Below are 72,089 nucleotides of genomic sequence, written 5' to 3'. Positions count from 1 at the left end.
ACTCTGCAAGGTTATGACCTACATTTCGAACCAGATAGAATTCAAGACCATTGCAGCCAGGGTCAGCCTTCCGAATGCGAGTGCTGAGCCCATCTAAACATGGCTTCTCACCTTCGTTCAGTTCCTATCCATGAAAACCCAGCATACCTTGCATCAGAAGGGTCAGGACATGGACAACCTTCAAGTTTCCTTTTAGCTCTAAGGATTCTAGGAAACCTAGCGAATATTTACTCTCAATTAAAAAGCAAATAAAAGCATGAAATTTATAGCCTTTGAGAGAAGCAGACATGAAAGCAGCCCTTTTACTACTAGTGAAAGGGCTTTAATCACTGATTGCCCAGCGTGCTTTAAGTACATACACCTGGATGAAGGACAGGGCATGAAGGGAAGATCGGAAGAGCTTCCAGAGGCAGGCAACGTAAGGAAAGAATAAGAATACCAAAAAATCAAGTCTCACGTTGGTAAACCAGAAACACATTTCTATGATTAGTTTAGCCTCTTAGATGAATTACAAAACTATTGCTCATAATAAACTTCTTTGGTGTAACTAGGTACTATGTGAATTAGGCACTACTCCTGGAGTGAATATGAGTCTCCTGTGAGAGGGAAGTAGATGAAGGAGTTTCAACTCTGAATGCTCCTCTTGTGATAAAGAGGGAAAGGTAATTCCTACAGCTGTGCCCTGAAAATGTTAGCCTGCATAAGAATCACCTGGAAGACTTAATAAAACAGAATCATGGGTCCTGGATTCTTAATAGCCTGCCACAAATTCTAATACAGTAGATTTAGGGTGAGAGTGAGGAAACTGCATTTCTAGAGGCATCTCACATAATGTTGATGATGCTGGTCCTTGGACCACACATGGAATGGTATTGCCCTAGAGCAGTGGTTCTCAAATATTAGCCTGCTTCAGAATTAACTTGAGGGCTTGTTAAAATATAGGTTGCACCTGGGCCCCACCCACAGCGTTTCTGATTTAGTAGGTCTTGTGTAGGGCTTAGGCATTTCCATTTCTACCAAGTTCTTAGGTGATGGCAAGTCAGCTTGTTCTGCCACCACACTCTGAATAGCTTTGCTCTAGGAACTTTCTACATGACAGTGTTTTTTGTTTGTTTGTTTGTTTGTTTTGTTTTGGTTTTGTTTTTGTTTTTGTTTTCTGAAAAATTGCTGATTTCTAGAAATCTTTATAAAAGAGATGCTGGAGCAGGAGATGGCATATGTAGACTAGAGCCAAATGGAAGGCAGAGGACACCAATGAGAAAGAATACATGGTAGGGAGGGACCAAATAGGAGGAAAGAGTAAACATCTCAGGCATACCCCACCAAAGTGATGAAGTGGGAAGAACACTAGTTTCTCAATCACATAGACATAGGTTCAAATCCCATGTGTGATGCTCTCTGATGCAAAATATACAACCCAAGCCATTTTCTCAACTGAAAGTGTGTATAATGATGCTTATTTCATAGGATTCTTCTGTGTGGTTCATGTGGCAAATATATTTAAACACCTAACACATAATAAACAATAGCAATAGATAAGTTTCGTGTATGTAAGTTCATAAATTTTAGCATATAAAAGGAAAAGCTTGGATAAATTTTCCAAATTTTCTTTATTTTTTCCCATAAGTGTTATGATATTTCAGTCCAGTGTCCACACATTCCAAAAATGTTTGCTTCCTTATTGGGGCTAGATGGCTTTAGGTCCTCCTCTTTCTTTCAGCATTTGATTATTAAGAAAAAAAAGGGATCTTAATTACAAATTGAGTAAGTGCAAGTACATCTAAAGTATATTATCATTTCCAAAGCAGAAGAAAATAGTGTCTGGTTGACTTAGTCCAATCCAGCTTTATAAAGAAATATCCTACAGAATTTGAGGCTGCCATGATATCCATTGCTGATTTCAAGCAAAGGTTAGGTTGAACTTCCAGAACATCCCCACTCATCACCACTTCCTCCACTCTACCCTGACTTGCCCACCCCAAGGAAAATTAGTTTTGCGTGTTGTGATTTGGGATATAGGCATTCCCAATGATAAACATGCTAACTAGAGTACTCTTCAAGGACCTGTGCATTGAGAAGAGAGCACTAGTTTCCTTCTTATGCTTCTCCTTCTGGTCATCTCAGCATATGCCATGTTATAATCTAAATTAAAATGATTTAGGTTTCTGCCTATTAACTCCAAGCAAAGTTCAAATCCCGCATAAATAAGGTTTTTCTACTGTCGACATAGCAATCATTTTTCTGTACCAGGATTTATTCTGATATTCCCATCGTCCCTAATTCTGCATGTTTTCCAACTGTTGCCTGCCTTCCTGAAATAGTGCTGATTTGACCCAGGGGTCTGTTCCTGTCACTTATTGGATGAGAAGTTTTGTTTGTTTGTTTGTTTGTTTGTTTTTGAGATGGAGTCTTGCTCTGTCACCAGGCTGGAGTGCAGTGGCGCAATCTTGGCTCACGGCAGCCTCCACCTCTTGGATTCAAGCGATTCTTCTGCCTCAGCCTCCCGAGTAGCTGGAACCACAAGGTGCATGCCACCATGCCCAGCTAACTTTTGTATTTTTAGTAGTGACAGGGTTTCACCATGTTGGCCAGGGTGGTCTCGATCTTGACCTCGTGATCTGGCCACCTCAGCCTCTCAAAGTGCTGGGATTACAGGCGTGAGTCACTGCACCAGGCCGAGAAGTTTTTTATGATATATTTGTGCAACTGTCACATTAGGATAAGGAACGCAATGGAAATCCCAGGCCAGCATTGGCCATCCCTCTTCCAGACCATTCCAAGCAACATCAGGCATGCTTCTCAGTTTTTATTAATCTCTCCAAGCAAAGAAATCATAAACCATTATGCCTTTTTTAAATGTTTAACCTTTATATTTTAATTTATAACAAAGAAATACATATATCTTTTTAAAAAATCAAGTTGAACCAAAATGTTTATAATTAAGGTGACAGTATGATTTATTATTCAAACTGGGACACTGTCTGGCATAAATATTAGAGCAAATAGGATATGAGATATGACACATAAACCAGAACTGTCACAGGCAAACCAATATATAGAGCTGCTCTTATAATGAAAAATAGCAGATCCTGACCCACCCAACTCTCAACTTCACTCCCTACCATCCATCACTGTTAACTCCTTTAGCTATTTTTTCTAGAAGTTATCTTCTTTATTTCTATAGAACTAATTATATGACTAGCTCTCAAATAATCAGTTTTAGGCATTAACTATTGACTTGCTATTATCATAGAATAAAACCAAGTGCTCTTATACCACTGATCTCTCATTCCCATCCTACTGTTGCATCACAATTTTTTTGTTTAATAATAATTTGCAAATTTTCCCATGAAATATTATTCACTATAGAACCAAGTAATACCGAAGTATTTTATAAAAGAACTACGTTTTTTCTTATACTTCTTATAGCTCTTTTCCTGAATTTAAGTTGCCTTATTTCTTGATCTTTGCAACTTCAATAATCACATCTTTATTTTCAAGTTCTCCATCCTAGTCTACCACTGAGTTGTTCTCACCTGATACATCATATGTTCTATCAAGTCCCCTTTATTTCCTGAAGTTCCTAATCCTGCTGATCCAACCTGAACTAATGCCTGCTGTAGAGGGGTCATTCTGAATATTATTTCTTCTGAGTCAGAATCACTGTTTCTTGGAAATGATATTTCATCTTGATTTATTTCTTGACTGTTATGAAGCACATTCAGAAGTGGCTCTCAAAGAATACATGAGTGCCTGAATCCTCACATGTGTGCAAATGTCTTCAAGTTGCCTAAATTTTTACTGATAATATGACTGGATGTGACACTGTAATTAGGAAATCATTTTCACTCAAAATTGTGAAATAATTCATTCCTTCTAGTACCTAGTGTAGCTATAAAGTAGATGCTATTCTGAGACTTATACCTTTATTGGTGACTCAATTTTATTTTTTCTCTCCAGAAATATTTAGGATCTTCCTCTGTATCCTGGTCTATAATTAAGTGCTTTTGGGTGGGTCTTTTTTAACTTTGTTACTGGGCAGTCACTGGGGCCCATTTCCATCTGTTTAGGAAATATTATTTTGTTACTTTGTGGTTATTTTTCTCCTATTGTTTTATCTGTTCTTTACTTATGGAACTCTTTTTATTCAAATTTGGGACATCAGAGATAAACTCTAGTCTTTCATATTTTCCTATTGTAACCAATCTCCCTTTGTGTTTCACTCTCAGAAGGTCTTATTGACTGTTTTCCAGCCACTTACTCAATTCTCTCTTTCAGCAATCATATATCAAACTTGCAAATCTTCTCTTTTTCTAATTTCTACTTTTCATAGCATCTTTTTATTGTTTTATGACTACAATGATCCCTGTTCATATCTGAATTTGTAATGTTTTCTTCTGTTTCCTGAATTACCTGTGTTTCTTCTGGGTTCGTTTCCTTTGTTTATTTTTTACTTTCTGTTTCTGGGAGGGAATATTGCATTCTGTGGACAGTGGCTCATGATTGTCTATTCACATTTAATAATAAGACACTAGGAGATTACTGGAAACTCCCTGATTACAAATGAAGATGATTGACTAGAGGCTTCACTTTTGGATGTCTGAGGAGGAACTTTCCTTTAGGCTCCTCTGAGACCCCCTAGTGTGAATGTGTGGGCATTCTGATTATCTAATGCTGCATAAGCCATTATAAAATGTAATTCAATGTGCACACCAAAAAGAAAATCTAGTAGTTACCTGGTTTTAACTCATTTCCATTTTATGTGGATATTTATGGCTGCCTTCTTTAATTTCTCTTGCCACACATATGAATACTAATCCAGAACAACGTCTGGATCTTTTTTTTTCTTTTTTTTTCTATTTTTAATGTCTTGGCTCTTTATTCATAGTTGGTTAATATTTGTTACATACTCTAAAGAGAAAACTATTGAGGAGAGTTTTAGGACAAATCAACTGAAAAGCTTAGATCTCTGAGGACCACAGAATCAAAAAGGAAGGGGCAACTAACCTAAAGCAGAAAGCCTGATTTGCAAACACACATTACCAGTAGAAAGATTTTTAGCTGCAGAAAGATCTATGTACTTTTTAAAATATTTGCCAGTTGACCCGAATTCATTCATTGATTTGCCAGTGTGAATTTCTGTATTCTCACTTACTGGGTTGTTTTTAAATTGCTAAATAGATCTTTTTTCATCCAAGGAAGCTCAAATCCAGCTCCTGTAAATAATATTTTTCTTATTTTGAATAAATTGCTTTTAGTATGCATTTGGTGTGCCTTTTTTTTTTTTTTTTTTTTTTTGAGACAGACTCTTGCTCTATCACTCAGGCTGCAGTGCAGTGTCACCATCTCAGTTCACTTTAACCTCTGCAACCCCAGTTCAAGCAATTCTCAAGCCTCAGCCTCCCAAGTAGCTGGAATTACAAGTGCATACCACCATGCCCAGCTAATTTTTGTATTTTTAGTAGCAACAAGGTTCGCCATGTTGGCCAGACTGGTCTCAAACTTTTGGCCTCATGTGATCTGCCTGCCTTGATCTTCCAAAGTATTGAAGTTATAGGTGTAAGCCATCAAACCCAGTTTAGTAAGATAGTTAATCTACCATACATACACACTGCTTTATTGCTGTGATTAGATTTTGGTAGAATAGACAAGAAAAACACACAGAAAGACATAAAAGAACAATATTCTTCCAGAGCATAGAACAGTTCACCATCATGTTTGATAATCCACCCAGAATGTTTGTAGAATATCCAAGACACAGAGAATTAGATTTAATTTTTAAAAACAAAACACCAAGCAATTGGAGCAAAAGCCAAAATAGACAAAGGGGATCTAATCAAAGAGCTTCTGCACAGCAAAGGAAACTACCATCAGAGTGAACAAGCAACCTACAGAATGGGAAAAAATTTTTGCAATCTTTCCATTTGACAAAGGGCTAATATCCAGAATCTATAAAGAACTTAAATTTGTAAGAAAAAACAAAAACCCTGTCAAAAAGTGGGCAAAGGATATGAACAGACACTTCTCAAAAGAAGACATTTATGCAGCCAACAAACATATGAAAAAAAACTCATCATCACTGGTATTTAGAGAAATGCAAATCAAAACCACAATGAGATACCATCTCATGCCAGTTAGAATGGCAATCATTAAAAAGTCAGAAAATAACAGATGCTGGAGAGGATGTGGCAAAATTGGAACACTTTTACACAGTTGGTGGAAGTGTAAATTAGTTCAACCATTGTGGAAGACAGTGTGGTGAATCCTCAAGGATTTAGAACCAGAAATACCATTTGACCCAGCAATCCCATGATTGGATATATACCTAAAGGATTATAAATCATTCTACTAGGAAGACACATGCACGTGTATGTTTACTGCAAAGACTTGGAACCAATCCAAATGCCCATCAATGATAAACTGGATAAGGAAAATGTGGCAAGCATACACCATGGAATACTATACAGCCATAAAAAGGGGTGAGTTCATGTCCTTCGCAGGGGAATGGATGAAGCTGGAAACCATCATTCTCAGCAAACTAACACACGGACAGAAAACCAAACACATGTTCTCACTCATAAGTGGTAATTGAACAATGAGAATACATGGACACAGGGAGAGGAACATCACACTCCAGGGCCTGTGGGGGGTGGGGGGGCCTAGGGTAGGGATAGCTTTAGGAAAAATACCTAATGTAGATGACAGGTTGATGGGTGAAGTAAACCATCATGGTATGTATATACCTATCTAGCAAACCTGCACATTCTGCACATGTACCCCAGAACTTAAAGTATAATTTTAAAAAAGCCATTTTACATTGCATCTGTTATTTTACATAATGATCATGCTACACACATCAAGGTTTCACACAGCTTAAATAAAGATCTATGTAGAACAAATACTTCACAATTCTGTCCTTCGAACTCATGTGTAACTGCTAGTGTACTTACTCTTCAGTTGACTCAAACGTGGATTACCAAATATCCCAAGGGTACAGAAGGCTCCAAAGTAATTAAACCTATGGCAAAGATTGAAGTCAGGTTTTTCCATCTTTTATTTCTTCTAGAAAGAAAAGTCAAAAGTTTGTGTTCTCTTAAAAGAGAACAAAAACTTTCAAGTTTTTCCAAGTTGCAAATTTTCAGCTGTTCTAAATAACTTTAAAATGAAAAGAAATGTGCTTTCCTGCAGTATGTTTCTATATTGTTTGCACGAGTTGAGACAAAATGAGAGGTATTTGCAATGAATTCCAGGTCTTAATGGTATGAAAATTTACCCTTTAACCATCCACAAATGAGACACAATCAGGCAGCTAAAATTACTTCTCAGTTTAACATCATCTTTCAAGGCCATGATGGGACATGACACCGTCCATAGCCTTCTCTCCACTGTACACATAAGGAAGTGGCCACTGTTAACAGCCCTCCCTTTTTGCAGGATTAAGTAACAGGCCCACCCTGAGCTTATTCGCAGAGGACAGCTATGAAAACACTTCCAAAGATATTCACTCCAGGCTAGAAAAGACTTTTCCCCCATTAGCATGAAGATTCATATTGTACGCTAGTAAATCTCTCTGCAGGTTTTCATCAGGACGATGTGCTCAGAAAGGAGTTCTAAGTTATGATGAACATCCTGCAGTAGTTACAGGGCATCATGGATGAAAAACATGTCTCCTTTAAAACAAGCTACTAAAAAACATCAAAGCAGATCAAATTCATTAATATGAAATATAAATATTTATGGGAATAATTAGAAAAGTGCTATGGTCTCATGCAATTTTTTTAAAATTTCTGATTTTCATTTTATATGATCTTCTCAGTGCTTTCCATGGAACCAAACTAGTTAGCCATTAATATTCAAAAACAACTTTCATTGTCAAGTTTAGTTCCTAAATTTGAAGGATTATTTAACAAGTTCCCAAATGATGCTCATACTGCTGGCCCAAGGACCACACTCTCTACTACCCTAGAGAATTTTCCACACAACAGTGTCTTTTGTCAACAATTGTTCTGTCCTGTAGACATCTTTATAGAGGAGGTACAGAGGCAGTAGATGGCAAAAGTAGGCTATGGTAAAATGGAAGGTAAAGCATATTAGTGGGAAGGAAATGATGGTGGGTAAAAACCAAGTAGGAAGAGAAGAAAAAACATCTCAGGCATGCCAACAAAATGGCAAAGTGGGAACACCTATGTTTAGTCACATGGACAGAGATTCAAATCCTATATCTGGTGCTATGCATGGTGCTATAAGAATAGGAATTAGAATATATATATTTTCTTATCTGTAAATGGGGATAAATAATACTTTTCACCTGGGGTTGTATGTGTTCAATGTGGGAAATATATCAAAGCATCTAGCTCATAGTAAGAAGCAATAAAATAACACAACAGGTTTTTGTACTTAGTGCATGAATTTGAGAGTACAGAAAGAAAAGCATGGATGATTTTCCCAGACTTCCTTTATTTATTTATTATTCCCTGTAAGTACCATGTTGTCCTCAACCAAAGAGGGGGAAGCCAGCACCTTGTGGCTGGCTTTTCAGGGACGCACAGTTCTCAAGTACAGGAGCTGTATTTCTTTTTCTGGACTCTATTTCCATTTCCATGTATATGTGATTATGCAATCATTTCATCTATTATGAAAGTCAGCAGCTTTTTATTTCACATAGAAAATGCTAAATTACATTTCTATTAGGTTGGGAGGGGCAAGACACCAGAAGATACGTTAAAAAGTTACATTTTATTTTGAGAAACCAGAATCAAAGGAAGTCTCAAGCTGCTTTTGAGGCTGTCATTCTTTTGTCCGCACAAAACTTTGTCAATGTGTTTGATGTCGTCCAAGTTCTTTCCTCCTTAATCTATAACTACTGAAATGAATTGTTGTTTTCCATTTTGCTATTGCCAGCTGTGATAATTTTTACCTTCATGTGGTAATACTTGATTCTTAAATTAATTAATATTCTACCAGATTTAAAATAAAAATCAATACCACTTATGTTACCAAAATTATCATAATGGCCAATAGCCATCAGTTGAACATCTCCTATGTGTCAGGCATCATAAATGTGTGTAAGAGATTTGGGGACATCTTTCCACAGTCATCAAAGTTCAAAGGAGCCTAACTGATAGTACCCTCTTCACAAAGTTGACTTAGACTAATTATTTTTCATGACAGGTCACATTCACAGGCCATAAATCACATCAGTTAACCCCATGGTTGTTATCAGCAACTGGGTCCTCACCCAGAAGATAATTATTTATAAATACGGGCCACCAGTTTCTCTGTGGCCCCTGTCCCTCCAGCCGAAGTCTATTCATGACCATCTCACCAGCTGGGAGGCACAGAGCCTGCTTTATGAGGATGTGATGACAACAGGATCCTATCTGCAGCCTTCCCTGCAGGGATGTGTGAAAGTGAAAGGGTATGGCCTTTCACCTTTAAATCTCCACTGGCTTCTTGCCTTCGTTCTACAAATATGCTCTTCTTTGTTTTCCTGAAAGAAATCCCTTTGCTCCATTCTCTTCTCTTTTCTCCCTTCCCTGGACTCCTTTTACTGTTTATGCCCAAACATGTAAAAAAGGTAATCTTATGATGTGTTGACCACCATTATGAATGAGATATTTGAACATGTTTAACCCTCTGAAAACATGCAGTGATGAAAACACGTTCAGAAAATTTCAACACTGAAATCTAAACTCATGTTTGATGCCAAGGCCCGTGTTTTGCTTCCCACACCTCCTAGAGGTGTCCGTACCAGCTTAATACCTTTTCTCACTAGGCCAGAATATACAGACCAGTTTTCTTTAGAAAATCAGCATTTGTAATTTTCAGTATGAAGTTGGCTACAAATCATAACTATCTTTCCTATGTGGTGCTTGTGTGGCTAGAAGTATCTTCATATAAGGTTATAAGGTGTTCAGCGTCACCTTCTGGAATGTTTCCTTGGAGGACATAGCCATGTAATTTGGAATCTCTATAGTCTCCTCGATGGAAAGAAAAGGAAAGCTTTAAACAGAAGATGGCACCATGAATAAATCTTGGAGAGAGAGAGAAAGAGGAGGGAAACAGGAGCAGAGACAGATGAGAAGTAGGAGTTTAGTAGGGTTCTCTATTTCTAAACCTAGTGAGTAAGTGTTTCAATTCAGTGGTTAAGTCCACTTGGTCAACCCCAACCCGTGGTAGATTTCACCCAGCCCTAAAGCTTCAGGCCCCTTGCTTCTGACTGGCTTGGCGCTCTCCTGCCTCAGGACCTTTGCACATAGTCTTCCCTCTACATAGGCTGCTCTTTCCAAATACCCACATAACTCTCTCTCCTCTCTTCAGACCTTAACTCAGTTGTCATTTTCTCAGTGAGGGCTTCTTCATTTCTATTTTTGAAATTGCAACAGCACTCTCTCCTCTATCATCTTCTTTTTGACTGTTTTATTTTTCTGTATGGCAGTTATATAGTATATAATTCACTTTTTAGTTTTTATTTTGCATATTGTCATCCCTTTCCACTAGAATGGAATGTCCATGAGGATAGGTTTTTTTGTTTGTTTGTTTGTTTTTTTTTTTTTTTGAGACGGAGTTTCGCTCTTGTTACCCAGGCTGGAGTGCAATGGCGCAATCTCGGCTCACCGCAACCTCCGCCTCCCGGGTTCAGGCAATTCTCCTGCCTCAGCCTCCTGAGTAGCTGGGATTACAGGCACGCGCCACCATGCCCAGCTAATTTTTTGTATTTTTAGTAGAGACGGGGTTTCACCATGTTGACCAGGATGGTCTCGATCTCTTGACCTCGTGATCCACCAGCCTCGGCCTCCCACAGTGCTGGGATTACAGGCTTGAGCCACCGCGCCCGGCGAGGATAGGTATTTTTGTTCACTGCTGTATCCTAATGCCCAAATTGAACTTGGCATTCCATAAGTGATGTTAAATGTTTGTTGAATGAATGGATGCATAGGAAAGATAATTACATTTCATAGCCCAACTTCATATTGAAAATTACAAATTCTGATTTTGAACAAATGGATGCATAAGAGTCCCTCCATCTAAGTCCTCACACTGAACAGCTATTTAGTAATGCAATATATGTGGGGCAAAGTTGAGTTTTCCTTTTAGTGACTAAGCCCCATCTTAATTCAGTGGAGCACATTTTACTTGGTCCTGGACCCATAGGTCACCAAGAATATTTTTATTCCAGAATTACACATTACCGCTGGGGTTTGAGGCTGGTTCTTAGGGCACCTCTGCCCTAGGCACTTGAGAGTACTGTTCAAGACAGGAGAAATGTTCACAGCACTCACACTGTGAACAGTAGAGATGAGAGCAGCTGCATAAGAAACCAGAGGTAAGCTATTCTCAGAGTCAAGGATAAAGGGCTGGAATGGCTATTCTCAAATTGCCTTACCATTTTCAGATTACAAAATCTCAGTCCCACAGGCCATAAATTATAAGGTTGATTGTATCCAAAGGGCTCATAATATCACCACATTGCTGTGTTAGTGAATACCCTAACTCCATAAAAAGCTGACATGCATCATTGTATATTTGCTGCTGTTTAGTGAACATCATAATTATTTTTCCCTAAAATTCTAAAGGTTCTACAAATTTGGAGGGGATGTGGTTTGGGGTGCTTTTTTTCAATTTTCAAAACATTTTAATATATTTGGTTTGAAACTCAATGAAAGGAAGATTTTTAAAAGTCATACCCCATTGGCCTTTCCCAAGAACAATTTTATACTGGAGTCTGGCTGCAGGGGTTAAACATGGAGTGTGCTTACGGCTCAGATTTCACAAGAGGGAAATGCGTGGAGTGTCTCCCAGGAATGTCAAGCCCAAGAGGCTGAAAGGGGAATTGAGAAAAATCAAACATGTGTACATTTTAGTTGTATTTTATTACAATGCAAACAGGATGTTCAACATTAAATGTAACAGCATCACATGAGATCCAGTCAGAAAGGCTTTCATTTAATGAAATCATGGTAAAGTTATAGAAATGTCAATAAATGGTTGAAAACGAAAAGATAATTGTGGTGAAAGATTATTTTTAAAGTTTAATTTTTTTAAGTTTAATAAAGTTAGTTAAATGATGGGTTGAACTCTGGGGGTAAATCCAGCTTTGCAAGCAGCCTCATTCCCAGGCGCCTCTCCAGAAGTCAAGCAGCAGCTTCTTGCCTCTTGTCTGGTGAATTAAGGTAGCTTCACAGTGGTTCACAAGAAGCCAGCCCAAAACTGTGAGATACTAATCTAAAATTGACCACACATCTGAAAGCAACTGAAGTTCCTTATATGGGTACCTGGAAAAGACTGAGCAGTACACATTGTGTGTAAGGCTTTTACGCTGGTTTAGAACCTTATAAATTTTTTAAAAATGGGATGACTAAGAAGAATGCTAGTGGACACTAATGTTTCCCAATGGATGGTCCTAAGACCACTCAGCCAGATTCACAGGGTGGGGTGGGTGTGGGGATTGAGAATGTGCTTATTAAAAATACCAAATCTAGATGAGGGGGTGATGGATGCAGCAAATCACCATGGCACGTGTATACCTATGTAACAAACCTGCACACTCTGCACATGTACCCCAGAACTTAAAGTATAATAATAATAATGTAAAAACTCTAAAACTTAACATAGACCTACTGAATATGGAATTTCTGAGAGTGGTTTCCTGGAATCACCAGACTTCCCATACTTCTGATGCTTGCTAAAGTGTAGGGCTAACACCAGAGTGGGTTTCAGCCTTTGCCACATACAGAAACACCCAGGAAGCTTTAAGAGTGAAGCCTAGTCCAACCTCCAGTAATTTTGTTGAATTGTTTGAAGTGCAGCCTGGGCATCAGAATTTTTGAGAATCTTTAGATGATTCGAATATTGAGGCAAAGTATAGAATTACTGCAGTGGAATCTCTTCCGAATAATAGCCTTCTCCTTCTTATTGTATAGAAATAAAACATGAATCATAAGACAGTTACAATGAAATAGGCAAAGTTCTGTGACTTATTTCCAAAAGAGTCATTAACACATTAAAATTATTCTCTGATTATATGGGGTAACTCGAGGACTCGAGACTACAGTGGGTCAAATAACTGTCCAAGGTATGATTAAATCCTTTTTGAGAAGAAGAAACATTTGAGCAGAAAACTGCAGACTTTAACATCCCTGGAGATAAACCAGAGAAAGAGGGATTTCATGGATCTGCTGGAAACCTTCTTCCTTCAAAGTTGGCAAAGGAATTGGGTGAAACATTGAAATGTGTGGCTCCTTTCAAGCACCATTCAGCATGCCTTTACACCTGAATTATGTTGTTCTTTGTAAGTTGGGTGTACAAGGGGTTAATGATAATATCCAATATTCATTGACCTCTTACTATGGGTCAGGCACTGTGTGAAGCACTTTCAATGCATTCTGTTACTTATTGCTATGTGGTAAGTATGATTATTACCCCATTTCACAAAAGAGAAAACTGAGACTTAGTGAGGTTAAATGTCTAAAGTTACACAGATTTTAAGATCTTCAGAGCCTATGTTCTTAATCTATATTGACACATCATATGTTTAAACAAAGACTCAGTATTACTCAGTAGTAGTAACATACACAGAAAAAACAAAAAAAGGAATAGATTTATTTCTTTCCAAAAAGTGGTTCTTCAATCGTACCTAACTACCCCAGCTATAATGAATGAGCTCCTATTCCCTGAAGTTGCAAATGTCTTTGTAAGTATAGGAAACCTAAAATTGTCTCAGTGAACCCCACCTTCCCTGGGGGTCTGTTAGTGAGCAATTTGTCATGGAAGGTATAGTCTTCTATTTTTAAACTACAGATCAGCTCTCAGACAAATTCCATAATTGAAGGAATGAAGTCTTTGTTTGAAAACTGGAGAGGAAAACCCAAAGATCTATAGAGAGAATAAGGCACAAAATGACATGGGTTAGAGGTCACTTGCCTACTCAATGCGCATCCAGGTTCTTGAGTGTTCTCTTGTCTGTGTGACTAATGATCTCCATGATATCCCATTGCTGAAATGGATCTTTGTCTTATTCAATACTTAGAGAACAGATTCCCTATTAAGGCTCTCTTTCTCAAGTGGATTTGCTTCCAGAACGTATTGTCAGATTATTTTTTTAATGTTTTAAAGTGTTATAGGAGGGTGGACTTACAACACTTTAAAAGAGAATAATGTTAATACCCAGTGGACCTGTGACCCACTTCAATCATCTTGGGGAAAGGTGAAACTCCCCATGGCTCTTCCAACAAATAAAAGTCCAGGGGGTAAGAAGGGAGAGAAAGGGAGATGCAAAAGCATTGCTGATTTTTGCAGTCAGTTCCTGTCATCCTTTCATCAGCTAAGATATTTTTAGCCTAAGAAGGAAAGCCAAGAGTCCTCATTTCTTGTCCCTTTTCCATTTCTGTCTCACCATGACCTAAGAAAATTGCTACCTCCCTGGATTAGTCCTTTTCTCTCAGAAATGGAGATAATGATGTCATGTTTTTGCCATTAATCCCAGCGATAATGCTAGCGTTAGTGGGAATGTCTGGAAAGGGGAGAAAAAACCCTTTGAGCTAGTATGAAAGGTGCTGGTAAGTACAGTACTTTATTATAAACAATAATAATGGGCCTTATGTTCTTGATGTCTGGAGAACAAACCATTCCCCTTTTGGCCTTCATTAAGACTTAGACCCAAAGGTTCTAATTAGCACAAAATGTATGTACTGAATGGTACCTAAAGCCTAAAGGAGTTAATTCATCTCCAAAAAGTGACTGATTTCCCCTCCGCCTTTCCCACACTATGTTGCTGTCCATTGTTACTAGCATAGGATAACTGCACCCTTCTCACAGGGCTGGTGGGCCCTATTAGCTTCCTCCAAATTATTTAATAGAATATAAAGGATCTGGAAGTGCTATTGGAATAATTGTCTTCTATTTTAATATTTCTTCTTGACTCATTGGTGGAAGCAGTCCCAAACTGATAATGATTACCTGAGACAGCCTATAACTGCTATTCATAAATAAGTGCTATTTCCTATATCATTTTCAACATATATTTTTTCACAATGCACAGAGTAAGTCTATTCTCTTTTGGTTCCATTTTTTTTAAAAAAAATCTTCTTTCTTCTTAGACCAACTCCAACACCTTTTTTTTTTTTTATTGTACTTTTAAGTTCTAGGGTACATGTGCAGATCTTGCAGGGCTGTTGCATAGGTACACACATGCCATGGTGGTTTGCAGTCTCCATCTGCCCATTACCTACATCAGGTATTTCTCCAGTGTTTTTCCTCCCCAACCTTCCCACACTCCTGCTGTCCCTCCCCCAGCCCCCTACCCCCCAGTAGACCCCAGTGTGTGATATTCCCCTCCCTGTTCCCATGTGTTCTCATTGTTCAAAATCTGCCTATGAGTGAGAATATGTGGTGTTTGGTTTTCTGTTCTTTTGTCAGTTTGCTGAGAATGATGGTTTCCAGATTCATCCATGTCCCTACAAAGGACACAAACTCATCCTTTTTTATGGTTGCATAGTATTCCATGGTATATATGTGCCACATTTTCTTTGTCCAGTCTATCATTGATGGGCATTTGGGTTGGTTCCAGGTCTTTGCTATTGTAAACAGTGCCGAAATGAACATACATGTGCATGTGTCTTTATAATAGAATGAATTATAATGCTTTGGATATATACCCAGTAATGGGATTGCTGGGTCAAATTGAATTTCTATTTCTAGATCCTTGAGGAATAGTCACACTGTCTTCCACAATGGTTGAACTAATTTACACTGCCACAATAGTGTAAAAGTGTTCGTATTTCTCCACATCCTCTCCAGCATCTGTGGTCTCCAGATTTTTTAATGATTCGTGATTTTTTAATGATTCTAACTGGTGTGAGATGGTGTCTCAATGTGGTTTTGATTTGCATTCCTCTAATGACCAGTGATGATGAGCATGTTTGTTGGCCTCATAAATGTCTTTTTTTGAAAAGGGTCTGTTCATATCCTTCACCCACTTTTGAATGGGTTTGTTTGTTCTTTTCTTATAAATATGCTTTAGTTCTTTATAGATTCTGGATATTAGCCCTTTGTCAGATGAGTAGATTGCAAAAATTTTTTGCCATTCTGTTGGTTGCCAGTTCACTCTAATGATTGTTTCTTTTGTTGTGCAGAAGCTCTTAAGTTTAATTAGATCCCATTTATCTATTTTGGCTTTTGTTGCCATTGCTTTTGTTGTTTTAGTCATGAAGTCGTTGCCTATGCCTATGTCCTGAATGGTACTGCCTAGGTTTTCTTCTAGGATGTTTATGTTGTTAGGTCTTATGTTTAAATCTTTAATCCATCTGAGTTAATTTTAGTGTAAGGCCAACACCTTTTGCATTTTGATTGATGTGGCATGCTCCCTACTCCCTTCACTGAACCAAATCTTATTGCAGTTTAGCATAGAAGTCATCAAGATCTTAACTAAGTCATCTAGATCCTGGCCTCTCCCTACCAATATGTTTTACCCAGGACAATGCCGTAAGCAAATAGGTACTTAATGTGTGATGATGATTATCATAAAAATAATTACAATTTTAACCTAACAGTGTCACAGAATTTGTAAGAATCATCCTCTTGGTATCCATCCTTCTCTCTGTCTTTCTTCATAAACACCAATATCAATGTTAAGTAGAAGTTAGAGAATCCTGAGGCACAGTTAGTAAACTATCTGATCTTTACCAACAAATATATCTCAGAGGTCACACTTATTTATTTTAGCGTACTGTGGCTGATACATGGGCTGAAATGCAAGACCAGCCTATATGTTGTCATGTTGAAAAATCCCATAATGAATATGAGTATGGTGTTTACAGCACATCTTATGGTATGAAGCCCAGGCAGCTGGAATCACCTTAACCATCATCTAATCCAAGTTTTTATCATACAGATAGAGTATCCAAGCTCAAGAAGGTGAAGTGGCTTTGTTAAAGATCACATTTACCCATTCAAGGTTATCTCCAGTAATAAAGGTGAGGTATGGAAAAAAATTTAAAGATAATGCTAGTCAATTAAGAAGATTTCTAGAGGTTTAATAGAAAAACCACCTTAGGGTAACACCAACTTTATCTAAATCAAATTGATATATTACTCCAAACCACAGTACTAGCCCTTGTCTAATATTGAAATGAACTGTATTTTTCTTAACAGAAACTAATCTTCTAGAGAGATAATTAACCTTGTAGGTAAATAAGCTAGAAGGGAAAGAGAAAGGCTAGAGAGGATGAGTTGAAGATGTGTATCCATGCATATGTTTGTCAGCTTGACTCACTCTACAGCAACCCTGCACTCCTGATAGCAGTAAGAAAAGTTCTCACAGATCAATTTGATAACAAGGAATTCCCAAACTCTCCCTAAAGAATTAATCTTGAGTTCCTGAGAGGCAGAGCTTGTCACAGAGACTTTCAGGGAATCTTAATGACCTGGCAAGAAAGGAGCTGTTATGGGATGATGACTAGACAGAGAAATGCCTCCAGGTCATTGAGAGCAGGAAGTGCAGTGGAGACTCCTCTGCCTTATGTATATAACAAGGTTAAGCTGAGACTCATCCAACACTTGATCTCTATTTCTCCTCATCCACCCGTCCCTACCTTAAACAAATGCGAAAGGAAAGAAATGTGAACAGTAAAAAAAAAAAAAAAAAAAAAACTCTTCAGGAAAGTTTCCAATAATAATTTTACCTTTGCAAGAAGCAAGGAATTATGTATTCTTTTTGACTGAAGCATGAAGTTTCAGAAAATACTTACGAGAGTTGATCAAAAATCCATTTAATATGCATGACTGAACAATTAGATAAATATTTTAGCTGCATTTATTTTTTTCTTTCTGTCTTTCATTTATTTTAGCTACGTGTAAGTTCTAAAGACTGTCCTTTTGTGCTTATAGTCTGTCAGCAGATTTTTTCTGGTAGGGAACGATCTTTCAGGAACTCTGAAATAAGCATTGAGGTACTGCAGTCACCTATGACTGGCTGCAACTTTAACAAAGAATTTTAACCAAGAAGTGGACATATGAGCCTACTGACTTAACTTACATTTAAGAGGAGTGAGGAAAAAAAAAAAAAACTTTTTAAGAGTTTTATATGGATGCATTATAGCCATATAATTTCTGTGGTGCTTCTCTATGATTGGATATTCAGTCCATATTACTACTTCTTCTTCTTATTATTTTTTTGAGATGGAGCCTTGCTCTGTCGCCCAGGCTCAAGTGCAGTGACTTGATCTCGGCACAACCTCCACCTCCTGGGTTCAAGCAATTCTCCAGTCCCAGCCTCCTGAGTAGCTGGGATTACAGGCACGTGCCACCACACCCAGCAAATGTTTGTATTTATTTAGTAGAGACGGGGTTTCACCATATTGGCCAGGCTGGTCTCAAACTCATGATCTTGTGATCCACCCACCTCAGCCTCCCAAAGTGTTGGGATTACAGGCGTGAACCACCATGCCCGGTTCCCATATACTTTTCTATGAAATCAGGTGTGTTACCAGCTTTATTCCTTAGTGAATGGCAGGTAAATTAAGATAAGCAAAGAATGTCTTCAGTCTTTAAAAAAAAACAAAAGCTCCACAAATTAAAGGTGATCCACCAAATTGGGCCATATACTTTAGGGCAATAGCTTAAAACATGGTCTGCATCCCAGATACTGAGACAGTATTTGTAGTTTAACCCATGAAATGATAAGATGCAGGCTGTAGCTGATTAGTTGATCACAACAATTATTGATTATTTTATTTGTGATTATTTGTGATTAATATCACAGATATTATGGATTAATTGAAAAGACATTTCAATTTGAAAGTCCAATATATTCAAAATCATGCTTTTTCATAGTAATTATTTCTAGAAGGATCAATTCTTCTAGCCAAACATGTACTTTTTGAAATAAGGTCATGTTATATGACCAAACTCATATGCTGATTTTGATCAAAATCACAATATGACTACAAGACCAAAATCACACAGAACTTTAAAAACTGAGTTAAGAGGCCATTAGATTTTTCCAAGCAAAAGATAATGGTGCCCAGAGAAGACAGAAGTCATCAAGCTATCTTTTAAATAAACAAAAACATTAGTTTGAGTTATGATATTAACACAATTGCACACTCTTCACGTCAAAACATTGCTGACTAAATGGATATACAGTATTTCATTTCCCTCAAAACTCTTTTATTGCATTAAACATTTCCATTCAAGCAGATAACGAGGTGTTTGACATTCTACTCCAGGCAGAAAGTGATCAGACTCAGGGTAAGGACACCTTCCAAAGAAGAATTTTCTACCTAATCTTCATCTTGCACTTCACTTACTCTTTCCAGAATTTGATTTTACTAATGTGATCTAAAACTTTATACTGATACCAATAGCTTTGTTATTTAACAATTCTTGGACAACTACCTTTTTAATCTATACATTTTCTGGCAGAAATCTGAAACCAGATTATTTAAGATAAAATATAAGGCTTTGAAACCCCTCCAAGTCCTTTACCTTTGGATATAAGACCAACAATAAAAAAATTTCTAGCTAAATATTGTATGAATTAAGGGATGGTCTCTTTCACTGTACTGAGTTTCAATCCTCACTTTAATCCCCTGCCTTAGGCAAGTTCACCTTTGTAGATGAATGAATGTCTTGAAAAGAAGAAAATAAGAGTTGTTCTTCATGAAAGATAAAGCCTGTTTCTACTCCATACTCTCTTTGTAGAGTCCCTTAGAAAGAAATCTAGTGAAAGCTAAACTGGAAAGAATGTAGTCAGTTTGCCAAAAGAATGTGATTAGCTTGCCAACTAGATGTGGATGGAGATAGTATATTCCAGCTGTCATTAATACAATTTTAGTTTCTAGAGTCCTTCTGAGTGTCCCCAAGCTCTTCAAGAAGGTTATGGAAGATTTTATAAGTACAGAAGGATACGCCCACTAACTGGTGCTAGGGATGGCGGAATGATGGATAAGAGTCATTGTTTACCCAACTGTAACACAGTGGATTGTAAGAGAACTGAGGTGTTTTGCCACCACCGTACTTCCAAATACAAGCCTATTCTGGAAAAACCAACAAAGGACTTCATTTAGCTAGTATATGAATACTTACGGCTAATCATTTAAATTCAGAACCATATTCACATATCTATGGAAATGGAAGTTAATGAAAAGTGGGAAAAAATTATTGCAAATGTCCATCAAAGAGATTATGCCCCATACAGGATTTTTATACAATGAAATACTATATGCGTACACTCAAAATTTCTCAGGTACCTACCAGAAGAGATTAGATCTTTGGCTAACAGACCCAGTGCTTGCTCTCCTCATTTAGACTCTTGAAATTAAACTTCTATGCCTTTCATGAATTGCAAAGCATGTCAGCTTGGGTCAGTGTTGCCTAGGTTCAAATCCTGGCTCTGCCTGTACTATCTGTATATCCTTGAGCAAGCGTATCAGTTTTGCTAATAACAGTACCTACCTCAAAGGATTATGAGTTAATATATGTAGTGTACATTAAAAAGCCTCTGGCATATAGTAAGTTACATAAACATTAATTAATATTATACTAACTTTCATCAGTCAACACAAAAAGTATATTTCCATTCCCCTCCATCAAATAAAACAATTGTGCCCTCTAATCCCTTGAGCAAGTTGTGGCCTGGGACCAACAGCCCTGGCATTACCTAGGAGATTGCTAGAAATGCAGGACCTCAGTCCTCAGCCCAGACTTACTGAATAACAGTCTGTGTTTTAACATTCACATTTGGATACAGATTGTAATTTGAGAAGCAACTGTTCCAACATACCCTCAGTGCATAATATCTGTATGTTCTTCCCCAGAGCTTCCCTCCCCCAAACTTTCCTGCTGTGCCCTCTAGAATTACTGATTCCAGGTCAACAAATTATCTACAATCTGCTCTAAGTGTTTCCCCAAACTCCTTACCATACCTGCTCTCCCCTGAAGATATAAATTTCTATGTAAACTTGTGTAGTAATTACTGCTTATTCTTACATACCCAAGGACATCAGAGTAAGGAAGTGAAGTTGCTGTCTTCCTTATTCTCTGCCTCTGTCCTTCTTTCTAGTAAAATACCCCATTCTATTGGGGCCGTGGCATTTGAACTTGCAACTTTCTCCTGCTCCTTGTCCCTCTCACCTTCAAATCTTTCATCCACCCCCTTCCATCCATCAGACTTTGCCACTTTTTCTCTCCAAGCCATTGTCATCTCTTTGGGGAACCAAAGAACAACAAGCACATGGTCAATCTAACAACTCAGCTTCTCAGTTTCTTAACCACTGTGTTTACAATAACTTTCTCCAAAGCCTCACATTACCTCATATTTCCTGTGTTACACCTTCTTTATACAAAGCTTGGTGTCAAATATTTATTACTGTTAATAATTTTTTATTTTGTGAGACAGGGTCTCACTCTGGCACCCAGGCTGGAGCGCAGTAGTGTGATTATAGCTTACTGCAGCCTCAAACTCCTAGGCAAAAGTGATCCTCCCATCTCAGTCTCCTGAGTAGCTGGGACTACAGACATGTGACACCATGCCTGGCTTATTAATAACATTTTCAGAGCTAAAAGAGATTGTAAACATTCAATATCTTCTAAGTTTATATTTGTTTTAGTATTAGCTATACACTTAAATATAAATAATGTCGTGTGGGTTGTTATTATAATCATTTCCATTCATATTTTATGATAATCTTCTATATACCTTATCAAATCTGTAAATTCTCCCCTGAGAAACCCAAATTTAACATGCCTCTTTTATTACCTTATAAGTTTGCATTTGTGTGTTTTGCCCACAGGTATATTGATCACAGATTTAACAACTGAAACAAATTTTCTAAATACATGTAAAGCCACAATAATGCTACAGAGAGACCAACATACAATATTTGAATAACCTTTTATTTACATATACTATTTATATATGCTGTCATTTAAGTTCACATTGATCATTATGATAACTGCAGATGACAGGAAACTTAGGTTTGTACATTTAAGTTACAACTGCATAAAATTAACAATGAGGAGGTACTTTTGAACTTTCAGTAGAAGATAATAATTCCTTAGAAAATTAGCTCTAGGCTGGGTGCAGTGGCTCATGCCTATAATCCTAGCACTTTGGGAGGCCAAGGCAGGCGGATCACCTGAGGTCAGGAGCTCAAGACCAGCCTGACCATGGAAGAAACCCCTTCTCTACTAAAACTACAAAAAAATTAGCTGGGCATGGTGGGACATGCCTGTAATCCCAGCTACTCGGGAGGCTGAGGCAGGAGAATTGCTTGAACCTGGGAGGCAGAGGTTGCAGTGAGCCAAGATTGCACCATTGCACTCAAGCTTGGGGAACAAGAGTGAAACTCCGTCTAAAAGAAAGAAACGAAAAGAAACAGAGAGGAAGAAAGGAGGGAAGGAAGAAAGGAAGCAGGCAAGAAAGAAAGAAAGAGAGAGAGAAAGAAAGAAAATTAGCTCTGAATGGCCCCCCAAAATGTGGGTTCTATAAGTCATAGAGCCCTTTTTCCACAACACTGTCTTTAATTAGTATTCTCCCAGGGAAAAATTGAAAATACAGGTAGTTTATGTCTCTTCAAATAGCCAAAATAATAAGAACTGAGTTTCCTATTTCAGTATGTTCAATTTACACACTTTGAAATTAATTTCCTGTAAGTATCAAAATGGTAACTAGAATTATATTTTCATCTTAGTAACATTACTTTAAAAAGCTGAAACGTTGTCAAAGCAACTCTTAAGTATTCATCAATTACAAGGATTTTCTGCATTCCAATTGCATTACTTCGGTGGTGAGATATGTTCTTATTTTCTGTAATAGAAGGGAAAGAAGACCTAGATTTGAATTATTCCCTTACCACTTATGGGTTGGCTTTGGACACACCACTCTTTATGAAAACTTCTGTTTCATCACTTAGAAAATTAGGACAAAAGTGTTTTTCTCACATAGTGGCCATAAATGTTAGATTGAATATTGCAGCAGAAATGAGGCACAGACTCAAATACCTACAATATAGGGCAGGATATTAAACAATCATTAAAAGATGAAATATAGGTGGCAGGAAGTGCCATATCAGGGAAGACCAGAGGTCTAGAAAACTTGGCTGTGAGAATAATCTATATGAACTCTAAAAGGCTGTGCACTATTCACAATAGCAAAGATATGGAATCAACCTAGATGCCCATCAATGGTAGATTGGATAATGAAAATGTTGTACATATACACCATGGAATACTATCCAGCCACGAAAAAAAAAAAAAATTCCTTTGCAGCAACATGGTTGCAGCTGGAGGCAATTATCCTAAGTGAACTATTGCAGGAACAGAAAACCAAAGCCTGCATGTTCTCACTTATAAGTGGGAGCTAAACATGGGACACTCATGGACATAAAGATGGCAACAATAGAAACTGGAGACAACTACAGGAGGGAGGGAGGGAAGGAGGAAGAGAGTCAAGGTGTGAAAAACTAATGGGTACTGAGCTCAGTACCTGGATGATGGGATCATTTGCACCCTAAACCTCATTATCAAGCAATATAATCAAGCAATAAACCTGCACATGTACTCTTGAATGTTAAATAAAAGTTGAAGAAGTAAAAATAATAAAATAATAAATAAAATGCCGTGCATCCAAGCAGGTGGAGTGGCTGGAAGAGAGAGTGGGAAGCGGCAGGCAGTTGAGAAATATAATGGGAATCTTGGGCGGGATTCCATGAGGCTGGCATTAGAAATGCAATGTGAGGGCCAGGCATGGTGGCTCACACCTGTGATCCCAGCACTTTGGGAGGCTAGGGCAGGTGGATCATGAAGTCAGGCGATCAAGACCATCTTAGCTAACACGGTGAAATCCCATCTCTACTAAAAATTGCTTGAATCTGGGATGCAGAGGTTACAGTGAGCCAAGATCATGCCACTGCACTCCAGCCTGGGCAATATAGCAAGACTCTATCTCAACAAAAAAAAAAAAAAAAAAAGAAAAAGAAAAATGCAACATGAGGGCCCATGAGGCTATTCAGGAAGGGACCTGAGGATGGGGAACTGGGTTCTTGAAAAGCAAAGCAAGGTCCAAGGAGAGATGTCACATTTTTCTGAGACAAGAGAAAAGACAATATTCTCCACAAGATGATCAAGCTCAGCATAGAAGAGCACAGGATTTGGAGTCTAACAGCCTTCATGAAGAGAAAGAACAGCTTACCTGAATACACCTAAATAAAAATTAAACATTAACACTAAAGTATGCAGCGATGATCATAAGAGCAAAAAGCATTCAGGAAGAAAATAGTCTACCTTCAGGTATTAGAAAATTTGAAGAAGGCTTCCTGGAGGTTATGGGATCCAGCTGGGAGCCTTCAAGTTTTAGAGGGAAGGAGGCATTGTGGTATTCAGTGTTAACAACCAGTATGGAGGCCAGAAACAAAACAACCAAGGGAACGGTCTCATCAATAGACAGAAAACGCAAGCAGACATTTCTACCAGATGCTCAATAGCATCTCCTTCTGAAATGAAACAGAAACTAAACTATAGGTGGAGGTGAGGAAAAAACATGGGAAATTATTCAAAACACATGACTTTGGTTGCACTTTTATTTTCTTAAGAAAAATATAAACTTGGGTATTTGCACTTAAAACAAGGCTTTTCTCTCCACGGTTTACTACTGATTATCTGTTTTCTGGCTGTACTATTGTATTTTATGTAGAAGAAACTGTCTCCCGGTTATATGCAAATCAGCAAGAAATTAGATTCGTGTTGTAGTTAATATTCTTGCTACACTACATGTTAATTGACTAAGGAAGTAATTTTCACAGATTCTCCATATCCTGGCTTTGACCGAATAGCATATATTATATAAATATGCAGGTCTCACACATTTTTCTCAGCTCACTTATCATACTCTCATAGAGTCAGAAACCTTTACTACCTACTCAGAGGATGCTCCTCATCCACCCTCACCCCAATTCCCAGATCCCAGACCCTCTTTTCCTCACATGAGCTTGCAGGCTGAGTTATGTCTGGAGCTCTGGAGCACATCTGTCCTTAAAAATGATACTTAGTTCACTTTTATTAGCAGTTGTGCTCCATCCTTGGACCCCAGTAAAGGTTCCTAGAACAAAGTCCTCATTTTATGCAATCTCTCTGATGCCTACTGGTCTGCATTACTCCTTTCCACGTGCAGCTCAGAAAATGATCCAGAATTCAGAGCCTTTAGAAACAGAACCCTATCCTGCCTTTGCCAACCCTGCCTCCAAGGCGTGTGTTGGTTTCAGGCAGGTCAGTCCTGCTCCTTCAGAGTTGACCTTCCTAGAACCCACCATGTCATGGAAGCAACATCTCCAGTTTCCTTGCCCATGTTCATTAGGCAAGAATGAAACCACTGCCAAAGTGCATGCTGATCTTTTAGACAAAATGCAGTTTCCTCCAACCATTCCTTTGTCATTGGCCTCACCTCTGTCTCCTTTGTCCTACTGTCTGCATACTTTTTCACTAATTACTTTGTTCAATGCCATAGTTTAGTGGTTGAGATGATGGTATAGATTATTTTGACTCTGTTAGCCTTGGTTGGAAGACTAAAAACCAAGAGAACTAACTCAGTCTCTTCATGTAGCTGGACCTATAATATGTATACACTTATGAGCAATGGAGAAGCCATAAACTGCTGGTCACAGTCACAGGAGAGCAAAGGAAGTACAATCTACAAACTAAAATTAGAAGCAGAGACAAGGCAGAGTCCCAGACTGCCAACCAAACGATGTCCATGACCTCCTCTTTCAGGTTACATTCCTTCCCCTTTCAGGTTAGAGAGCCCTGATCTCTGTGATAAATTTCCTTGAATAACTATCTGTTCCAAAGTGTCACAATAAATACAAGTTCCTTGTGACATACCTAATGGAAAATGGCCAGGCCATGTGAGTCTGAAGCTCTGGAAAGATAAGAAACAGGGCCTCATGCATTTAAAAAATAAATGACAGCTGAACATGATTGCCTCTCCATGGGATGCTCTTTTACACCTTCTACCACCACCTGAGTCACCAACTCAAAAGCTGGTCATTGTGTCAAATGTCAAATGCCTCCAGGTAGAGAGATTATGAGAGATTAGCCTCTCCTTTCTCTAAATTCCATTGCACTGAGTTCAAGAAAGCCAATTATATTCTGCACGCTGATTTTTCTAAAAACAACATGGGGTGGAATGGGGGGAGCTAATTTAAGGGTTTACCTAAGCAGTTTATTTATTTATAAATAAATATTATAACAAAATTATAAAATTTATTTATAAATAAATACATTTATTATAATACTTTTTACAAATAAATATTATAATATTTACTTATAAGTATTCATTTAAGCAGTTTTCTCACTCTTATAGTGTTTCTAGGAAGTCTTCTACAAACAGCTCAGTTCCTGATAGGCCTGCTATTCAGATAACTGTTACTTAAACAACCTTCCCATTTAGAAATCCCAGAAATCTTCACTTTCTCTTGTAAGTCACAAACTTACATCTCCACCTAAAGTCCATCAGTCTTTTTGAGAGTCATTAGTCCAAAACACAAGGCTTTAGCAAAACAGATAGTTTCAGTATGTGAATGGCCTGCACCTAAAAAAACAACATTGTCACAAAAATCCTGAAGCTGGGACATCTGCATTTCTCATAACATAACATAGCATAAAATTGAATTATCCCATGTTTAAATCACTTTGCTTCCATCTGGTTTTAATAAATGGCAATAACTGAGAGATGAAGGAAGGGAAGTAAGATGGGAAATGAAGTGGACATTCTACATCATTTCCCCTCTGGAGAAATATACCATCATCTCATTCTCTTCCCCATAACAATGAAAACATGTTCTCAATCCCTATTGCCCTGAGAAGCAATAAATTGTAAAACTCTCATATTAGAACTTAAAAGCTTTACTATCTTTATATTAACTTAAAAATAGTGAATATCATCTGAAAATAATTTTTCATTATTTATTTTATTATTATGCAAAGTCAAAAAATTGTCACTGCTATGGCCTGGGTGAAAGACTCTGAGCTTTTCTATTTTATGAACTTCTGTTTTATTTTATTCTCTTAATATAACAACATATTTTTTTCTTTTAGTCTGTTAAAACAATTTTTTAAAAGTCCATCTTGTTAAGAAAAAGCCTAAAAGTACCCTTTATAAACTCAGTACAAGACATAGAATAGCATACTGTAAGTTATTACACATTAATATCTTATTAATTATTTACTATGAATAACTATGCATCAAGAAATTGCACAGGGTTTCTACCAAACTGGTGTGTTTGAAAAGATATGATTAATTGCTAGAATTTGGTATTCTTTTCATTAATTGAGCAAAAAAAAAATGCAGTACTAGACATCTCCAATGTAAATAATATAGTTCACTAAGAAGATAGAAACAAAAATTTAGATAATGAAGAATTTAAATATCTTTTGAAAACACTTCAAAGTAAACCTAATGATTCTTAAGAATGGCCAAATAAATGTTTGCTGTTATGAGCATCAGGCCTTAAACCCCACACTATCAGCAAGAGAAATATTATAAGCTTAAGTAAGGCTTATTCTCAGATCCAATGGATATTAAGCTAACACTCTGCCAAGAAAAACATTTCTCCTTCACTGACCTGAGTAAGAGTCCCTCCTATGTCCATGAGAGGAAGTCATTTGCCAGATGTTGCTGTTTATTTTACAAGTCTCTCTTTGACTTACGCTTATTTTTTCTTGACCTTCCCAGCTTCTCCCATATTGAGAAAAATCAAGAACTCTGCAAACCATGCTAAGGAAGTATCTAACTGTTCCAATTAATACATGTGTTCTTGTTTATGAACCCAGCCTAAATGCTGATGGAGGATGAATGATTAGGCTTTTGCCTTTCAATACTGTCTGGACATCTATCAACAAAACAGACGATTTTACAACTTAGCACCATGAATGGCATCAATGATAGAAACTTTCCCTTTTGTGGTAACACAAGCTGTTAACGATAAATCAAGGTAAATTAAATAAAAGAAAGTCAAAAGAAAAGATTGTGTTGTTTTGTAAAGACATTTGAAGTCCCAAAAATCACACAATGGAATGTCAGAGGTGAGACTTTACCAAATAGGATTCAAAAGATAATTTCTCTGCAATCTTGTTTTCCCCCTCCAGAGAGAAAATGGCTGATTCATGCAATAACGCCTTGATTGTTCAATATCTATGTTACGCACACTTTGCCAACCTTACGCTAAAAGCACTTTCTGTTCATCTAGCCCACTACGTCATCAAGGGTATTATGTTTACCATACCTCCTTACTTAAAGCCAAATAGGTTTTTGTGGTGGGAGCCGCCTCTGCAGTTGTGTTCAGATTTAGCTTTCACACTCTGCTATTCCCATTGTCTTGTTCTACTTGTTATCTTCTAGGTCCATTCCAAAACTAGGAGCTAAAAAAAACTGAGATGACAGCTAATGGGGCCAGGAAAACAGAGAAAGCAGAGTTGAAGTCAGGTCAGCTAAGAATATTCTGCAAATGAGCTCAGCGGGCCTGAGTTCTTCAAGGGTTACATCAAAGAACTCAAAGGGCTTGGATTTAAATCATTTCTAAGTATATCTGAGAAAATTTAGAACTTAGTGAAAACATACATACAAACAACCCTTTATATTATCCCTGAAGTATATCCCAATACCCAGAGAATGGCCCTGGATACATAGTAGGTGTTCAATAATGAATGAATGAATGAATATATATATATATATATATACAGTAATTCCTGTATGACAGACTGAGCAAAGATATCCTTACAATACCTTATTAAGGTATTCAACTGTTAGGCTATTTTCTCCCTTTTAATTTTTTGGCAAAAATTCCCGCTTGGGATTAAGCAAAATTTGCCTCCATTATCCTGCAAATCTCCAGAATTCTTCAGATCCTATTCGCCTGATTGACCAAGGGTTGAAAATATCTAATTCTATAATTTACATGTTTTTAATTGGTACAGTCATGTGCCACATAACGACATTTCAGTCAATGACAGACAAGATACTATAAAAATGGTCCCGTAAGATTGTAACGGAGCTGAAAAATTTCCATCGCCTAGTGACTTTGTAGCTGTTATAACATCACAGTGCAACACATTACCAAGTGTTCCTGGTGATGCTGGTGTAAATAAACCTACTCTGCTGTCAGTCATATGAAAGTGTTGTACAAACAATTATGTACAGTATCTAACACTCGATAATGACTATGTTTTATGTATTTACTGCACTATACTTTTTATCTTTTTTTTTTTTAAGATAAAAAGAGTTAACTGTAAAACAGCCTCAGGCAAGTCCTTCGGGTGGTATTCCAGAAGAAGGCATTGTTGTCATGGGAGATGATATTTCCACATGGTTACGGACCTTCCAGTGGGACAAGATACGGAGGCGGAAGACAGTGATATTGATTTTTCTGACTCTGAATGATGAGTAGGGGTTTCTAAAACTCCTTTCAATACTAATGCCATTTTTTCTGAGGGCCAAAAAGTTACTCCAGTCCTGTAAGCTCCATTCTTGATAAATGCCCTACACAGGTGTACCATATTTTATCCTTTAGACTGTATTTTACTATATCTTTTCTATGTTTACATATGCTTAGCTAATATCAGTACTTATCCTTGTGTTACAATTGCCTACAAAAAGATAAGGTAAGTAAAATACACAGATATTTTTATGAAAGAAAATAGGCATGAATTAGCAGAAAAAGAAAATTAAAATATATAAAAAATATAAACTCCATTGCTTTTATCATTAGATTCAACAGACGTAACATTACACTGTTAAGTTTTTTTCAACTATTCTGAAAGTTTCTGAACACTCAATTTTTCTTTCTGGTCACAAACTGCTATCAAGTCTGTTTAGCAGTATCAATCTGTGAATCACACTAATCAAAAAAAAAAAAGGTCACATTAGTGTAGGCCTAATTTTGTTCTTTCTTTTGTCCTGAATTGACCAGACTTAGGTCTGATCAATTAGGGTGATAACTCAGGTTGTTGTTTCATATCACCTTCTTTCCATGACATTCAGCACTAATATCTTTGCAGAAAGGAAAGATCACTGTGCGTTCTTGAAAATTGTTTCCAAAAATATTTAAGCATACAAAAGTCATTTTAAATCATTATATCCTTCAAGTTTTTAAAAAGTGAAGATTCAAGTATTTGTCACAGGTCAGGAAATAAAGTTTACTAAGAAAATGTCTCCTTGCCAGGAAAAGTAATTATTCCTGCTTACACGTGTCTCTCTTCTCCCACTGAAACGCTACTAAGCCATATTTTCTTGACATTAGGGAATAATGAAGATATATGTCCAGGCAACACTTGAGTTCATACAGGAGACTGTATAACTCCCAATGCGTTACCCTTTCTGGTGATTAGAGTATTTCTGGATGAGAATGATTAGGAGAAAGAAGACCATGTCTTACATGTCTCTCTTTCTATTTCTCTCTCTCCCTCTGTCTCTCTCTTTCTTTGTCACACACACACACACACGTGCACACATACATAGCACATATTATAATGGCTTAGTGGTTAAGTGAAGTGTGTGGCTTTGTAACCAGACACTTTTTATTCAAGTCCTGACGAACCCACTTATTAACCATGAAATCTCAGCAAGTCACTCACTCTTCTAAGTCCAGGTTTTCCAGAATATTTTTAAGTGAGTAAAGGCATTAAAAGATAGTGTTGAAGAATAGTATAGTAGAAGGTGGATAAACAACATCATATTTTTTCATTGTTGTCAGTTTCACAGGCTGGAGTTAAAAAAAAAAAAAAAAAAAAAGCACTATCATGAAACAGCCAGCAACTCCTGAACCACAACACAGTTTAAAGCATATTATCCAGAAGAAAAGCTGTGGACTCTTCTATGAAAACTCCTAATGAACAAGTACAACACTTTCTTTTAATACCATTGCCTTTTTCTCTGATGCCCAAAAAGTTACCAAGGCCTGCACATTTAAAAACCTGATTTTAAAATGCCACTATTCTGTATCATTAAGTCTGGGCTTACACATGCATATTTTTTAATTCATTGAATGATAAAAAATAGATATTTCTAAAACAAATTATTATTTGGATTTAACCAGCATTTTATAATTGCTTGCAAGGTTTAAACTCAGCAAAATGAACTTATTCTACAAAAAAAAAAACACAATCACAAGAGACACTTCTAAATTTATTGTTAACATTGTTCCATTACTCCTTCCCTCACTGAGAAAGATATAAGTTACTGAATCTCACACAAGCAATGAAGTACAATTTCAGAAGAACTTAAGTTACACAAAGCATAGAATTTTTAGTAAATTATTATCCCATAAGTGGGACGGGTCCCCTATAGCAGAGGGGTCATGAATCATAATAGAAAGGACATCAAATTTGAGATCAGAGGCAACAGGAAGACCACAATATCCTGCCAATTTTTAGCTGTGTTTCCAAGTAGTATTGTCTCATCTCTAAAATACAAATAATGATACATACCCCTAATGAGGTGTTGTAGAAAATCACGATACAACATATCTGAAAAGCATTTTGTAAGTTTGTGTATGTTCAAATGCTTGTAAAGATGATGTGGGAAAAATACTTCACATTATTTTAATTTACAAAGCTTCCACAAGGGCATAAACGCAGAGAGCATTGTTTAAGATAATAACATAGAAATACACACCATTACAACCATATAGTCTTGGCATCAATTGCATACATCTCAAGGTTGAGTATTCTACCAAGAAACTCCCAAACACAGGGCACTGTGAAGTATGTCACATTTCCCTCATGAAATACTCTTCTCATTCTCCCTCTTTTAAAGAGACAGAAAATTCAAACATCTTTCCAACTAGCCAAACTAACTATTCTGTAACAAGGAGTTATTTTTCTGAAGCAGTAATGAACAGAGCACCACTAAAATAGTGCTGTAAAACAAACAAAAAATGGAAGTATGAATACATGCCCATTCCGTTCCTTAGCTCTAAGAGAGGAAGAAAGCACATAAAATTGGGGAGTTATTGCCCACAAGGCCTTTTTTTTTTTTTTTTTTTTTAGCTGTGTATGGACATTGGCAATTTGGAAATATCCTTCTACAATTTCACTTCCCATTCCCCAGAGCAAACTGCGCATGGTCATTGTCTACAATCATGCTGTTCCTGTGATTTATGTTGGAGAGAGGCTCTTGCTCCTGTGCTGAAAACTTCCAAATTGCTTTGGTGGTTCAACTGCCAATGCATGTTAGTTTTGGCAGAGTGGACATGGAAAACTGTTCTCATATTCTTTGGCTCTTATGCTTTGCATGTCAGATGAAACAGCAATGCAGAACTAAAACTGTTCCAGACCAAAGAAGACTTTGGACTTCATTAAGCTTTTGGGAGACTCAGAGTCATAGTGAGAAAGGAACCCTTAATCCAGAGATGTGCCTTCTAGACCTGGCACTGCTGCTCATGGTGGCAAATCATTCTGCTTGCAAAGTCTCAATTTCTATGCCTCTGAACCAGGGAATTTACACTAGGTAACCTAATGATCACTGGTAAAATAGAGCAACTCAAAGTATTCAATAACTCTCCTATGTTTACATCAATGAAAGGCTTTATTTAAAAACCGTATCTTCTGTTGTCCTAGCCAAGATTGGAAGATAAATCACTTAAAGTAAGAAGTTACAGCTATATTTCCACCAAATCATTTCAATTTTTCAGTTGTTCATTACATATGTACTAGTCGTATGCTTCTGGTGAAATTAGATGAACGAAAACGTTACCTTTACTAACATACCGCTTCTCCTCTCTATTTCTTCCATCCACCAATGTCACTTGGAGAAGGAGGATTATTATTTCAAGCTATGGGAAAGCAAAAGGGAATCTGATAAGGATTTGTTTGCTTCATTTAAAAGAGAAAGTATTGAATTTTTATTTATGCTATTAAAGTAATACTGTATCTATAACAGAAATTTGAAAACAAGGTAGAAAAACAGAAATTGTCAATGGTTTTGCCACTCCTTGTCAACCATAATTTAGTAATTTTTCTTTCAGACTTTTTCTAGACATACACTTTTTAGAAGGAACCAGGGCTCCTTTTCCACTTAGTTGTGAGCATAACTCGTATACAATTTTGCATCCTGGTTTTTTCATTTAACATAAGCATTTTTCCACATTGCTACAAACTGTATTTTTCATGATTGCATATTGTTCAACAAATATATGTATATACTGGAATTTACAGAGCCATATTCCCTAGGTGAGTATTTCATGTGGTCAATTGCTAAGCAATTTAAATTATTTTAAATTTAAAAATGAATTTCTTTTTCTTTTTTTTTTTGAGACAGAGTCTCGCTCTCTCGTCCAGGCTGGAATGCAGTGGCACGATCTCAGATCACTGCAGCCTCCACCTCCCGGGTTCAAGCGATTCTTCTGCCTCTGCTTCCTGAGTAGCTGGGATTACAGGTGCCTGCCATTATGCCCAACTGATTTTTGTATTTTCATAGAAACAGGGTTTCACCATGTTGGCCAGGCAGGTCTGGAACTCCTGACCTCAGGTGATCCTCCCACCTCGGCCTCCCAAAGTGCTGGGATTACAGGCATGAGCCACCACACCCAGCCAAAAAAATAATGTTTTTTTTTCAGAAGATTTAGAATTGAAGCAATTTAAATTTTTGTATGTAAAGAACATAAAGCTTTCATCAAGGAGTGAGGGTGAGGATTGCATCACTTGTAGATCAAATATTGTAGCAAAGAGGAACAGCAGCCAGGAATCTCCCAACCACCAGGCACCTCTGCAGAATAGGGGCAAACAAGAGTTCCAAAGAAAGGCCTCACCCTATGCCTGGGCGAAGATCTGACAGCCAAAGGAAGCATGCCTTCCTTCTGGCAAGCAACTTAAAACAAATGCTTATTCCCAGGAGAAGTCCCGCCTACTTTACAGACAGGCAAAAATGCTCACCAAGGAAAATCTGATTTTCTACAACAGCAGAAATGGCTTCCAAAGTAGCAGGAGGTAAGGGGCCAATTTGGCGGAGGCCAAATTCTACCATCCCAAAGCGCTGCAGTGCAGTGAGATGAGTGAGCCATTCCCTGCAGAGAGGGAGTCATAAGGAAAAGGAACTGTAGTCAGTTTCTAGTCCCAATATATCCATAAGAAAATTTTCATAATTGCTCATATTATGAAATTGCAGAGTCTGCAATATATTCATTTATATTATTTATAGACATTACAAAAACAAAACTTTGTAACTATTTTTGTTTCTTCAAGTAGCAACGGAGTTGGGGGAATACATAGAGGATTCATCCCTCACTAACAGCGCCATCTTAGCCGAATTATGTGTTTACATTTTTCATAACTATCCTAAAAGATATATGGAAGATATAAAATCATATTGCTAAGAAAAATTCCCAATAGTAGTTTAAAATGTATCAGTGACAATAGAAAGGGATGTCTCTGTTGATGACTTAGAGAAATACCATAGCTAAATTAACATAGGCCTTGAAATGTGAAGGCATGGAATAGTGATTTTGCAAAGGTTGAGAATTAAAAATGACTTTTGACCAAATGTCTTTAAATAGTCAGAAAAATAAACTATATAAATCCAATTGTAATATACCTGAGTGTACACGTCCTAAGGAAATACAAATTGCCATCAGAGAAGGTAAAACAAATCAAAGAACATTATTTTGATGATGAAGTCTATTAGATACTGGGCTGATTATTCAGTTCCTTAATTCCCTTTTCTTCAAAGTATTTAAAACATGGCCGAGAACTTTCTCTCTAAAAAAAAATTCGGGAGGAATTCTGTGAAAGAGAAAGCTGGCCAGTAGTCTAAACAGTCTCTTAGAAGCTCTTCTTGTATATTAATCCTGAATTTCACTCATTACTCATCTCCTTAGAGGTAATCCAAACAGATTAAGAAGATTTTTCCCCCTTCTTTTTGGCTTTGGGAACTAGAATAAAATTAATATTTCCTGTTCTCTCCCAAGAACCCTGGAACCTTTGCAAACAGTTGTTAAACATCTATAACTCCTTCCCACATTCATTTAACATTTACCACCACTCCCAAGATAAGCAACACCCACTTTAAGGTATTATAGTGTCAAACACTGCAATAATGAAAAGAGTGACTTACAGCAGCTGCTAAGCACAGGCTTCTGATTCAAGAGAATACAGCAAAAAGAAGAGATGATTTTTGCTTTAGACAAGAATTGGGAGAGTTTCTAAATTCTATTACTACTTCAAAGCCTCATTCTGTTAGACAACATACAACTCAATTTATAACTTAGTTTCACTTTTCCTTCAGGCCAAACTATATGGAAAACAACAAGGCCCACTAAATTTTATTTTTTGTATCGTACATTCATTTTGTTGTGCAATTCCAGTTTGTTAGAGTCAACTGCAGCAATGTTTCATAATTTACTCTGGTAAATCTCTGCTGGTTTTCGTAAAGAAAAACTTAAAGAATTTTAGCAAAGATTGATGTGCTGCACAAAATACACTTCACATATCAAATTCAGAATGCTGAGAGAAAACATCAAAGGAAAAATGGTTCCTACCATCTTTCAGAAAGACATCTTTGCAAACGTGGCTAACCAAGGGTTTATGTAATCTAGCATTCTTAAAGGGATTTGGTTTTTGTCAGGAGATACGTTAAATTGAGTAACACTCAAAGGAGAGAAAACAAAACCCACAAGACTGTCTTTGCACTTCAGTCTTCAAGTCATTCTTTACCAAACAGCAGTAACAGTCCCATTAATGCAGTTCACGTCTCCCCGACTGTTAGTTGATTCACTTGACTTCATACACTGTTAGTATAAATTTTAAGTAAAAACTCCTTTAAGTTTTAAAGATCTCTATCTCTACAGTCAATGATGCAAAGGTTCAGGCCAAGACTCTAAATTATAGTGCTTGGAAAACAAGAAAAAGACAAATTTTATAGTGTTTCCCAATTAAACAAAGAAATACTTGATCTAGGATTGAACCACAGCCCCTGTATCATATATGACCTCCTTGGTTAATGCAATCTACTAACCAGCAAGAATTTACCATGTTATAACTTTGTGATTATTTTTGCTTTTATTTGTTACACAGATTTTTAGAAATTAGGAATCCAGGCATCATGAAAAAAAATTGTTGTCTCACCCAATGACTCTAGAAATCCTTGAGAAAGTATGATGGAGAGTTCATCACCAAATGGATTTTAACACTTGGGTGCATGTTTCTCAAACCTGTATGCGTTGGAATCACAGTGGTTGAGTTGAAGCACCTACAATCTAGTGAGTTTAACAGGTGTTATAGATGTCCATCCAAGCTTTAGAACTGCTGATCTAGATTGTGTTATTCGAGTCCAATAGTACCGAATATTAAACGCATTTAATAAAGAGATCTTCCAAACAGGCTTTGTGTGAGAAACATGGCTGTTTATTCACCTGGGTGCAGGTGGGCTGAGGCCGAAAAGGGCATCAGGGAAGGGCAGTGGGATAGGAGTTGGTTTTATAGGTTTGGGGTGGGCAGTGGAAAGTTACAGAGTAAGATCAGTTACATTGGTAAAGGTAGGGGCAAGGAATATACATTACCGTAAGTTCAGTTACAATCGCGGGTGGGGTAAGGCGAAAGAATAGTTAAGATGGTAGGGTGGGGCGGAGGGATATTCACAGAGCAAGAACAGTTAAGATGGCAGGGTGGAATAAGGAGTATTTACATTATGGTAAGAACAGTTAAGATGGCAGAGTGGGGTGAGGAGTATTCACATTATCATAATAACAGTTAAGACGGCAGGGTAGGGAGAGAAGCTTAATATCTGGGAAGCTTCACTGGGCTATCAGGGATAATGGCGAAAGCAGGCGGGGTGTGGGGGGTCCAGGCTTGCACATGGAGGCCTGACAGATTGCACATCCAAAATCTGTGGGTCAGGGGAAAATGGCCAGGGGGAGATCTATGTTAATTCTAGCTAAATAATTATAACCTTGTTTGGTTCAGAGTACACTGAAGTTTATACACCGAACTAAACTATATTATTGGTGCAGTTAAATAGAAATCAAGTGGCAATAGGAGACCTAAGATAAAGACCGTCCAAGAACACAGTAACATCGGGGAACACCTCGGGGTGGTTGCAGAGAAGGGAATACTGATCTGGTCCCACGAACGCCTTCTCAACATGGAGACTGTATGAGGGCCTCTAAAAGAGGACTTTTGCAAAGATCTCTGAGAAGGGAGGCGACCTCTGCTCACAAGATCCAGGAGGGTCTTTGCAGATGGGAACTGACAAGGAGGAGAAAAACCTTGTAGGGCAGAGATGCCGGAACACCTCAGGCTCTGCCTAAATTCTCAGACTATGGAGTGATTTTAATTGCTCTAGGTCCTCAATGCTCAGGAGATAAAAGCCCCTTGATGCACTGGGTGTGGTCAGACCAAGTGGCTCCTTATCTGCTATACTTCTGATGCAGCTGCACCCTGATAACACCCTGTGATAAACTCAGAGTACTAGTTTAGCATGTCTTAGAAGGATCTCAAGTGCTGTTAAACGCTCAGAGCACTAGCTTAGCATGTCTTAGAAGGATCTGAAGTGTTCTTCCCCCTCCCCACCCCCCACAACCTACCCCTTCACCCTAACTCTTCCATGCCGGTAAGATCAATGAGATTATACACATAATAAAAGTGTTTGGAGCCCAGAGCTCGGGGCCAGCATTTTCCATGCATGAGTTCGTCCCCTGGACCCATGCGGTAAATTCTACTCTTGCGTCTCTGCCTTTATTCCCTTTTCTCAATTCCTCATCACCCCCGGGACTAAGGGCACCCACGTACAGGTTTGGGCTGTTCCCAGCAGAAATCCCTTCCATTTTGTCCCAGAAATTAATTTTTTTTTTTTTGAGACACTTTTGCTCTATCACCAGGGGCCAGGCTGGAGTGTAGTGGCGCTATCTTGGCTCACTGCAACCTCCGCCTCCCGGGTTCAAGCAATTCTTCTGCCTCAGCCTCCTGAGTAGCTGGGACCACGGGCGTGCTACCATGCCCAGCTAATTTTTGTATTTTTAGTAGAGACCGGGTTTCACCAAGTTGGCCAGGATGGTCTCGATCTCTTGACCTCGTGATCTGCCTGCCTCGGCCTCCCAAAGTGCTGGGATTACAGACATGAGCCACCGCACTCGGCCCCAGAAATTAATTTTTAATGTATCTTGCCTTATTCAATCTAGATTGAAATGTGGTTTTTCCTTAATTTCTAAGACTGCTAATAGCTTTTGTCAACTCTGTACATAATTATTCTCTGGTCTTTAGCAACAACTCACTATGCCTGGCTAAGTCTCCCCTGGTCCTAGGGAGAGAAAAGAAGAGAGAGCTCAGCTCCACCAAAGAGAACACCTGTGGCTGAGTGAGAAGTGAGTTCAGTTAGCCTAGTTCAATGCATCCCAATTTCCTTAGAGAAAAAGAACATTTCCAGTCTTCAAGTAAACTGTAGTAACAGCTGGATCCGGATGAAATACGTGACACTGCTTCCCCTTTTTGAAGCTCTTAGCTCTTCAGAAAACACTGTGGGCAATCTGTTCACAATTTCCTGTAGCCAGACCAACACTAATTCCCAATGATATCAGTCACTTCCTTTTAATGAGGTTTTGCACAGCCCTTTACCATGGCAAAATTTGTTCTTAAAGAGAACATGCTAAAATATGTTTTGTTCTTGCTGCATTTCATAGGCCTAGAGAAGTGCCTGGAACATAGTAGGCACTCAATAATGAATATTTGTTAAATGAATGAATGGTGTCTTGCACATCATGTGATCTTTATAATCATGAAGACATAATAAACTTAGTTCACAGTACCCTGTAATCTATCAAGGGAGGTATCTTTCTAATTATTGACCTACCACAGAGTTAACTTCCATTTGCAAACATATTCATCAATGAAACTTGTTTAAGGGCACCATTAATTCAGAGGTTTCTTGCCTGTACCATAATACAGTTCTGGTGCAATTTCAGATTTTCAGTATTGGTTTATATGTTTATACTACTTAATGCCAGTTAACACAGGGTGTCCTAAACTTCATCTTAATGTTTTTTGATGCATGATCCCAGCTATAAAAGACTTTCCATCCTTAAATATACAACAAGAATCCTTAATATAGCTATTTGAATAATTTTGCTGTGTCTCAAATGGCCAGTAGAGTTTTTAGGATGGATACCCCCTGTTTTCTGTTAAACAATCAATAGAGTTCTCTTCCTACTTATTTGGAAGCTAAAAGTACTTTCTATTTAAGTAGAGTTTAGATCACAAGAATTAAAACTACAAATTTTACCTAATCATGCAGGGGTAGACTCTATCCAACAGAGATGATCTCTAAAAGTTGTCTGTCAGTCAAATTTTGTAAACTGATTATAACTTAATACTGTACTCAATACTGGGAAGTTCGTCAGTTGATGTGATTCTATGATATTGCCTTTTTGCCTTTTGCCTTTTTGCCTTTGCCTTTGCTTTTGTCTCTGTCTTTTTGTAAAGTAATGAAAAATATAAGTCCTTTTACTAACAACAAATTTATTGTTTATGTTATTAAAGTAATGTCTTGTTTTAGCAGCTCAAGGAGACCCTTTTGGATATTGTTCATGTTTTAAAGTGATAGATTAAGGCATTTAAGAACACACATAAAATTATCAGCCAGGTGAAACTTTGCCTGGGTAAATTATTTCTTTCATTTAATAAATATTTATTAAAATGTTCTCTAAGCCAAGCATTAAACAACAGAAAACAGGGTAGTTACAGTGCCTGCCCTCATAAAGTTTACACTCAGGACAGAAACATAAACATTAAGAAAACACAAGTGCAATAGGTATCAAGAAAAGAGACATTCAATTTGATAGGGGAATAAAGTGACATTTGCAAGGCCAGCCTGGGGATATGGTATTTAGGTTGAGACCTAAACAACAACTGATAATTTGTCAAGCACAGTAAGAAGAAACAGCATGCTCTTGATCCAAAGAGCACGCTGAAAAGGATCAGCATGTCATGTGAAAAGAATCAGACCAAGCCCAGTAAGACTAAGGTAGAGAAGAGATGGGCAGAAGTTTGAGGAGGAGGATGGAGATACGAGCAGGTCTCAGCTTGGGGAAGCCCCTACCACCATGTAAGTTAGATGTTTGAGATTTTATCCACAGAACAGTGGAAAACCATTGAAAGGGACAAATCCAGTATCATGTTAATGGTTTTGTGAACTTACATTAAGCATACAGCACTTGGTGGATTCTTATTAGAGCCACATGTCTTAGCCTAAGTTAACCTCCAAGAAGCAGAACCAGAGGCATGCAGGGCTGGCATGCAGGTAGTCTGTTTTCGTCTGTAAACCCAAGGAACAAGAAAAGGGGGTAAGGAAGAGTAAGACAAAAGGAGGGAAAGTCTATTCTGAGGGGCACTATTGAGCAGATCTCTGCTGTGAGCAGCAGGTTTCCAGCCCACTAGGGGCACTACAAGGAGCCACATAGAAGGTGCCTTAGAATCATCCAGGCAAGGGATGGAAAAGAGGGGTATTTATCCACCACCTCCCATTCCCAGTGGGTCCTAGTGGCAACTCCACTGCAAGTCCAGGTTTGCACATGCATCCAAATGATGAAAAGGGTCCATGTTGATGTGCCCCAAGACAGCAATAGAGAAGCCCAGGATTAAGCAAGAGATCCCTGGTGCAGCTGAAGCAAGTATTAATCAGACCAATACTACCCTGAAGCTGGTTGCAAGAGCAAGGCTGAAATTAAGAAGTGGGATAGACAACGTGAGGAAGGAGAAAGGACATACTAGGCATGCCACCCATTTACCATTCTGGAGTAAATCTGGAATTATTCATCCACTAAATGCAGAACCCAGAGAAAGTATTTGGAGTACAGGTGCTGGAGAGAAGAGCTGGTCTTCTGGTGTCAAGCTCCATCCATAAATAATGCTTTTATCTTTCCGAATAACACTTATCATGTGCTAGATTCTATGCAAAGCCCTTACACTGCCACATTTAATCCTCCTAACAATCACAGGAGGGGGTGAAATCATTGTAATTATATTGGTTATCTATTGCTGCATAGCACATTATCCCAAACTCAACAGTTCAAAACAACAAGAAACACTTATTATTTCATTTACTTCCTGTAGGTCAGGAATTTGGGAGGCACATAATTGGGAGGTTCTAACTCAAGATATCTTAGGTGGTTGCAATCAAGACATCAGCCAGAGTTGCAAACATCTAAACGCATTGCTGGGGCCAGAAGCTGTCCGGCTGGTTGTTGGCAGGAAACCTTAGTTTCTACCATATGGGCCATTCCTCACGCTGCTTGACTATCCTTACAACATGGCTGCTGATTTCTCCCACACTGAGCAATGTAAGAGAAACGGCAAGGAAAAAGCCACATGGTTTCGATTATATAACCTCAGAAGTCACACATCCTCATTTTTACAATAACCCATTGGTTATACAAGTCAGTCCTAATGAACATGACAGGAGACTACACACAGGCCTGCAGACCAAGAGGAAGGAATCAGAGGCCATCTTGGAAGCTGGCCACCACAGTCAGCATTTAATAGTTGAGATTAATGGGGTCCAGGGAAGCAAAGCAAGTTTCCTAAAGTTATACAGTAAAGTTGTAGACCTAAGATTTGAACCTGGCTCTAAGTTCTATGTTTTTATTACTGTACTACACTGTCTCTTTAAATAACCTAATCCTGAAAACCAAAGATATTTACCCACACAAGGAAACATTTAATCCCAAATAATATCAAAAAGGAAAAAAAAAGAAAAAAACCGTGGAGCCTACCGGTAGACTTAATTTTGCACAAATTTCTGACTCTAGCTTTCTTTGTCCACAAACTAAATTGTCAGATTTATAAACACAGGTGTAATTGTGCCAGAATTAATCAAATGTTACATGGCATAGTATGTTTTCTAAAGGCACAATCCGAGAAAGTTTAATTTAGTAAAATAAACTTACTTCAAAGCAACCCAGATGGTTTCAATACTACCTTTTAAAAGGGGAGGAGGGAGATTAAGGGTATGATAATGAGGCATGGAAAACCTTCCATCCTCTCTATGGGATGGAAGCAGGAATTGCTTTCTCCTACTTCTTATTTAGAAGACATGAGAGCCAAAGGCCTGATGACTCAGTGTTGCTATAAGTCATCCAGGATGTCAAAGTCAACTGCTTTGCGAGGAGCCTGGGGTTACAGTTCTCAGTAGCGCAGGCCTGTGCAATTAAAGAAAAATGTGAAAACCCAGAAACAAAGAAAGGTATGTTAAAGGGTATTCTCCACCTATACCCATGTGGTATTACCAGACAGCCCTATTATAATCATTTAACGAACCATAAGTATTGGAGTAGAAACATAAAAGAAAGTAAAGTTTGTCATGCTTTAGTCAATATCAAACATGTTGGCATTTGAGTCACGTGCAGAAAGTCTAGAGACAATATTCTCAGTGTAGAGGGAGAAGCTATGTTCTTAGGACCTCCTATTACTCACACTAAGTCTTAGCTTTCGTCATTCCACAGCATCCACAGGCCTACTTGCTAATGAGGGAAGGAAGTCATTCAATGGCTATAAACCATTTGAGATCCCACTTATGAGGATGTCAGTCTGACTGTACCAGGTTCTGTCCTCCTCCTCTTCCACTCACTCCTCCAGAACAATACCCCATTGTTCAATGTAAATAACAATTACAGAGCTTCAAGTACTGGTTCCTTCCAACCATAGTCATTCTGAAAGCTTTTGCTCTCTGCATTTCTTTCTCTTTTATGAAAGTTAACAACAAACAGGCAGATCATGGGCTACAATCCACAGAATAAATTAAAGCCATTCCATACTCAACAGTTTCCAGACATTTTTCATATCTGCAGACCAGGCCTACAGACTCAATTATTTTCATTCATTTCAACTTCTGTTCCAAAGCCCTGGGAATGGAATAAATTAGGCAGCTCATCTTTCTCTCCATTTCACGAAGAGCAAAGCATTATTTCTTTAGAGAATGCAATTCACAGGATAGACACCATTTCCTATGGAAAAATGGCTTCACAGGTAGGGTAAGAGATATACAACATGTTCAATGAGATTTCAATGGAGATAGGAATGTTGAACAAAAAGAGGCAGAGATTCCAACTCAATAAAGACCCTTAAACATTCCAGGGTCTTTGATCTTAAAAAAGTGAAGCTTTGGAATACCACTGTTTAACAGTCTCCTGGAATATTTCCAGCATTTTTTTTTTTTCCTGAGACAAGGGAATCTCTAAAATGTGGACTGCAAAACTCTCAGCATGTTTCTTCCATCTCATCTCCCAGTCCCATACCGTTTCAGATGCACTCATATTAACCCTCTGAGGTATGTTGCTACAAAGGATGTATACACTTGTATGGAAGGATGAAACAAACAGAAAACCTCCAAATCAATTCTAAGGCAAGTGCCAAAACAAAAACAAGTGTTTAACGTGGGCTCTCTGAGTCAGGGGGCATTGAATAGTGAGATACAAGAAAGGTTAAGAAAGAAAAAGGAAAAAAAGCTCAGAGCTTCTGATGAATGGTGGAGAGAGTGCTTCAAGCAGTTCTCAAATTTAAAAATCGACTTTGCTTTCCATCTAAAGCCAGAAATATCAATACAACCCTTTCCACAATACCAGAAATTAGTGGATATATTGTGAGACGATGAAACTCAAGCTCTGCCCTCCCAGGACAACTCTGTTCCTCATTTTATATTTGTAGTTTTGAGTCATTTTTCCTATAGAACACTCCCTCAATTGTTTAAGATTTAGGGCCCTTAAAATGTGCATTCATTTCTGCACCACACATTTGCAGAAGCATTCCTACATCATTTATTTATTTATTTTCAAATATAACCAAATGAAAAGAGCAACAAAACACTTCAACCTGGTTACCCAGTGACTACACTTGAAATCCTTCAAAGGCTTCCTACGACACTTTGAATAAAATCCAAACTCATTACTGTGGTCTGCACAGCCCTCCATGATCCAACAATTTCTTCCTCAATCCCAAGTCATTTTGTTCTCACTTCTAACCCATATTCATATCACACCAGCCTCCTTGCAGCACCTCTGCATTGCCAATCTCTTTCCTACCTCAAATCCTTTGGCTGTTGTTTCTGCTATTGCACCCTTCCTTCCCTTTTCACATTCCTGGTTCCATCCTCTTTGGGGGCTTCTGGCCCTACCTAATTACTCTAAATAAATCATCATGCTCTCTACTTCCTCACTCCCACTCAGGATTCTCTGTTATACCTCACGTTCTACTTCTTTTTTTTTTTCTTAGTGACTGTGCATCTCCACTGCAATCCTGCAAGCTCCACCGGGATGGCAGTGGTGTTTGTTTTGTTCATCACTATGGAGGATCCAGCTCCTAGTCAGCACCTGGTGTGTAGTGCCCACTCCATAAAATTGTGGTGAAAGAATGATGAATGAGTCCTCCAACCAATTAATTTCCCCAGTAATTGCACTTAACTCCTTAAAGCACAGAAACTAATAAGAACATTAACAGTAACAATTTTGGTGGAAATCTTTCCATGTCTTTTAAAATTGACAACTTGAATGTGATATAACACTTTCCTGGCAATTCTTTGACTACTTACAGGTTGGTGACTGTGCCCTGGGTGGTAGAGTTTGCCAGATAAGCCATCCCTGAATCAGTGAAGTGTGATTGAATAATTAAACAGCTAAAATGGTGTAGCCTCCATACCCATTTGAATGATTTGCACTTCTAGTCTAAAAAGGGCAAGACAAATGCAACTGTTTTGTGGAGAAATATATTTGGATTCTTTTGCAGAGAAAAGGAAATCAAAGAAAAATATGATGCATGGTATGAACTGGGAGTTTATAATTCAGAAACTTACTGAAAATAATGACAAGAATCAAAAGAGGAAAAAGTAGCTTTATTTTAAGATACCTCTCACATGTGAGATAATAACCTGATATTGGCCAATAACCAAATTATTTGTTTCTCCATGAAGACTCCTTTCTGAATTAGAAGAAAGAAGGAAGAGGTGAATTGGAGAGCAGGTTGAAAATGAAGATATAAAATCAATGACTGTTTTTTAAGGATGAATCATCATGGCTCTCCTAGATGATTGATTGTGAAGTGAGAGAAACAGAATGCATTAAACTATAAGCATTTGAGTCCAGTAGCTCTCTAGGGCACTCTTCTCCACTATTTGAACGATTTTTATTGCATAAGCTAAGACTAAAAATATTACCAAAGTGAAATGATCTCAACATTTGGTTCTCCAGTGTTTCTAGAGTGCATTATCATTATTCTCTAAAATGAAAATCCAGCTGATACTACAATGGGCACATTGTTATAGTTTTTAATGTTTTGATTATATTTTATCTCATTTCAAAAATGAGTAAAGTAGCTTATAACAAATATACATACACAATAAGGAAGTTAATAATTGAAATAGGAAACTAATTCTAAGTGAAAGACAATTATATCTAAGATATCAAGCATGGACGACGACATTAGATTTAACTCTCAGCTTTCTAGATGCCACAATAAGGGCTAGTGATGAATTATGCATTGCTTATCTGAACAAAAGAATAATATTATTTATTTAAGAGTTACACATCTTCTAAGACATATTTATGCATTTATTGCATGGATCCTTTTAAAAATGCATTTAGACAACATAATAGACAACCACAAACAACTCCTGTCCAAATGTTTGTAGGTTCACTAATACATACCTACATATTAGTAAACCATTTATTTATACACAAGCATGCTATTTGTGAATACATGTACATTTCTTAGTTACAGTATGTAATCCACATACATATACACATACATATCCATATATATAGATATACATATATGAAGTATTATTTTGGTATGAAAGTAATTGTGGTTTTGCCATTGAAAGTAATACAAAAACTGCAATTACTTTTGCACCAATCTAATAACCCAGAGAAAGTATTTCTCTAAAGGGGTAAAGTAATCAAGTTGTATAGATTTCTGGCAATAATGGCCCCAATTCTTTTCATTCCTGCATGCTAACTCTTGGCAATGTGATTTCATCACTCCCTCATCAAGTGGTAGAGTATATTTCTCTTCCCCTTGAATTTGAGCTACCTCTGCGGCCAGCTTTGGCCAACTGAAGTGACTTTGTTTGACTTCCTAGCCTGGGCTTCAAGAGGCCTTGCAGCTTCTGCTCTCACACTCTAGCCCAAGTTAGCCTTCTTATGGATAAAAGCATAGATGAGACCTCTTAAGGATAAAAACCACCCTTGGAGAGAAGCCCAGGTGACAGTCAGCACCACCTGCCAGACAACTGAAGAAAGCTTCTTTAGGCCATCCCACCCAGTCGAGACACCAGGTAATGGTAGTTGCATGAGCAATCCCAGGAGAGGCCAGCAGAAGAACTTCCCAGCTCCAAACAACCAAAACTGGTAACCACCAGAATTGTGAGCTAAATAAATGGTTGTTTTAAGCCATTGAGCTTTAGAGTGGTTTTTATATAGCAACTGTTGATATAAGATTCAAGGTATAAAATTTCCTTATTTAATAACAGAAAAAAGTGGAGTAATCTAGGGAACTATTGTTGCTCACACCACATTTCCCTAAGCTCTTTAAGGAGTTCTGAGAAAAGGGAGATGAAGATTTTACTTAGCTCCATTTTTTTTTTACTTCTTGGGTAGAATAAAAAAGGTAAACTTTCTTTTCTTTTTTTTTTTTTTAACAATACCTGCTCTTCTGACTTTTAGAAAGATAAAGGTTTTAGTTAAAGAATTCCTAGCAATAGCCCAGATATTTTCTGCTTCCTACTGCAGAGTATATGTTCCTAACTTTTTGGCCTGAATTTTCCAGGATAGCCCTGAGTTGTAATCATCAAACTATGCATTATTAGGCTTTATCTTTGAATTTGGAGTTGGAACAATATGGAAGCTGTTATGGTTTGGTGGTGTCCTCACCCAAATCCCATCTTGAATTCCCACATGTTGTGGGAGGGACCCAGTGGGAGGTAATTGAACCTTGGGCAGGTCTTTCTTGTGCTATTCTCATGATAGTGAATAAGTCTCATGAGATATGATGGTTTTATAAGGGAGAGTTTCTCTGCACAAGCTATCTGTCTTTGCCTGCTGCCATCCATGTAAGATGTGACTTGCTCCTCCTTGCCTTCTACCATGATTGTGAGGCATCCCCAGCCATGTGAAACCGTATGTAAGTCCATTAAACTATTTTTCCTGTATATATTACCCAGTCTTGGTTATGTCTTTCATCAGCAGCATGAAAATGGACTAATGTAGTAAATTGGTACCAGGAGTGAGTGCTGCTGAAAAGATATCAAAAAATGTAAAAGCAAATTTGGTACTGAAGTTGGAACAGTTTGGAGGACTCAGAAGAAGACAGGAAAACATGGGAAAGTTTAAAATTCCCTAGGGATTTTTTAATGGCTTTGACCAAAATGCTGATAATGATATGGACAGTGAAATCCAGGCTGAGGTGGTCTCAGATGGAGATGAGGAGCTTGTTGAGAACTGGAGCAAAGGTGACTCTTGTTGTGTTTTAGCAGAGACTGGTGGCATTTTACCTCTGCCTTAGAGATTTCTAGAACTTTGAACTTGAGAAAGAGGATTTAGGTTATCTGGTGGAAGGAATTTCTAGGCAGCAAATCATTCAAGATGTGACTTGGGTGCTCAGTTTTAAAAGGGAAACAGAGCATAAAAGTTTGGAAAATTTGCAGCCTGACAATGTGATAGAAAAGAAAAACTCATTTTCTAAAGAGAAATTCAAGCCAGCTACAGAAATTTGCATTAGTAAACAGGAGCTGAATGTTAATCACCAAGACAATGAAGAAAATAACTCCAAGGCTTGTAAGAAATCTTTGCTGCAGCCCCTCCCATCATAGGCCCAGAGGTTTACAAGGAAAAAAAAAAATGGTTTTATGGGCCAGGCCCAGGGTCCCCATGCTATGTGCAGCCTAGGGACTTGATGCCCTGTGTCCCAGCTGCTCCGGCTGTGGCTAAAAGGGGCCAATGTAGAGTTCGAGCTGTGGCTTCATAGTGTGCAAGTCCCAAGCCTTGGCAGCTTACACATGGTGTTGAGCCTATGAGTGCACAAAAGTCAAGAATGAAGTTTGGGAACCTCCACCTAGATTCGAGAAGATGTATGGAAATTCTAGATGCACAGGCAGAAGTTTGCTGCAGGGGCAGGGCACTCATGGAGAACCTCTGCTAGGGCAGTGTGAAGGCATATATGGGGTCACAGCCTCACACAGGCTTCCTACTGGGGTACTGCCTACTGGAGCTGTCATTAGAGGGCCACCATCCTCCAGACCCCAGAATGGGTCTGAGAGCTTGCACCATTCACCCAGAAAAGCCACAGACGCTCAATGCCAGCCCGTGAAAGCAGCCAGAAGGGAGGATGTACCCTACAGAGCCACAGGGGTAGAGCTGCCCAAAACTGTGGGAATCTGCCTCTTGCATGAGCATGACCTGGATGTGAGACATGGAGTCAAAGGAGATCATACTAGAGCTTTAAGATTTGACTGCCTTGCTGTATTTCAGATTTGCATGGGGCCTGTAACCCCTTTGTTTTGGCCAATTTCTCCATTTGGAATGCCTGTATTTGCCCAATATCTGTGCCCCATTGTATTTAGTAAGTAACTAGATTGCTTTTGATTTTACAGACTCATAGGCAGAAGAGGCTTGCCTTGTCTCAGATGAGACTTTAGACTGTGGACTTTTGAGCTAATGCTGAAATGAGTTAAGACTTTGGGGGACTGTGGGTGAGGCATGATTGATTTTGGAATGTGCGCACATGAGATTTGGGAGGCGCCTGGGGCAGAATGATGTGGTTTGGCTGTGTCACCACTCAAATCTCATCTTGAATTCCCACGTGTTGTGGGAAGGACCCAGTAGGAGGTAATTGAATCACAGGGGCAGGTCTTTCCTATGCTGTTCTCATGATAGTGAATAAGTCTCATGAGATCTGATGGTTTTATAAAGGGGAGTTTCTGTGTACAACCTATCTGTCTTTGCCTACTGCCATCCATGTATGATATGACTTGCTCCTCCTTGCCTTCTGCCATGATTGTGAGGCATCCCCAGTCATGTGGAACTGTAAGTCCATTAAACCCTTTTTCTTTATAAATTACCCACTCTCAGGTATGTATCAGCAGCATGAAAATGGACTAATACAGATGCTGTGCTATAACTACACATTTTGGATGCCAAAAATATAATTGTCAAGTTCGACATTTTCTTAAGAAATTTCCAAAGCCCGGCCTGTATTCTCACCAGATGGACAACACCTCTCAACTTTTCACAAAAGCATGTTACTCTTTTAATGTACACAAATCGACAAAGCATACATGCTGAAGGGCATGCTATCACTGGTATTGAAGATAAGACTTATGTGAACTGTTGCAATGTAGAAATGCGGAGACCAAAAACTATGTTTAATCTATTAGTCAAAGCCAGTGATGAAGGTGACTTTAACTAAAGCATTTGCAATGGAACTGGGGAAAAGGGATGACTTCAAGGTTTTCTTTGAAATAAAAACAACAGGCCTCACAGAGAAGAAAAACAAGGGCAACACCTAATTCTGCTCTGAAAAATTAGATGGGTGGTAAAGGCTCAAGGTGTGTGTGTGTGTGTGTGTGTGTGTGTAGACAGGTTAAGTTTGAGATGCTTGTGAGACATCAAAGTATACACGTAAAGTACATTGTTGAATAGATGGGCCTGGAATGCAGGTGAAAAATTAAAATGGGATTATTAAGCATAGTGGGCAAATGGGCTAGCAGAGGATAATGAAGATAGAGAAGAAACCAAGTATCAAATCAGGTAGAGCTTTATAGGCTCCATAGTCAGGGCTTTAGATTAATTCCAGCAGCTTTGGAAACTATGGGAAGTTTTTAAATAGGGTTGTAAAAATATCTGAGTTACATTATAAAAATTACTTTGGGACTGCAAAGATGGCCAAATAGGAACAGCTCCAGAGGCAGTTCCCAGTGAGAGAGATGCAGAAGGCAAGTGATATCTGCATTTCCAAATGTGGTACCAGGTTCATTTTAATGGGACTGGCTGGACAGTGGGTATAGCCCAAGGAGGGCAAACCATGGCAGGGTAGGGCACTGCCCTACCCAGGAAGTGCAACTGGATGGAAGATGGAGGACGTTACCCCCTTGGCACTCCGGTTCAGATACTGCACTTCTCCCATGGCCGTTGCAACCCACATTCCAGGAGAACACTGCTGGGCTGCAAAGCACCATGAGTTACCAACACAGATCTGAGTGACAGCTCTGGCTGGTGCCATGAGTTGTCAGCACAGATCTGGGCAGAAGTTTTGACTAGTGCCAAGAGCGCCTGCAGGATGGGTCTACCTGCCCCCCAGGAAGAGGGAGAGGTGAAAGCAGGGAGACAGGTGATACAGTTTGGCAGGTCCCACTCCCACAAAGACCAGCAAACTGAAGCCCTCTCACTTGAGAGTTTTGCAGCCAGCACATCAGTCCAAGCTTGACCCAAGATGATAGAGCTTGGTGGGAAGAAAAGGTGTCCGCCATTGCGAAGGCAGGTCTAATCTCACCTGGGTAAACAAAAGCCAGAGGAAGCCTACACAGCAGCCAGGCTGAGCCCAAAGCAGCCCAACAGCACCTCTGAAGGCAGACAAGAGACAGACTGCCTCCTCAAGAGGCTCCCTGCATAACAAAGATGCCTCATACAGGAGAGATCAGGCTGACACCTGGTGGGTAACTTTCTGGGACAAAGCTACCAGAGGAAAGATCAGGCAGCAATCCTTACTGCTCTGCAGCCCCAGCAGGTGATTCCCAGGCAAGCAAGGTCTGGAGTGGACCTCCAGCAGTCCTACAGCAGAGGGACCAGTTAGAAGGAAAAATAAAAAATAGAAAGAAATAACTTCAACATCAGAAGAAAGGACATGCACTGAGACATCCCATCCAAAATCACCAACTTCAAAGGTTAAAGACAGATAAACCCACAAAGATGGGAAGAAACCGTTTTTGCCATTGTTTCATGGCAAAAACGATGAAATCATCAAAGACCAGAATGCCTCTCCTCCTCCAAGGGATCACAACTCCTCACCAGCAAGGGAACAAAACAGGATGCAGAATGAGTTGGATGAAGTGACAGAAGCAGCTTCAAAAGGTGGGTAATAACAAACTTCTCTAAGCTAAAGGAACATGATTTAACCCAACTCAAAGAACCTTGAAAAAAGGTTAGACAAAATGCTAACTAGAATAACCAGCTTAGAGAAGAACATAAACAACTTGATGGAGCTGAAAAAGAGCACGAGAACTTCGTGAAGCATACACAAGTTTCAATACCAAATCGATCAAGTAGAAGAAAGCATATCAGAGACTGAAGATCAACTCAATGAAATAAAACAAGAAGGCAAGGTTAGAGAAAAAAGAGTGAAAAGAAATGAACAAAGCCTCCAAGAAATATGGGATTATGTGAAAAGACCTAATCTACGCTTGATTGGTGTACCTGAATGTGACAGGGAGAATGAATCCAAGCTGGAAAACATTCTTCAGTTTATTATCCAGGAGAACTTCCCCAACCTAGCAAGGCAGGCCAACATTCAAATCTAGGAAATACAAAGAACACCACAAAGATACTCCTCATCGAAGAGCAACCCCAAGTCACATAATCATCCCAAACACCAGGGCTGAAATGAAGAAAAAAATGCTAAGGGCAGCCAGAGAGAAAGAATGGGTCACCGACAAAGGGCAGCCCATCAGACTCATAGTGAATTGCTCTGCAGAAACCCTACAAGCCAGAATAGAGATGAGGCCAATATTTAACATCCTTAAAGAAAAGACTTTTCAACACAGAATCTCATATCCAGCCAAACTAAGCTTCATAAATGAAGGAGAAATAAAATCTTTACAGACAAGCAAATGCTGAGAGATTTCATTGCCACCAGACCTGCCTTACAAGAGCTCCTGAAGGAAGCACTAAACATGGAAAGGAACAACCAGTACCAGCCACTGCAAAATTGTACCAAATGGTAAAGACCAATGACACAATGAAGAAACTGCATCAACTAATGGGCAAAATAACCAGCCAGTAACAAAATGGCAGGATCAGATTCACACATAATCATATTAATGTTAAATATAAATGGCCTAAATGCCCCAATCAAAAGACACAGACTGGCAAACTGGATAAAAACCCAAGACCCATCAGTATGTGTATTCAGGAGCCTCATCTCACGTGCAAAGACACACCTAGACTCAAAATGAAGGGATGGAAGAAGATATATCAAGCAAATGAAGAGCCAAAAAAAAAAAAAAAAAAAAAAAAGCTGGGGTTGCAATCCTAGTCTCTAATAAAATGGACTTTAAACCAACAAAGATCAAAAAAGACAAAGAAGTACATTACATAAAGGCAAAAGGATCAAGGTAACAAAAAGAGCTAACTATCCTAAATATATATGCATCCAATACAGGAGCACCCAGATATATAAAGCAAGTTATAAGTGACCTATAAAGAGACTCAGACTCCCACACAATAATAGTGGAAGACTTCAACACTCTGCTGTCAATATCAGACAGATCAACGAGACAGAAAATCAACAAGGATATCCCGAACATGAATGAAGATCTGGACCAGTGGACCTAATAGACATCTACAGAACTCTCCGCCCCAAATCCATACAATATACATTCTTCTCAGCACCACATCACACTTATTCTAAAACTGACCTCATAATTGGAAGTAAATCACTCCTCAGCAAATGCAAAAGAATGGAAATCATAACAAACTGTCTCTCAGAGCACAGTGCAATCAAATTAGAACTTAGGATTAAGAAACACACTCAAAACCACACAACTACATGAAAACTGAAAAGCCTGGTCTTGAATGATGACTGGATAAACAATGAAATGAAGGCAGAAATAAAGATGTTCTTTGAAACCAATGAGAATGAAGACACAGTGTACCAGAATCTCTGGGACACATTTAAAGCAGTGTCTAGAGGGAAATTTATGGCAATAAATGCCCACATGAGAAGTGAGGAAAGATCTAAAATCAGCACCCTATTGTCAAAATTGAAAGAGCTAGAGGAGCAAGATCAAAAACTCAAAAGCTAGCTGAAGACAAGAAATAACTAAAGTCAGAGCAGAACTGAAGAAGATAGATACACATTAAAAAAAAAAAAAAAAAAAAAAAAACCCTTCAAAAAATCAAAAAATCCAGGAGCTGTTTTTTTTTTTTTTTAAAAAAAAGATCAACAAAATACACAGACCACTAGCCAGACTAATAAAAAGGAAAAGAGAGAAGAATCAAATAGATGCAATAAAAAACAATAAAGGGGATATCACCACTGATTCCACAGAAATACAAACTACCATCAGAGATTACTACAAATAACTCTATGCACATAAACCAGTAAATCTGGAAGAAATGGATAAAATCCTGGACACCTGCACCCTCCCAAGATTAAACCAGGAAGAAATTGAAGCCCTGAATAGACCAATAACATGGTCTGAAGTTGTGGCAGCAATTATGCCTACCAACCAAAAAAAGTTCAGGTCTAGATGGGTTCGCAATTAAATTCTACAAGATGTACAAAGAGGAGCTGGTACCATTTCTTCTGAAACTATTCCAAACAATGCAAAAAAAGGAATCCCTCCCTAACTCATTTTATGAGACCAACATCATCCAGATACCAAAATCCAGCAGAGACACAAATAAAAAAAACTTCAGGCCAATATCCATGATGAACATAGATGCAAAAATTTTCAATAGAATACTGGCAAACCGTAATGCAACAGCACATCAAAAAGCTTATCTATCACAATCAAGTAGCCTTCATCCGAGGGATGCAAGGCTGGTTCAACATATGCAAATCTATAACTGTAATCCATCACATAAACAGGACCAACAAAAACCACATGATTATCTCAACAGATGCGGAGAAGGCCTTTGATAAAATTCAACAGTACTTTATGCTAAAACCCCTCAATAAACTAGGTATCGATGGAACATATCTCAAAATAATTAAAGCTATTTGTGACAAACCCACAGACAATATCATATTGAACGGGCAAAAACTGGAAGCATTCCCCTTGAAAACTGACACTAGGCAAGGATGCCTTCTCTCACTACTCCCATTCAATATAGTACTGGACGTTCTAGCCAGAGCAATCAGCAAACAAAAATAAATAAAAGGTATTAAATTAGGAAAAGAGGAAATCAAATTGTCTCTATTTGCAGATGATATGATTGTATATTTAGAAGACCCCATTGTCTCAGCCCCAAATCTCCCTAAGCTGATAAGTAACTTAAGCAAAGTCCCAGGATACAAAATCAATGTGCAGAAATCACAAGCATTCCTATACACCAATAAGAGACAAACAGAGAGCCAAATCATGGGCAAATTCCCATTCACAGTTGCTACAAAGAGAATAAAATACTAGGAATGCAACTAACAAAGGATGTAAAGGACCTCTTCAAGGAGAACTACAAATCACTGCTCAAGTAAATAAGAGGGGACACAAACAGATGGAAAAACATTCCATGCTCATAGCTAGGAAGAATCAATATCATGAAAATGGCCACACTGCCCAAAGTAATTTATAGATTCAATGCTATCCCCATCAAGCTACCATTGACCTTCTTCACAGAACTTGAAAAACCACTTTAAACTTCATATGGAACCAAAAGAGAGCCCGCATAGCCAAGACAATCCTAAGCAAAAAGAACAAAGCTGGAGGCATCATGCTTCTTGACTTCAAACTAAACTACAAGGCTATAGTAATCAAAACAGCATTGTGCTGGTACCAAAACAGAGATATAGACTAGTGGAACAGAACAGAGGCCCCAGAAGCAACACCATACATCTACAACCATCTGATCTTTGACAAACCTGACAAAAACAAGCAATTAAAGAACTGTTTAATAAATGGTGTTGGGAAAATTGGCTAGCCATGTGCAGAAAGCTGAAACTGGACCCCTTCCTGACACTTTACACTAAAATCAACTCTAGATGGATTAAAGATTTAAACATAAGACCTAACACCATAAAAACCCTAGAAGGATACTTAGGCAATACCATTCAGGACATAGGCATAGGCAAAGACTTCATGACTAAAACACCAAAAGTAATGGCAACAAAAGCCAAAATAGACAAATGGGATCTAATTAACCTTAAGATTTTCTGCACAGCAAAAGAAACAATCATTAGAGTGAACTGATAACCAACAGAATGGGAAAGAACTTTTGCAATCTACCCATCTGACAAAGGGCTAATATCAAGAATCTACAAAGAACTAAAACAGATTTACAAGAAAAAAACAAACCCATTCAAAAGTGGGCAAAGGATATTAACAGACACTTTTCAAAAGAAGACATTCATGAGGCCAACAAACATATGAAAAAATGCTCATCATCACTGGTCATTAGAGAAATGCAAATCAACACCACATTGAGATACCATCTCATGCCAGTTAGAATGGCGATCATTAAAAAATCTGGAGAAAACACATGCTAGAGAGAATGTGGAGAAATAGGAACACTTTTACACTGTTGGTGGGGTGTAAATTAGTTCAACCATTGTGGAAGACAATGTGGCAATTCCTCAAGGACCTAGAAATAGAAATACCATTTGACCCAGCAATCCCATTACTGGGCATATACCCAAGGGATTATAAATTGTTCTATTATAAAGACACATGCACATGTATGTTCATTGCAGCACTGTTTACAATAGCAAAGACCTGGAACCAGCCCAAATGCCCATCAATGATAGACTGGATAAAGAAAATGCAGCACATATACACCATGGAATACTATGTAGCCACAAAAAATGACTCTTTCTTGTCCTTTGTAGGGACAAGGATGAATCTGGAAACCATCACTCTCATCAACACAAGAACAGAAAAACCAAACACCATATATTCTCACTCATAGGTGGGTGTTGAACAATGAGAACACATGGGCACAGGGAGGGGAACATCACACACTAGGGTCTGTTGGGGGATGGGGTACTGGAGGGGGAGAGCGGGGGGCTGGGAGGTCAGGGAGGGATAACACTAGGAGAAATGCCTGATGTAGGTGACGGGGGATAGAAACAGAAAACCACCATAGCATGTGTGTACCTGTGCAATAGTCCTGCAAGATCTATACGTGTACCCCAGAACTTAAAGTACAATAAAAAAAAAAAAGAAAAATTACTTTGGCTGCAGTGAGAAGTAATGTGTGGATAGCCAAGTTATTTATAAACCAGACATGACGGTAGCCTGAGGTAGTGCGTTAACAGTAAAGATGGCGAGCAGTGGCTGCATTGAGTACATGACTTGAAGGAAGAACCAACAAGACTTGCTGACAGACAGATATCTTGCAGAGAATATTCTTGAGTAGATGAGCTAAGAAGATAAAAAATGAAATAGATTTGAGATTTCAGAAGTGATGCTATTTCTGCGTTTAACAACATCCAAGGCATGTCCACAGAAGCTGGACAGCACCAGAAAAAATTAAAAAGAGAGGGTAAAAATTAGGAAACCATGCTGTTAGATGAGAAATGAAGAATGTGTATAAGGTATATTCATAGTTTTGTGACTCTTACATCAGCAGTGACCATGATGACACAAAGGATCAGCTATGTCCTCTTTTGTCCATTTGACACAATCCTCTAACTAAACAGCAATCTCTCTAAAGATCTGCCCAGTAACCACAACCAAAAAACAAATACGGTCATGTGCCACATAACAGATTTTCAGTACATGATGGACCACATATATGACAATGGACCTGTAAAGTTACTATGGAGCTGAAGAATTCCTATCACCTAGTGACATCATAGCCATCCTAATATAGTGCAATGCATTACTCATGTGTAGAGAACCCTGACTAATATAATATCCTTATCCTATCTGCCTTTTTCTATTAAAATTTTTTGTTGTTAAAAACAACAACACAAACATCCCTAAAACCTAGGCCTACTCAGGGCCAGAATCGTTAATATCACTGTCTTCCATCTCCACATCTTGTCCCACAGGAAGGTCCTCAGGGGCAGTAACACACATCGAGCTGTCATCTCCTATGATAACAATGCCTTCTTCTGGAATACTTCCTGAAAGACCTGCCTGAGGCTGTTTTACAGTTAACTAATTTTTTTTAACAAGTAGAAGGAGTATACCTAAAATAATGATAAAATGTATAGTATAGTAAATACATAAACCAGTAACATAATCATTTACGATCATTACCCAGTACTATATGGGGTATATAATTGTATGTGCTACACTTTTATGTGACTGGCAACATGGTAGGTGTGTTTACACTAGCATCACCTCAATCTAGAGGGACAGAACTAATAGGATAGATTTATATATAAAGGGCAGTTTATTAAGAAGTATTGACTCACACACTCACAAAGTGAGGTCCCACCATAGGCTGTCTGCAAGCTGAGGAGAAAGGAGGGCCAGTCCAAGTTCCAGACCTGAAGAACTTGGAGTCCAATGTTTGAAGGCAGGAAGCATCCAGCATGGGAGAATGATGGAGGCTAGAAAACTAAACCAGTCTAGACTTTCCACATTTTTCTGCCAGTTTTTATTCCAGTCATACTGGCAGTTGATTAGATTGTGCCCACCCAGACTGAGGGTGGATCAGCCTCTCCCAGTCCCCTGACTCAAACGTTAATCTCCTTTGGCAACACCATCACAGACACACCCAGGAACAATATTTGCATCCTTCAATCCAAACAAGTTGACATTCAATTTTATTCATTTTTTTTTTTTTTGAGACAGAGTCTCACACTGTCACCCAGGCTGTAGTGCAGTGGCACGATCTCGGCTCACTGCAATCTCCGCCTCCCTGGTTCAAGCAATTCTCCTGCCTCAGCCTCCTGAGTAGCTGGGACTACAGGCGTGCACCACCATGCCCGGCTAATTTTTTTGTATTTTTAGTAGAGATGGGTTTTCACCATGTTGACCAGGATGTTCTCGACTTCGACATCTGCCCACCTCGGCCTCCCAAAGTGCCGGGATTACAGGCGTGAAACATCACACCTGGCCCAATATTAACCGTCATAGATAACAAGAGAAAAAAGTAGTTTGTAAAGCTGTAAAATGGGCTTGCATTTTAAGCTAAGTGTTATAACAGGAGTCAAAAAATTTTTAAAGATTTTGAAAGTTTATAAAGAAAAAATTTATAGTAAGCTGAAGTTAATATCAAAGTAAGAAAAATATTTTTTATAAATGTAGTGGAGCCTATGAGTACAGTATTTGTGATGTCTACAGTATTGTACAGTCCGGAGCATTCACATTCACTCACCACTCATTTGCTGACTCACCCAGAGCAACTTCCAGTCCTGCTGCAAGCTCCATTCATGGTAAGTGCCCTGTAGAGGTGTACCACTTTTTATCATTTATACCATTTTTACTGTATCCTTTTTATGTCTAGAGATGATTAGATACATAAATATTTACCATTGTGTTGTAATTGCCTATAATTTTTTTCTTATAGTGAATACTACAGTATCCACTATAGTAACATGCTGTACACGTTTATAGCCTAGAAGTAATAGGCTATACCATAGAGCCTAGGTGTGTAGTAGGCTATACCATCTTGGTTTGTGGAAGTACATGCTATAATGTTCCCACAATGACAAAATCACCTAATGACACATTTCTCAGAATGATTATGCCCATCATTAAATATTTGATTGACATTGCTGTCAGTCAAAACAACCACCATTGCATAATATGAAACAGGCATATCTTGGTGCCTAGATCCTCACAGTTGCCACAGAGAGATGCACTCTTACACTCTAGCCTTGACATGATGCCACATCCAGATGAACATCCATCCAACATCAACCAAAAAGAAAAATTGAAAAGATATTGATATCTTTGCAGTAAACATTCACAAAATGTCACTGGGCGATTTCTTCCTCAATGCACTTCTAAACCTCTCTTTGCTCTCAAAAATCCAGAAAACCAGGTACTGCAACTGTCCCCAGCCTCCCTTCTGTCTCCACAACTTCACAGAATTTTCTCTGAAACCTGGCCTGCTCTAGTTTTTTTCTTTCATGTCCTTCATTCTCTTAATCTTTTCCCTTCTAAGGAACTATTTGTCTCAACCTTAATCACTCAAGCTCGTCTTCATCCATTTCACTGCCCAGTTCTGCATAAGGAAGGCCCAGAAACTAAATTGGGGAAGTCAGTGTTCTCCTGAGCAAACACAAAAGAGAAGATGCTGTGATATTTCTTCCTCCTGTCACAGAAGTCATGAAATGTGCTTCTCACATTTCAGCATGAAGCAAAATCACCCAAAAAAACTTGTCAAAATGTGGATTCCTAAGCCCATCCCGGGAGACTTTAGTTCAGTAGGTCTGATTGGGGCCTGAACATGCACATTTCAAATGAGCGCCTAGGAGAATACTGATACTGCCAGCCCATGGACCTCATCAGGAGAAGCACAGATAGAGCCCTTGGGAGAAATTGCTAAAAGGTCTTTTGGGCAGAATCTAATTCACCACAGTGTTTGATAGTAATACGTATTTACACTTTTATTCTTTCAGTATGTATACGTGTGTATTCATTCTCTTTCAGAATAGGTTAGATGATAGATGGTTGATCACTAGATAGAACTTATTCAGGAAAAAAGAGAGGGAGAGAAGTAACGAAGAAGTAAAGAGAGAAGAAGGAAAGAAGGAAGAGGAGAAAAGAAAAGAAAAAGAAAGAGAGAGGAAAGAAAGAAGAAAGACAAAGAAAGAGAGAAAGAAGAAGGAAAGAAAGAGACAAAGAGCAGGAAGGCAGGAGGAGGGTGAGGAGAGGAAAGGGAAGGGAAGGGAAAGGAAGGAAAGGGAAGGGAAGGAGATAGGGAAAGGAAGAAGGGAAGGGAAGGGAAGGGGAAAACAAGGAAAGGGAAGGCAAGAAGATAGAGAAGGGAAGCGAAGGGAAGGGCATAGGGAAGAAAGAGACAAAGAAAGAATTTGAGATCCTCCCTGTCCCCTTGTCCAGTCACAAGTGGTTAAGTCCCATCTACCACATTGCTGCCTGCCAATGGGCATCTTCAGGGTACAGGCCTCTAGGATAGCAATGTTTATTGCTCCCTTCCTGCCTACTATCTAATCTGATAACATCTCCAAGATTCCTGCAGATGACCACAAACTCTACTATTATATGACCAATGTGCCTGCAATATTGTGGGCACCACAAATGTCTGTGGACTAAGGCAGCTCAGACACAGTTTCTCAAACCTTCCAGCTCAAACCTTCAGAGGAGATTTCTCCACAGTGTCTCACCCTTCAGCCCTGCTCACAGTTGCTACACAACTGTAGTTTTTATCATGAAAAGTCATCAGTCCTCTTCCCCATCTCTCTCCAGCACTATTTCCATTCCTATGAAGCAGCCACATTTTACTATTTTAGTTGTTTCTTAAAGTATTTGCCTTTACATTTCTAAATCATGTTTTTTCCCCATTTTATATAATATCTATTTTTTTCCTACTATAGGTAATATAAATTTCGCTCCTTAAGCCATGCTTCATACAAGTGATTTTCCTTCCGAATCTCAGAACACAATTTTATTACTTCTGAATAAATCAATATATCATTTTTTTATGACTGTAACTATGATTCATCACTGAGTCAAGTAGCATATTACGATTGCATTTCCCTGTCTTATTTCATTGGCACTGCTATAACAAAATACCATAAATTGGGTAATTTATAAACAATAGAAATTTGTTTCTCACAGTTCTGGAGGATTAAAAGTCCAAGATCAAGGTGCTGGCAGATTGGGTGGGTGTCTGGTGAGGGCCTGCCTCCTGGTTCACAGACAGCTCTTTTCACTATAACCTCACATTGTGCAAGGGACAAGGGTCTCTCTTTAGCCTCGTTTACAAGGGCACTAATCTCATTTATAAGGGCTCTGCTCCCATGCCCAAAGGCTTCACCTGCTATACCATCACCTTGGGGGTGAGAATTTCAGCATATAAATTTGTTAGGGAAATACACATTCACATCTTAGCATTCCTTTTTAAAAATAATTTTGTCTTATTCTTACAATAAAGAGCTTCTTTATTACCTGCATTTCTTTCTTTGAGGCCCTGCCTAAATCTTCCCATACTCTTCGATAACTTTCCATTCAATTTTCTACATGGGCAAAACTGTCATATTTATGTATCAGTTCCATTTTTTTTTCCCCTGGAAACTTTTTTCCCAAGCCCACCATTATACTGTACGTGATGCCCTGGGCCTGCGGGATTTCCCTTCCCTTTCTCGTTCTGAATCCCTGATGTCCTGGATTCCCTGTCTTCCTCTTTCTTGATTTAATTCCTTGTTTTGTAGGGTACATTCTTGAATAGCTTACTGAGAAGGGTGTGTGGGAGATCTAAAAATAATGAAGAGATCTTTTCTGCTTGAAATGTCTTTAACTTAATTTCACACTGGTTTGGTCATCTCATGAAGTATAGATTTCTAAACTGGAAATCATTCTTCTCTTAAATTTGAAGCATTGCACCAGTGCCTCCTAGCTTCCCATTTTGCATTTGCAAGGCTGGACGACGGTCTTCGTTTGGATCCCTGTACATGACGTAATTCTGTTGTTTCCCTATGTGACATTGTAAGATGACCTCTTTGTATCCATATTTCTGAAATATCATGAAATTCAACAAGACCTGGCACAAGTTTATTTTCCAATCATCATATTAGGTACTCAGCGCCCTTTTGCATCTAAAACGTCACGTCTTTCAGTTCAGAAGTTTTTTTGGTATTGAAGTACCATTATTTGGATGTTAAAATTCTGTTACCTTCTAATTTCCTTATATTTCTTTCCCATTTTTCACTCCTGATTTTTGATCCACCTCCTACAAGTCTTCAAACTGACAGGTTTGGTGGCTCATACCTGTAAGTCCCAGCTACTTGGGAGGTCAAAGCATAAGGATTACTGGAGCCCAGGAGTTCAAGGCCAGCCTGGGCAATACAGCCAGACCTTGCCTCTTTAAAAAAAAAACTAAACTAAACTAAACTAAACTAAAAAAGTAGACATCATCAAACTTACCTTTTAAATCTTCTATTGAATTGTTTATATGTGCTATAATATTTTTATTTCTCATGAGCTTTCATTCCTTAATGAATGTTTTTAGTCCTTTAACAAATGTTTTTTATAAGACTCTTATTTTTGTTTTATGTATATAAATTGCCTTCTCTTTCTAAGTATAGTATTCTCTTTCTCTCCCCCACCTCCCCATCCTGTTTCTTTTACAATTTTGGGGATCCCTGCACTAAACTTTGTCCTCTGGGGTTTTTTGTTTGTTTGTTTGTTTCTGTCTTCACATTACAACCTTCCTCTTGATGAATACTTCATATTGAAAGGTCGGCCACCAAAACCCTTACTGGAAGCTCTGTGTGCATGGTTTGCCAAGTGAAGGGCTCCACTGTAGGATGCTTAGCAGGAACATGGCAGGGAGATGACCATTCGGTGCCACAGATCCTGCCCCACTCTCCTGCCAGCGTCCTGGGAACAGAACAGAAAATAAAGTCGGGGGAGTCTCACAGTTAAAAAGTAGGCTTTCATTAAATTCTGTCTCCACATGGCTTCAATCTATCTTTAGCTACCAACAGGGACATTTTTATTTGTTGCTGTTTGCATCCTGATTGGTCCTTAGAAACACACAGTCTGCCGGGTGCCGTGGCTCACGCCTATAATCCCAGCACTTTGGATGGCCGAGGTGGGTGGATCACGAAGTCAAGAGATGGAGACCATCCTGGTCAACATGGTGAAACCCTATCTTTACTAAAAATGCAAAAATTAGCTGGGCATGGTGGCACACGCCTGTAGTCCCAGCTACTCGGGAGGCTGAGGCAGAATTCCTTGAACCCAGGAGGTGGAGGTTGCGGTGAGCCGAGATCGCGCCATTGCACTCCAGCCTGGGTAACAGAGTGAAACTCCGTCTCAAAAAAAGAAAAAAGAAACACACTGTCATCATCAATATGGAGACTACGGAGTTAAGGTAGGTCTGAGACCTTTATCATAGGGTGGAAAGGAAACATACCAGAGGATACCCTCAGTGCACTAAAACCATGGTTAGAGGAAGCAGAAGGGGGTGCCAGAATCTGAGGGCAGCAAGATGTGAGAGTAGCATGCAAGAGAGAAGGTGCCATATGTGCATTTTGCTAATTTTTATGGTTGTCCTCATTTACTCACTTCCAATGGGAAAAGACAATTGATTTTTAATTCTGTCTACCCACTGCCATCTTGCCCTGTCTCATGGGGCAGAGAAGTGGCAGGGAAGGTAATTCTAACTCAGGAAATTTACACCACAAGAATATGCCCATCTGATAGTCAACTGTGAACAGAACTGTTTACCAGGAGGCTCTGTCATGAACATGCCTGGTTTAGCAGAAATTCTGTTTGTGATATTATGGATCATTCCCCAAATAAGGTCATCAAAAAATATAATGGATAATCACTATTGTGTAAATGAACTGCAATTTTAAAAGGCATAATAATAATAAACCTTGTATATTCCAACCATCAAAAGGAATTTTCCCAGCCCTCCTCCTATTTCTCTTGGAACATCAGCAAACTGAATTGCAAGCGAAGTATAATAAAAAGATCTTAAGTTATCCTGCAGACATGAAGACATGGGAAGTTGGCTATAAAATTACATTTGGGTATTTTTTCTTATTCCCTGTTCAAACTTTGTCCAAAATTTCTCTATGAAATAGGAAACTTTCTTCCCTTTTCCCACCTCTGCACTCTGCATGTCTAGAACTAACTAGCATTTTATAAACTCTTGATTCCCCACCACAGCCCTAAAATACTTAGCAGCATTACAGGCTCATTCTTCATTGCCTTCACTGTTAAAAAAAAAAAAAAAAATTGAGCCCGTAACAAAGAGCTTCCTACCACTGCCAAGATAAATTGTGATCAATCACAAAAAGCAGTACATAATGCAAGAGAATGAGTATCAGCAGTTTTAAAGAAAACCAAGATATGTAAGCAAATAAACACAATATGCTCCTAAATACCTAGGAATCAAATTTGTAATATAAAAGGCACAGGGTATCTTAGGAGTTATTGATTAAACCCCAAAATGAAGTTCATATAATATTTCAGTAGCAAGCACCGTGAAACCTTGCTTCTCCTTTTCTTTCACTTTTTTCTCCCCTCCTATTCTCTGGATCGAAAACTGTGGGATGGTGTTAACTACAATGATGTGAATTATAATCCAATCACATTCACTGTTGGGGTATAGCCTTCACCTGGAATATCCTGATTCTTTTTTCCCTTAGACTTTAAGCATGGAAGGTATGGTACATATGTAAATTCCTTTGTTCTGCATATTGAGCATAATTCATGGTCCTACAATCTAAAGAGTATGTTGCATCCTCAACATTAGGGCACTCAAAGCAAATCATGTTTAAAAGATGTGTGGTGGGTCACGCCTGAATAATCCAAAGGGACTCCAAAGCATAAACTAAGGTCATAAATGTTTAAGGAAACCTAGCCTTGAGTTTTCCCATAGGACAGAGGGAGGGGAAAGAGAAATCAAACAAATTCCAGCTAGATAAGCAGTCTGAGTAAAGGACAAGAATAGTTGGGGAATGGGGGAGAGGATATAATAAACCCAGGAAAGAGAAAGGTTCATTAAACTCGAGTTTGAAAGGAAATTGTATAAGCAGTTAATAAAGAGATCAAAACACAAGGGGTATGTTCCCAGGACCCTGGGCAAGTCAGCATCTGGCAGCTGACTTGTATATGGTAATGTGAACAAAGTAGATATAGAAAACACAGTGGCTTAAGAATTCCAGAGAGTTCAGAGCAGACATTTTCTGTTTCAGCATTACTGAAATTGTGAGAGATGCGACACAGCTAAATCTTCCATTTAAAAAAAATATTTCCTCCTGAACAATAGCAGTCAAGTTATAAGCACTGTTCATAGATAGATAGATAGATAGACAGATAGATAGAAACTAAAAAGTCTTTTAGGAAATTTAGCTAACAAAATTAAAGAACAATATGTTCCAGATTATATTGTCATTCTTGACTCATTGTGAACTTGTTCTTATTTTTCCTCTGTGTCAAGCAGCTCACCCTAGGCAGTTGTCGGAAGGAGAGGATAATATGCAAAGGTTCATGGCCAGAAGCTGCAGAATAGCCAAAATGCCACATTAAATATTTCTCATGAGAATCCTGCAAAATGTATGTGCAGGCAGCATTTAGCAAATGTATGTAGGAAAGAAGATTCACCCCATAAGCCACTCTTCTCTCTGCAGGAAATGACAGTCCAATATCAACAATGTTTCCTGAAAGCTGACCCTTTAGTCACAGAAGTCCAGCTGCTTTTGTTAACTACAAAGCTATGATTTATCTCTCAAGGATGTGAAGGAATGAAAGGCATAATTGAGAAACTTATGACTTATACAAATGAGATTGATCCCATGAGACAATGACTTTCCCACCATTTCTAGCTTCTCATTTATACATTCTGATACCAAATCCTCTCAGCATCATTCTGGTGTGAAATATCCCATCACTATCCTGTTACTTCACTTTTTTAGAGTGGTGTTTCCTTTACCTAGAAACTCATTAATTACTTTAATTTATGTAGTAAACATTTTTTGCCAGAACAGGATTAATTTTGCTTGATTGTATATTTGTTTTCTTGAACATGTACTAACTTGCATGGGGTAAGCCATGTTTCCAAGCATGCCGAATAATTTGTGTGAAGCACAATTCCCAGTCTCACCTTCCCTTTCATGTTCATTTCAAAAAGAAAGAAGAGATGTTCTGCTTGAGAAGGCAGATGAATGCAGAAAACGAAAAGTAGGATCCACTCAACTCCAAAAAATCCATGCCCAAAGATCCAGTTGATAGGCCAATATTTATGTTTCTTCTTTTACAAGTCATTATCAGATTCCCTTCCCTAAGTTACTATAATGACTGTCTTTCTGGAATGTAAACAGTAAAAAAAAGTTCAGGTTTGGCCAGTAGTGGTAGCTCACGCCTGTAATCCCAACACTTTGGGAGGTCAAGGCGGGTGGATCATGAGGTCAAGAGATTGAGCCCATCCTGGCCAACATGGTGAAACACCATCTACTAAAAATACAAAAATCAGCTGGGCATGGTGGTGTACAACTGTAGTCCCAGCTACTCAGGAGGCTGAGGCAGGAGAATTACTTGAACCCACGAGGCAGAGGTTGCAGTGAGCCGAGATCACGCCACTGCCCTCCAGCCTGGCAACAGAGCGAGACTCTGTCTCAAAAAAAAAGAAAAAAAAAAAAAAGTTCAGGTTTTACTAACTTTTTTTTTTTTTTTTTTACATTTTACCTTAGTAAAAAAAATAGACAAAACAAATAAACAAATGGAGATCAGAGAATTGGGTTTTGTTGTTGTTGTTGTGTTGCTTTTCTACTCTTTAGAATAGGTAATAGGATCACACACCCTAGACCTATTGTCTCTATTTTATACACCTACAATGCTCAACCATAGCATGTATGTTTAATCATAATTATATTGGGGATCTTCATAGCATGAACTATCAAAAGAAGGTCAAATTAGTTTTAATGTTGCATGTACTATATTTTATTTTTTTTTAGCTGGAGATCCATGTAACTGTTAAGTAACCACAACATTTTCTTAATCAGGATACTTCAGTGTATGTACTTATTTCATACTTGGGAAGAATAGTCTAAATTCAGTCATAATACACCCACAGAATAGTTTTAACAGGTAAGTAGCTCTTGTAAAGAAAATAGAATTTCAACAACCCTATCAGTGAAAGAAGTCAGTCACAAGAGACCACATGTTGCATATTTCTATTTATATGAAATGTCCAGACTACCTAAATCTATAGAAGCAAAAAAGTAGATTAGTACTTGACAAGGGCTGGGGGTGGAAAATGGGAAAAATAGAGGACAATAGGAAGTGACTGCTAATGGATATGAGGTATCTTTTTTGAGTGATAAAATATTCTAAACTTAGACTTTAGCAATAGTGCACAATTCCATGAATATAATAAAAATCATTGAATTATATACTTTAAATGGGTGATATGTATGGTATATGAATTATGTCTCCTGTATTAGGCTGTTCTAATGCTGCTATGAAGAAATACCTGAGACTGGGTATTATAAAGAAAAGAGGTTTAATTGACTCACAGTTCCAGATGGCTGGGGAGGTCTCAGGAAATGTAACAATGATGGTGGAAGGGGAGGCAAACATGTCCTTCCTCACATGGCTGCATGAGACAGAAGTGTCGAGCAAAGGGGGAAGCCCCTTATAAAACCATCAGATCTTGTGAGACTCACTATCATAAGGACAGCATAGAGGTAACTACCTTCATGATTCAATTACCTTCCACCAGGTAGCTCCCACAACACATGGGGATTATGGGAACTACAGTTCAAGATGAGATTTGGATGGGAACACAAAGCCTAACTATATCATCCCTGTAACACTTTTTAAAAATACCCTCTCAGAGGTAGATGGGTCAATAAAATCGAAGTGAAAAAGAGCCTTAAGATGAATCACCTTTGCCTCAGCCTGATATTTGATGAATTTCTGTTTTTCTCTTTGCTTTCTTCCCATGGATTTGGAGTAGTGCTTCCCCATCAGTTCATTAACTTTGCTTTGAACTTCTGGCACTCCTTAAAGTAACATCCAGTTCCCCTGTCGAATGTCCATGGGGACATTGATCACTGACCCTGCCTCCTGGATCTCATACAAAGTCTAACACCTGGACACATTTTGGCATCCTTGATCAGCACACTCCTGGACCCCATCAAGCAGAGTGTCAGTCTCCTCCCAGAAATTCTAGCTTAAAACCAAGGTGGGGGCTCTGATGGACCTCAGGCCAGGCTCTTCAAACAAAGAAAACTTGGTTTGGTCTTGTGACAGTCACTTGCATCTCAATGAGATGCTGGGAAACATATGGAGACCTACACGAAGGAACACACAAAAGCTTCTTAGGCATTAAACTGACCTACATAGTATATGGTTTTCCATTTGGTGAGCCACCCTTCCCCTGATCACAATAGATGCTACAGGGAGATGGAACAGAATGCAGGGAGTTCACAGTAGTACTCTCCGGTCCCCCAGCATGAGGGATGTCCCCATTTGCCCATGATATTCATGTAGGCCCTGGAAGCACTGCTTCATATAGTGATTGTTTATTTAACGTCCATGTTTGGAATGGCTTAGAAAAAGTCCTAAGATCTTATATGATCTCATGGAAAGACAGAAGTCAGACATGTGGTTTCCTTGGGTTCTTTGGCTTTTCCCAATTTTCTCCACCCCACATTCAGTGCTCTATTTGCCTTCATTGGCAGAATCTCTGTGGGAAATGGTGCTGAAAGTCACTGCTGAGTCACTGAGTTGTCCTGTGGTCTGACTCTCTGATACTTTAAATTTTGACTTGAAATTGCTTGAAAGCACTGATATCTTTTTCTCACCATGGCAAATGGCAAATTTTCGCAGACCAGAAGGCAATGCTTTTTAAGTGAGAAATATAAGAATCAATTTGTCCATCATTCCATTATCCTGCCCAAACACTTAATAATTAAGGGACAGGCCAGAACACTTCAGTTAATTACCATAAAGTTTTTTTTTGTTGTTGTTGTTTTAAAGTTTAAATAGTCCATGAGCTGCTGAAAGTCTAAGAAAAATTATTTTAGAAATTTACCTGGAAGCTGTCACAGTTTGACTGGATGGTTTATTCAAAATGAAGATTAAATTTCTTTATAGCAATTCTAGTTTCGTGGAACTTTAAATCTTAAAATAATTTAACAAAACTCCCTAATCTTACAGAAAACAAAAGTAAGAGCCAGTGAATAGAAGTGACTTGCCCAAGTTCCCATACCTAAATATATGGCAAAACCAGGAATAGAAGAGCCCAGGTAATCAGACTTCAGAAAATGGTCCCTCTTTTACTTCAGGATGTGCCAATAATTTATGATGATGTGAATCTTCTGAAACTTACACATGGTTCAAAGATACTGGGAAGGTGAAAAAAATGGATTTGGAAGGGATGAAGAGAAATAAGAGGACCAAACAGCATCTTTATTCAGGCTCCCTGCAATGGTTGAAACAGATACTGTACAGAATATTACATGCCTTCCTGAATGAAAAGTAGCACAGCCCTGCTGGCAGCTAAGGAGGCAGGGAAATAGAAATCCCAACAATTCCAAACTCAGTGCCTGGAAAATGAGAGCCTAAAGCTTACTGTATTAGGATATGGACAATCCCAAAATGAATGATGATCCATGCCAGCCTTAAACAGTTACCATAATCTCTTACACTTGGTTATTGCTGTCTTTTTATTTTATTTTATCTTTTATTGCATTTTAGGCTTGGGGGTACATGTGAAGAACATGCAAGACTGTTGCATAGGTACACACATGGCAGTGTGATTTGCTGCCTTCCTCCCCATCACCTATATCTGGCATTTCTCCCTATGCTATCTTTCCCCAACTCCCCACCCACCCTGCTGTCCGTCCCCTATATCCCCTCGACAGATCCCCCAGTGTGTGATGCTCCCCTCCCTGTGTCCATGTGTTCTCATTGTTCAACACCCATCTATGAGTGAGAACATGTGGTGTTTGATTTTCTGTTCTTGTGTCAGTTTGCTGAGAATGACAGTTTCCAGGTTCATCCATGTCCCTACAAAGGACACAAACTCATTGTTTTTGATGGCTGCATAATATTCCATGGTGTAATGTGCCACATTTTCCCTGTCCAGTCTATCATCAGTGGGCATTTGGGTTGGTTCCAGGTCTTTGCTATTGTAAACAGTGCTACAATGAATATTCGTGTGCATGTGTCCTTACAGTAGAACGATTTATAATCCTTTGGATATATACCCAGTAATGGGATTGCTGGGTCAAATGGAATTTCTATTTCTAGGTCCTTGAGGAATCGCCACACTGTCTTCCACAATGGTTGAACTAATTTACACTCCCACCAACAGTGTAAAAGTGTTCCTATTTCTCCACATCCTCTCCAGCATCTGTTGTCTCCAGAATTTTTAATGATTGTCATTCTAACTGGCGTGAGATGGTATCTCAATGTAGTTTTGATTTGCATTTCTCTAATGGAGAAATGGTCTAATGACCAGTGTTGGTGAGCATTTTTTCATATGTTTCTTGGCCTCATGTATGTCTTCTTTTGTAAAGTGTCTGTTCATATCCTTCGCCCACTTTTGAATGGGCTTGTTTGTTTTTTTCTTGTAAATCTGTTTTAGTTCTTTGTAGATTCTGGATATCAGCCCTTTGTCAGATGAGTAGATTGCAAAATTTTTTTCCCATTCTGTTGGTTGCCGATTCACTCTAATGACTGCTTCTTTTGCGGTGCAGAAGCTGTGGAGTTTGATTAGGTCCCATTTGTCTATTTTGACTTTTGTTGCCAATGCTTTTGGTGTTTGGTCATGAAGTCTTTGCCTATGCCTATGTCCTGAATGGTTTTGCCTAGATTTTCTTCTAGGATTTTTATGGTGTTAGGTCTTATGTTTAAGTCATTAATCCATCTGGAGTTAATTTTAGTGTAAGGTGTCAGGAAGAGGTCCAGTTTCTGCTTTCTGCCCATGGCTAGCCAGTTTTCCCAACACCATTTATTAAACAGGGAATCCTTTCCCCATTGCTTGTTTTTGCCAGGTTTGCCAAAGATTGGATAGTTCTAGATGTGTTGTGTTGCCTGGGAGGCCTCTGTTCTGTTCCATTAGCCTGTATCTCAGTTTTGGTACCAGTACCAGGCTGTTTTGATTACTGTAGTCTTGTAGTATAGTTTGAAGTCCTGTAGTGTGATGCCTCCTGCTTTGTTCTTTTTGCTTAGAATTGACTTGGCTATGTGGGCTCTCTTTTGGTTCCATATGAAGTTTAAGGTGTTTTTTTCCAGTTCTGTGAAGAAGGTCATTGGTAGCTTGATGGGGATAGCATTGAATCTGTAAATTACTTTTGGCAGCATGGTCATTTTCATGATATTGATTCTTCCTAACCATGAACATGGAATGTTTCTCCATCTGTTTGTGTCCTCTCTTATTTCATTGAGCAATGGTTTGTAGTTCTCCTTGAAGAGGTACTTTATGTTGCTTGTTAGTTGTATTCCCAAGTATTTTATTTTCTTTGTTGCAATTGTGAATGACAGTTCGTTCTTGACTTGGCTCTCTTAAAGTCTGTTATTGATGTATAGGAATGCTTGTGATTTTTGCACATTGATTTTGTATCCTGAGACTTTGCTGAAGTTGCTTATCAGTTTCAGGAGATTTGGGGCTGTGATGATGGGGTCTTCTATATATACAATCATGTCATCTGCAAATAGAGACTATTTGACTTCCTCCTTTCCTATTTGAATATACTTTATTTCTTTTTCTTGCCTGATTGCTCTGGTTAGAACTTCCAGTACTATATTGAATAGGAGTGGTGAGAGAGGACATCCTTATCTAGTGCCAGATTTCAAAGGGAATGCTTCCAGTTTTTGCCCATTCAGTATGATATTGGCTGTTGGTTTGTCATAAATAGCTTTTATTATTTTGATATACTTTCCATCAATACCTAGTTTATTGAGGGTTTTTAGCATAAAGGGCTGTTGAATTTTGTCAAAGACCTTCTCTGCATCAATTGAGATAATCATGTGGTTTTTGTCTTTGGTTCTGTTTATGTGGTGAATTACGTTTATAGACTTGTATATGTTGGACCAGCCTTGCATCCCCAGGATGAATCTTACTTGATCATGGTGGATAAGCTTTTTGATGTGCTGTTGCAATCGGCTTGCCAGTATTTTACTGAAGATTTTTGCATCTATGTTCATCATGGATATTGGCCTGAAGTTTTCTTTTCTTGCTGAGTCTCTGCCAGGTTTTGGTATCAGGATGATGTTGGTCTCAGAAAATGATTTGGGAAGGATTCCTTCTTTTTGTATTGTTTGGAATAGTATCAGAAGGAATGGTACCAGCTCCTCTTTGTATGTCTGGTAGAATTCGGCTGTGAACCCATTTGGACTTGGGCTTTTTTTGGGTGGTAGGCTCTTAATTGCTGCCTCAACTTCAGACCTTGTTATTGGTCTATTCAGTGTTTCGACTTCTTCCTGGTTTAGGCTTGGGAGGAGGCAAGTGTCCAGGAATTTGTCAATTTCTCCTAGGTTTACTAGTTTATGTGCATAGAGTTTTTTGCAATAATCTCTGATGATGGTTTGTATTTCT

The 72,089-nt window shown here is 38.5% G+C and overlaps 1 long non-coding RNA gene across 1 annotated transcript; it reads right to left on the bottom strand.

Moving 5' to 3' along the window:
* Positions 1-25,744: 25,744 nt before the first annotated feature.
* Positions 25,745-50,793, bottom strand: LOC116528976. Its single transcript, XR_004259315.1, has 4 exons — positions 50,627-50,793; positions 46,357-46,364; positions 31,230-31,234; positions 25,745-25,755 (listed from the first exon to the last, which is right to left on the bottom strand). It is a non-coding gene; the product is annotated as an uncharacterized LOC116528976 (long non-coding RNA).
* Positions 50,794-72,089: the final 21,296 nt, after the last annotated feature.

This window comes from Sapajus apella, unplaced genomic scaffold (genome assembly GCF_009761245.1).
Source record: "Sapajus apella isolate SASKATOON/1434 unplaced genomic scaffold, GSC_monkey_1.0 scaffold61, whole genome shotgun sequence".
In the NCBI taxonomy this organism is placed as follows: domain Eukaryota; kingdom Metazoa; phylum Chordata; class Mammalia; order Primates; family Cebidae; genus Sapajus; species Sapajus apella.
This window is presented reverse-complemented; position numbering and strand designations above follow the sequence as displayed.